Source organism: Pelecanus crispus, chromosome 11 (genome assembly GCF_030463565.1).
Source record: "Pelecanus crispus isolate bPelCri1 chromosome 11, bPelCri1.pri, whole genome shotgun sequence".
Classification (NCBI taxonomy): Eukaryota; Metazoa; Chordata; class Aves; order Pelecaniformes; family Pelecanidae; genus Pelecanus; species Pelecanus crispus.
In genome coordinates, this window is record NC_134653.1 from 32048856 (window position 1) to 32108835 (window position 59980).

A 59980-nucleotide genomic window follows, 5' to 3' on the forward strand; every position below is an offset into this window, starting at 1 on the left:
AGGGACTCCTATGAACGTGAGAACATGCAGAGGACAGCCCAGAACTGGCTGAAGAATGCTGATGAGGTATTTCTAGCTCAGTGACTATTTCATGGATTTAAACTATCTTTAATACAGTAAATTGCTTATTATTTTCCAGAAGCAGTCTGCGAGAAGCCAGGGCAGCTACGGAGGTAGCTGGAGACCTGTGGCAGGCAGGCTGCAAACACGGCTAGAGGGATCAGCCTGGAATGGCAGAGAAAAGCTCAGGACACACAGCTGCTGCCAGGCTGGCGGCTCACACCTAACCTGCATACCTGCTCAGTGGTGTGCGTAAAGTAAGCATAATTGTTCCAGGGGAAGTAAAGATCAGATTTCACCCTTCTCAAAAGCATAAAGGAAGCAATGGATCCTGTAGGTCAAGATGAAAGCACAGCAATAGGGCCAGGTGTATTAGTCTGGGGAAAGAACAGCAGCTTACAGCACAAAACCCCATATACATACATGCATATATACAAAGTCAAGAGATCCGTAGCTTGTCCTGCAGAGCAAACCTCCATCACCAGAGGAGCAATGGTATTCTAGATGGCATACTCCAAAGCATTTATACTAAATTGCTTATATTCTCTCAGTTCTAGGACCTCGTACTTGAAAGAAAAAAGCCAGGCTCTTCTACATACTCATCCTCAGGAGGAGAAAAAACAACCCCCAAAGATTAAATTGCCACATGCTACTTTTTCTGCTTTGTAAAACCAGAAATAAAATCAAGGGAAACTCAACGGATAGACATAGCAAGTCTTGGGCACGGAAGGAAGAAGCATTCCTGCAATATCACAATTATGCCCTTGCAGTGATCTAATATTCTCCACTAGAGAGCATGAAATCAAGACGGATCGCTGTGTTTAGGGGAGGGTCAAATACTTCCCCACATGAAAAGAGCAGTAAGGCATCACATCATGTGAGGGCTCTGTTAGAAATCTTTGAAAATCAAGATTAACATTCAGCTCTTAGCATCGCATGTGACTAAAATTCTTAAGGAAAGGCCACAGTCATAATTTAGCTTCAAAGCTGGTTATTGTTACCTTAAAGTTGTTTTAAAAAAGGCAATGCTATCTCCCAGCAAGGCATTCTGATTGGGAGTACTCTAAGTGCAAAAAATGAAAACCTTTCCAAACAACATTCATAGTTTTACGTCTATTTTAAGTCTGACATGTAGTTTGTTAAGAGCACCTGAACTAAATGAAATCACGATCACAACCACCCATCAATAACAGCACCGTATACAGTACTTCCATGACAACAGCCTATACATTTACCTCAGAAATGTATAAGCAAGCCACACTTGCTTCTTCCTGCATGCAAGGAGGGGTAACTTGTTAAACTAAAGTTGCTAGGTAGCAATGCAATTTTCTAAGAAGAGTTAGCAGTGCACCAAACTATCATTTAACAGAGGGGTAGCAGTCTTAAGCTATGACTGACATTTGATGCAGTTCAGGGTTTTCTCTAATCATCCTCAGTGCAAATACAGTGCAAATACAGATGCAAGGAAAGACGCACCCCTTAAATCCAGTTATTTTGGAGACAGATCTCTTCATTTGCCTTTTTAAGATCAACATTTAGGTGATCAGTAACAGGTGAAGACTCCGGGCTACCCTCTCCCCCTGCACAGTAAGGAATTCCGGGAGGCACAGGGAAACACTAAGGGGCCACAGCAGCATCTAGCGAGTATGCTTTTTCTTACTGTTTCTTTTTCACAATCTGAAGTGCAAGGTGAAATGTAGACCATCATCTTCTGATGATGTTCCTTCAACAGCGGAGGCTTTTAGCGCAGGAGGAGACAAACATTTACCAACTTAGAATTCAACTGTAATACGCGCTGAATAGAGAGACATTCAAGCTGTTTAAAAATACATCCGCAGCATACTCCACAACACTTAGTGGTAAGAGATTATCCTCTTAAATCTACAGACAGGAAGATAAGCATTCCCATTTTGATGAGGTGCAAGAGCTCAAGGAATCTTACTCACAGCCTCAGACTGTGGGGCTGATAGCGGGCCCTGGGAGCCCAGCCATCCCGTTACCGCTCCGCTGGCTCCTCTGCCCGTCCTGCTCCCAGGCAAACCACAGGGCCAACCTCCAGCTCCGTACCCTGCTTCCAGGCTAGGCTGTGGCTCACTCCTTCACCCTTTACTGGCACAAGCCTTACCTGTTCAGAGGCCTTTCCCTCTGGGAACCGTCTTGAATTACGTCCTTGTTTCTACCTGTCCTTTTCTCTCTCTCTCTCCAGTTCCACCCTATATATAATTCCTTTATCTAAGTCTACTGATTTAATCCACTAATCCAGAGAAGGAAAAAACCTAACTAAAATTGGTAGTCTTCTTCCCAGGTTAGCAACTTTAAGTGTTTGATGAGAGGATGCTTTGAGCACTCCAGTAAATACAAGGGAGGCAACAAAACCAAGCTGGGAGCAGGCGAGCTGGCTGTGGCTCGCCCTTCTGGTAGCGGCGAGCCAGCCAACCAGTTCAACTGTCTGTGAAACCACAGGCTACTTTGGGACAGAGCACATAGAACACTAAAAATAAGCTGGACACTTTATATCCGTCTTGAATGTAAAGAATCTTTCCAAAACTCTTAAGGAGTTTTACCCTTGCTAGCATCAGACTCAAGCATGTTTCCAAACTGAAGCACGTTTCCACACTATGCCCTCCTCCCTCCAATTTCAGTTACCACCAACACATTAGCCAAGTACCAAGCCAACAGTAAGCACCTTAAATTACCAAGTTATTCTGCAGGCTGCTGTAATGACATTGGCCATATTTATTTGTTTGTTGTTGTTACAACAACAAACTGCCCCCGCCCTGTTCAGTGGCCTGCTACAATACCAAGACACCTTTGGTCCACTCAAAGATGAATCATTTTTCACATTACCAAATGAGACAACACCATAGAATGCACATTTAAAAATACCATTTAGAAAACCAGAAATTTATTGTGATTTTTTAAAAAAAAACAAACTGAGATTAAGTTTCGTGATAAAAATTATTCAGACAGCATTCATGTTGTGATTTTTTATTTTATTTTTGAAATGAAACCATTGTACATTGTACAAACCATAACTACCGATGGAATAAATAAGTGAAAAATTATACTGCTGTACAACACACACACACACAAATCATAAGATGGAAAACGATTAGGTATTGAAGAAAACAAAATTCTTTACACCTTCTAACAGGCCCTTAGATATAAAGAACATTCCAAAACATGACAATGTTTATGTATGAAGATAGCCACCCAAAACCAATATTTTATACTGCCTTGTTGATTATTTTTTGTTGTTTTGTAAGTGCCAGCACTTTTTGGAATGTTTAACAACTACTTTCCCAAGCATAAAAATTCCAAGGAATAGTTCTGCTATAAAATGTTTGGCTGAGTAAATCGCTTATTCGGAAGGCCTTCCCACATGTTCCACAAACTCAGCTAATTTACTTGCTTGCTTCTAGTTTCTTTTTTTTTTTTCTTTTTTTTTTCTTTCTTTTTTTTGTATTTATTTGTAACTGAAGCTCCAACATTCAGCATTGTAGCAAGGAAGCACTTCTTGATATTTGCACTATTTCTAAAACATTAGCTGTATGAGAACTTTCAGTCATCGAAGAAAATCACATCCCTCCTTCTGCTCCACGTCTCAATGCTTTCAATAAACCCTTTTACAGTGAGTTCATAAAACAAGTTTCTGGTAGAGATAGGTCCAAGCCAAAAAAAGCTGGATTTAGATGTGGTTTCAAACCTCGGGTTGATTTGAATTCGATGTTCTGGTTTGGTCCCATCTGTACTTTCTGGCATTAAAATGTGTTTAATCACATCCGTTGGCCCATAAATGTTATCAGGCACTTCAAAAAAAGACTAATAACAGTCTTATACGCTATTTTGGATTTCTTCATACCAGATAATGTCAAAGTCTCTTCCCTTAGAGACTGACAATAACAGGTCTAAGGAACCCAAATCTATCTGCTTGTTCAGTTGTCTGTTGTCACTAGAATCTCTGGTTAAAAAAAAAGTTCTGAATGTATTCTGTATAAGCTGTAAATAAAGCATTACTACTTTAGAAATAAAGCCTCTAGGAATATGGTTATGATGCCTTGTCTTGTAAGCCACAGAACAATGAACAGTTCTGAGCAGAAGCCACAGAAGAGAAAAGGAAGTTTATAATTAAACCTGTTGATGTCAATAATGCCAATAAATGCTTCTATCTAATGAAAAATTTGAGGTATTTTTAGTGCTATTTATATATTTTATTTCTTCCTAAAGTACAGGAATTAATTTCTAAACGAAAAGTCTATTTAGTCCCTTGGAAACGTCTACAAAATTAAAATTAAAAACTTGCTGCGATGCACCTGAAGATAGGGATTAGTAAACACGACTACTTGTCCAAGGTGGCATCAGGTTTGTTTTGTTTTAGCATTAAAAACAACGAAAAGTTAGTAAATCAAAAATATTTTTAAGTTTGAATCTTTCTAGATTTGCCCATTTAATATATCAATAGAACTTCTCACAAAATATCACTTAAATCTGAATGTAATATACATACAAATCAATCGTCATTGACCAGTTATCCACATTTTAGGCATACACACAATTCAAGAGAGAATTCTACCGTTTCATTGCATATATTGTGCAAATACAGTTTTTGGCTCCTCATTTCCTTATTTTCAGAATGTTAATGGACTTCATGATCAGACCAGAAATCCCAAAAACTTATTAGGGAGCACGCTGTTTTCATGAATGATTTGCAATCAAATTTTATTCAGTTAAAATCCAAAAAGTTTTATTTCAACATAAAGGAAAAGTTCCGAAACTGAGTGTCATACGTTATCTGGAGTTCAATCCTACAAACATCTTATGGAAGGTCAGTATTGGCTCCCCGCTCCTCCCTCCCTCTATTCCCTCCCCCCACATCCCCATTGTTTTTCATAATAAAGTGGTAATCGCAAACGCAATGCAGTAGTCTAAGTGCAAGCCATTTTCACTATTGGAGAATTCAGAAATAAATAAGCTTAATGAAGAGCTAATTATGAAAATGTATCAACTGGAAGCAATTTTTTTCATTTAAAAAAGTATTTACAGTTCTTAGCTTACAAACTATATGCAACCATTTTCATAGCTGTGAGATCATGTTTTAAATTACAAGTTCCATCTTCCACACAAAGTGAAGACAGACTAAGGGCCCGATCCAGCAATACCTACGCACGTACATATGTGCGTACGTGCGTGTATGTGTACTGAAGTGAGAAATAAGCGGTTCCCACGGACGCCAGGTATTTCTAACTGGGAGCTCACCCCGGCATTACAAAGCCCACTCTAAGATCAGGCCCTTGTGACCTGATGCAGACGGTTCTGCACATCCACCTGCCACGCATTTGAAGGGAGCTGCACACACTTAGTGCCTTTCAATCAAGTTTAGCATAAGCGCGCTTCAACATAATTGAGAAAGAAGGAACATTTCTAACAATGATGTAGGGACTACGGAAACAAGGCTTATTTACAAGACTTGCTGAAAGAAAAATAGAAATCCCAAATACAGTATTAACGTGGAACATAGAAGTAAACATCTTATAAAGAAACAGTACAATGAAATCCAGTTCAGTGAAAACATGATATCAAAAAAGACCAATTGAAAATAAATTCACTGTGCATCAATCCCTTTGATCCTATTTATGTACATAGTGGAACTTTTCTGTAAAGCAAGTTGTACCCAGTACAGAGATCTGGACCTAATACGTAAGTATTTTAACTGCTGTGTTATAGTATATATTCAGATCTGGACTATAAATGGTAAACAGATCATGTTAACTTCTGATGAAGTTAAGTATTTAGAAGACCAAATTTACAGTTGCGAATGCCATGCATTCAATAAGAGATCTCCACTATAGCTGCTAAAATAAAATATCAAGCTCCTTTTTCTCCTTGGACTCCAAGAGTGAAAATGGCTTCCTGATCTGTATTTGTTACAAAGTTAAGCACCAGGGATTTAAAAATTAAAAACAAAACAAAAACCCCAAACAAAAAAAGAAAAAAAAGGAAAAAAAAAAAAAAGAAAAAGCCTTACTACATGGCATTATACAAACATAGGCCACTTTACAAAGGAGACAGCTGCAAACCAACTTTTAAAAGTTAGCACTGTTTTCAGAACACAAGGCACAAAACAAAAGCAGACATCACGCCAGAACAATGAACTTCACATGAAAGCTAATACCTGACCTGTACCATCCTTAAATATCTTACAATGTTAAATAGAGAAATGAAAAAAAAAAAAATACAGCAGCAACATAATTGTAATTTTGACTTTAGAAACAGTGCGTAGACCCCTCCTGAGTTGTTTACTCCAACCATTTCAGAGACAGTAACTTAAAAGTTCTCAATGTTTGTTTCACAGGAAAAAGTTTTCAGTGTCTGAGAAGTTAAACCTTTGTTAGGCTTTCTTGGATTTTTGCTTGGTAACTTGAAAAGTTAGGAGTTCTGTCCTCATCCAAGAGAAGATGCTTAAGTAAGGTTGTTCTATAATTAAGCCCACTGATGTACCTTACATAAAAACTGACCAGAAAAATCTATAGTCTAAATCTCTTCAACATTTTGTTGGGAAGCCTCTACTTTCATCTTTTTAGAAGGTGGCACTCCTTCAGAGTCCTTAATGAAGGGGAAAAGAAAAACAACCACGTTATCATTGCACTGAATTTCAGGCGCCATAAACATCAAACAAAAAGCACGAACAAATTCCCTGGTGTGTCATTTGTAAAATAAAAAGCATCCCTGGATATGAGAATGACGTGACCAAGTGCATTTGCTTCCTGAAATCACTCCTCTACTTACATCTTACCTCAACATCTTTACACTTGTTGTCGTCTACTGACAAAGGGCAAAATGCTAGTTGCAGGCTAAAAACCACAGTGAATATTCCAAGCAACAGCCTTGATGCATGGTTATACCCGGACTTCCCTCAGCTCCACACTCGAGCACAACCCACACCAAGTGCACACGAATTTTCTCCTGCTGTAGCCAAAGCAATCTCTACGGGACAGAACACGCAAGGTTTGGAAAGCGCAAGGTGTGCACTGAAACAAGCCAACCACCCACAAGGAACACCCATGGATTGAGCAGTGCTCTGCCTGAGGATCTCGGTGTGAGGGGGACAACTGCAAGGATAATTTCTTTCTTCCACCCACCTGGAATTTTTCAGTATACCAGTGAGTAAACATCCAAACATCTTGTCCACTGAATCTACAAAAATTAACTTTCCTAACTGCAATAAGCATTTACTTTTATAGAAGGTCTTTTACTTCTGAATGGTCCTCAAAGGGGCCTGTCCAGTAGGTCAGGTCCAAGCAATTTATTAACATGAAATTTTAATATTCCCTTACAAAACTAACACAGACTGGTTTAGGAAACTGAAAAGTAAATCAGATCAATCTAGTCTTACTGTTCAAATTATGTGAAATGCAAGAAAGTTAATCAAGTTAACCACAAAACCAGACTCATTCACATGTAAAACTCTACAGCTGCTTCACTGTCCTCACCTTTGGAAATGAGTCTAAATACATAATTAGCCTCCTTACATTTGCTTTTTGGTAAAAATACTCTTTACCAAATTCCAAGTAATTGGGCTTTTGTGCTTAAAGTTACCTGAGAGTTTTTAGATGCCTCCGTAATTATATCATTTTCTCCAGAAGACTGAATTTCTGCTTTCTCTGAACTATTCATGGAATTTTCCATTGAAGACTGTGAATTCTGTTCATCAGAGGTATCTGAAATTTCAAGAAATAATTTTAAACAAACAAATGAAAGCATTCAGCAGGAGCTTTTAGGATGTCTTCTCATTAGCAACATCCCAAACACATAAATTTCACCCCCGTGTAACCATCCATGATAACATACATAACGACTGTATGAATATAATGAATTAAGCTCAAACTCCAGGACCACAACCACTGGCTGCTGCCAGAAGACCTTCGCCTTCACGCTGCCCACAGTATACAATTGCTGAAATCAGTCCCTAGAGGGAGCTAAGCTCCTGCACACCCTGTAACACAGGACGATGTCAACGCTATTAGGGAACAAGCTTCAACATAAACTTTGCAAAGGGACTGCCCGCAAGAAAACTTGCTTCAAACCCGAAGTAAAAGGCAGCTTCAAAAAGGGCTGAATTGTGATAACTAATGGATCTAAAACTGTGTAGCTAAGGAGAGAGAACAAAGTTACCTGAATCAAAATTCAGCCATATACTTAAAATCAACTTTTTTGCTTGATACGACTTTTAAGATAAAATTTAGAAATTCAGCTAGCTCCTAGCTTAACCATTAAGGTCGTAGAATTTTTAATTCTGGTGCATATTTATGGTGAAGTCTTCCAGCTTGTTACTGCTCTTACCTGCTTCCAATTTTCATGTTCGTTCTTGTTTTGTTTTCTTTTTTTTAAACCCTTCTCTCTCTCTCAAAGCAAGACTTAGAGAGGACTCAGGGTTAAAGCACCCATTCACTCGAAGAGGGGACAGGGACATTTAAAATGTCTTTATAGGTTAACAATCTCTGAAGTTTCACACAGTATGTCCAGAAGCAGAGACTCAACAACAACAACAAAAAAAAACCACAAAACCAATCACCCAAAACCATACCCCTTTGATTGTAAAAGGTCTGTTGTATTTCTTTCAGTATCCACATCAAGAACAGTGTAAGGACTGGAACCCATTCCTTCCTTCACCTCATTTAAAAATCCTTTTTTTACTTGAATGAATTCTCAGAAGTATGCACAGAGTCAAGTTTTATGAAGTGATCTCTCTACAGGTCCCTGACCCAAGAAACATATACATTCATTCTAGATGAAGAGAAATGGCAAGATCAAAAATTTTTTTGGACAGCTTTGGTTAATGAAGATGACATAACCAGTGAGTAATGGGTATTTTTGTGGTGTACTGTATAAAAAGCATCACAACTGTTTCTGAAAGTTTCTTTGACTGATTTGACATAAAGTGACGCCTATGATGAGCAGTCTTAAAGATCATATTCAGCAAACTCAGACAGAATCATCTTCCTTTCCATGTCTCACCAGAAAAGCATGTTCATACCGATAAAGAAACAAGTCCTGAGGGTCAGAAGGAATTTCAATTTCAGTATCTGTTGTGTATGTCTGAGCATAGATTGCAACTTGAGCTGAGGAGCACTCTGTGATGTGCGCATCTCCACATGACAAAAAATACACTTAAGAGCAGCTTCCACAGCGGACAGCTCATAGCTGCTGTGTTCTCTTCCAGTTGCTACGGACAGCTACCACGCACGCTGCTGCTGGCCTTTGGGCAAGGCGATCCGTATTTTAAACTGCCAAGCCCCAAGCTATTCCAATGCCTGCAATGACTTGTTTACACCGCAAAATGTTTTGAATGCACCTGTTTTCTTTGAGAAGTCCACATTAGGCGTTTCTGACCACCTAAACTGTCCCCTAGCTTTAAGGAACCTCCCTGACTTCAGTGTAGTAACATGACATAGACATACAAGGTCATTAACCCTATCCAGCTGAATAATGTCAGAATTCTAGGGGTTTGATTGATCATAACACTTTGGTAGATGAATAATTATTGAATACATTTTTAAACACAGCATATAACCAATAGAAAAACACACATTAATAATGGGTATTTTTTGCCATTACTTCTCCCTTTCATTTTACAGTAACTAGCTCTGGAACTAATCCAGAGAACTTGGTATGATTTTGTCTGAACCTAAATTTAGTCAGGGGAGCATGTATGCTATGTAACAACTTCACACAAGCAGCTTCAGACAATATTAGACCTAGAAATAAATCCTTACCATTTACCATGACCAAATATGCTAGTTGAGATTTTCTTTGAAGTATATGGCGTTCTGATGTACTTCAATTTGGTGACGATTCAGTTGTCAAATTTTAACCCCAATTAACAATGACAACATTTAACATACTTAGCCATTCTGGTATTACCAAGATAAAAGCTCTAAATTTAAATTGGTTAGTGGATCTACTGAGCTAAGAACTAAATCAAGAGGGCATAATTTAATTGCTTTGCTATGGGAAGAATTCTGCAACCAAATGAGTAGAATGGTGTTAAGGACATCTTTTATAATAGGATGAAGAAAGTTATCTTCCCAAGAATATAAATACAGAGCATGTTTCAATTACCCAAAATACCATTTAAAGTGTGAGGTTCAGAACAATCTCTTAACCCACATGTATTTTTAATCTGTGTACAACTGCAGTACAATATTGTAACACTTTTAGAAAATTAGGACAGAATTCAGAGCTAACTTTTGAATAAACAGCTAGCAGGGTTAAGAAAAAAAAGCTTACATTAAAGTTTACACAATTTAAAAAGTAATTTCTAAGTATCTCACCTCTATTTTACTTTCACACTAGATAACGAACATTCACGGATCTACAAAAATAACAGTTTCCAGGATTTGTGTGATTACGTGGTAGCAGTCATTTTAAAGGTTACTCTGAATGATTTCTTCTTTCAAGACTGAGATTATGACAACAATAAACCAAGTATTTTGTTTGTTTCCTCTCTGAAAAGACCCTGAATGTCAATCTGACCTTTCCAGTTGTATGGAAGGATCACCCGTAGGCCAGAGAGATTATGGCCCATTTTCACATAATTTAGAAACCATTTCTTTCAAATTGTTATTATACAGTTCTTAAAATGGATAAGCAAATAAACGACTGGCTTTGAAGATGGTCTTTTCAGCTTACCTTCTGAACCAGGCTGCTCCTTTGCTTCTGTCTGAGTTTCGTCAGACTTTACTTCAGTGCCGTCTGCTTGTGTTGCCAAGTTCTGTTCTGGTGCTGGACTTGAATTACTGCTGTTTTCTTGTTTTATTGGAGAAGCATCAGCTATTGAACTCTGGTTGCTATTGTCATCTGTTAACAAAAGAGTTAAAAACAAGAAAGTCTAACTTGACAAGATAAAAAGCACACCTTAATTCTTCCATATTTTTCCTGTTATTATTCCCTGATAACACATGATATAGTCTAGCCTGTTTGGGATCAAGTCCAAGCATTTTCTATGATGACTATTTAGACTAACACTACCTCTAATTTTTTTCCACACCACCACAATTTTTGCTATTGCAGCCTAGCTGTAATACAGGAGTTTTCTAGCAGCTACTAGAAGTCAGAAAACTGTAAAAAAGGTGCTCTAATATTATACAATAAAGCCAAGAGTGTTTTACTCTGATCTCTTCCAAAAGAACTCAGACTTTTGTAATATGAGTAAAAGGGATCAACTGAAGTGACAGTCTCATTTTATAGTTCATACAGCACAGGGCTAATTAAGTGTTCATGCTGCAGATTTACAAACACCCATCACTACAACATTCAGATGAGCAGGTAGTTTTTGAAGTGTGTCCTGAAGGTTAAAAAACCCCCAAAACATCAAGGTAAAATGTAACATCCAGTCCCAATATCAATATTTTTCTAAGTGATAATTGTCTAGAATATTCTCTAGCCTCCAAAAACTTGGATCACAGTAACTTTCTGCAGCACAGATGGTGTCTCTGTAGTTAACAGGAAATATTCTGCCTGTACCCTCTTCCTGTGAAAACCAGTGACAGTGGTTTAAGTATCTCAGCTAATACTTTATGGATAGCAGTGGGGTGCAACTTCCTGTAATCTTTAAGCCAGCCAAGAGGGAAGCTCTCACTCCCTAAGGAAAACTAGACCAGCAAAACATTATTAGTTAAATTACTAGCGTGCAAGTCAATCCACCTCCTTCTGCACCTGTACAATCATTACATCCAAAGGACTTCAGAAACACATAGCTGGTGATGGGACCATCTCTTTTCAGAGCAGCTTGAAGTCAGATCAGATTAAGTTTATCATGAAATTGTACAGTACGGCTTAAAAACACAAGTGATATATGATAAAAAGTAAGTAGTGTATTCACCTCATGGATGGGAGAAAAAAGACTTAAGAAAATTAAATGATCTGACCAAGGCAAAAGCTGTTTGAAACAGAAGAAAAATTAATCCAGATCTGTGAAAATCCTGCTCCATTCTTTAATTGCAAGACCATACACACTGTGAACACTGCAAAAAACAACCAGGAGGCAATACAAATGCAAATAAAACTGAAATGAAAAATTTGCAACCCACTAAAAAGCGATGCCCTCTTCTAAAATAGTGCTGCATTCTCAGCCATAATTGTTACCCAAACACAGAAGAAGGTAAAAAATTGAAACACAGCTGAGCTGTGCAAGTTCCTCTGTAATAAATACCAGGTTAACACTCAACAGTTCACACTTTAAAAACAAAATTAAAATTAAAAAAATTTACCTAATACTGCCTGACTGGCAATGAAAAAATTTTTTTCCTAACCAGTTAATTTCATCAGGCTGAAGCAGAAGGAAGACACCACAGAACCAGAGCTTGCTTTCTTGGCTCTTACCAAATTCTTTTGACCTGGCTCACCTATAGAGTTAAAAAGTACAAAACCTGCACAAATTACAGTAGGTGCCACTGAGGCTTTGGGGGTCTCTTGGTTCTTCAAGCAGCAAACTCGACAGAGTTACTACTTCACCTGAGTGTAGTATTTTGAATGCTAGGTATTTCTATTGTTATTTTCATATTTAGCTCCACTAACAATTTCTTTTTCTCCACACACAGCCCAAATAAAGATGGCATTTAAACAACTGTTAGTACATCCACAGAAGTCCAAGGTACCAAATGAGTATCTGATGCTGTTTTCACTTTGACTCAATCGTGTTGTCCCTACATCTGAGCAACAGAGAATTTGACACTGTTAGGTTATACTTTCATAGCAGTGTAATAGGGTAATTGGGGCTGACCTTCTCCCACTCACCATGCATGTCCATCATCCCAGGAGAGGAGCTGTTCTCTGGAGTGGTCACTTCAGAGCCACATTTTTCATCTTTGCCTTTTTTCTTATTCTTATTTTTCTGAAAAACAAAAGGTACCACAAACAAATGAGACTATCACCATGAAGAGAAATCCGTGTTGCAATATAAACCCCTTCCCACTCATTACTTCTCTAAGCATCTGTCTTAATTTCAAGTGAGAAATAAAGCAAATGTAATAATAACTGACATTATCAATAATGCATTAGTCCCAGTAACTGCAGGGCTGTTTTTCTAGTTGTATTCTTCATGACACAAAACACTAGGATATAAAGGTTTTTATCCAGAAATTCTAGTAAAGGTCAGCACTTAAACATGTTTTCCATCTTCAAGCAACTGCACAATTTCTGTAAAAAGTCCAAAAATTCTCAATAATACCCCTCACTCTACGAACAGGGAATCTGAGGCACAATGATTGAATGGCTTGCTGAAACTGAGTCAGAGAACTTGGGAGGTGCTGGCTGCCAACTTTGTACTCAATCCAAAAAGCGACAAAAGCAAGGTCAAAAGAATCTCTGCTATACCAGGAAAAGGGAAGAACCATCACTGATCAGAGGCAGGGCTAAGATTCATGAAACCACCCGATTTCTGAGCTCATAACTCTGCTCGCTGTATGGTTTATGCATATCAACACACTGCTACAAAACTCAATACATTCTCCCTTTCGTATCAGAAAGCTTGTAGAATACACCTAGACAACATGCATGCCTGCACAACAGGAATAACAGATCTAGAATTTTCACGCTAGAGAGACAGCTTTTTACCTCTTTCTCAATGACCAACACTGCAGACACCTCCTCCTCCTCTACAACTAATGCTGTTTCTTCATTAAAACTAAAGATGGATTAAGAAAAATCAGGTTGGTCTAAAACGAAGAGCAATAAGGAAGACAGTCCTACATGAAGAATAGGTCACAACAGGCTCATGACCGAACAACGCTATGGACTGCAAGCATTAAAACAAAGAGACAGTGGCATCCATCACGTGGAAAATCTGCGCCTGCTAAGGGATGCAGCATTTTCAATTAAGAGGTGACGTAATCAGTCTCATAGGAGAAAGAGCCAGCTGCACTGCTTTTGGAGGATCCTGCGTGCCTACTGAGAAGACAATTAAAAGCCTGACTCTAGGAAGAATGCTCGGCAACCCATCCATTTGGATAAGACAGTGTCCTCCAACGAGGGAAGGAACTAAAACCACAATCAAATATCGTCTAAGACTGCAGAAGAAATTCAACAAGTGATATCCAGAAGGACTTTCCCCTCTATTTTAAATAGATTATTAGGCTTATTTTTAAATCGTACTTTTACTTCAGAGAAGCCAGATTTTATTCCCTAATATATGAAACAGAGGTGAAAGCACATGGACTCCTTTACCTTTGCCAAATGAAAGTTCAGAGGGGACATAATCTCTCTCAGGTTTGGGTTTTTTTGTTTGTTTTTTTTTGTTTTTTTTAAAAGGTAAAAAGGACACTTTTGCCACAAGAGAAATATTGAAAAATGACTGTGAGCGATTTAAGCTTAAAAGTTGGGTTTTTTTTCAAAAAGGTTTAACCAAAGTGGTGAGGTTCTACAGCCTTCCAAAACCAGTAGGAGGAAAGAGCCTAGCTAATTCTAGTTCAAAGAAATGTCAAAGCATCTTAGGAACAACATGGGGGGGGGGGGGGGGGGGGGGCGGGGAGTAATCTAATCTGTGTTCACTAAAATCAAAGACAACTTCCATTTGAAACATGGAGCAGTAAAAAAGATCCCATTCTCCTATTCTAGTAAAAAGCAAGTATACCGTCTGCTCCTTCACAGGTGGATGAAATCGGATATAAAAGGATGTCCACAACAAAATTAAATAGCCAAGATGACCCCTACCTGATATTTATTTTTTAAATATATGCACTTGTTTTAATTGTGAGACCTTCCAGAGCAAAAAGACAGAAACCTTACGACATCAAGCTTGCAACAACTGCAGCTGCGCAACAGCCTCTACTTGTAATGAACAGAATGTGACTGTAGGACACTAAAGTAACTGGTCTTGAACAAGTGTCCCAATTTCAGCAAATCTGGAGCCTAAACCTAAAGATGATGGCTCAAAAAAAAAAAACAAACAATTCAACTCTGCACATAGAGACCATTATATAAACTCATTTTTCTTAACAAAGAGTCTGACTTCAGGTACCAGTCACCTTGAAAATTCATCCTGAAACTCACTAGAAACTCTATTTCAAAGTTCCATGGTACCCATCATGCAGGCATACCTTAACTGCAGGAAAACAATTTTCAGAAGCCGTGAACCTAAATATCCTAAATATCTCTCTCATATGCATGCTCTCTCCCCCCCTCACACAGATAGCACAGCTTCCCCCCCCTATGTATTATAAATAATAAAATCAAGACCAAACATTTGACAACTAGAAAGAACGAACAAGTTTCTGTAAAGAAACAAAGAAAGGTTTCCCAATTCACAAGGGGTTACTTCACAGAGATGCTGCTCAAGCACTGGAAGAATACAAGAGGCTTACCACAACTCTGAGTCACAGAAATCTGTGGTACAACCAAAGGTACAGAAAGAAGCAAACTCAGTTAAAACAACGCTAATCAAAAATAGGTCTTGAATTCGGACTTTGAGTAAGACAAGATCATGACACTGTCTTGTCTGAAAAAACATCATTTTACACATTTATTAACATAGCAGTTTTCTTCCAGACAGGCCTTAAGTCATATTTCAAATGAAGTAAAAGCACATGACAGCCCAAGGAAGGAGTACCAACTTAGGATATATATTCTGCTGTATCATTAATTTACTGTGGTACCACGGATTAGTTTTCTCTCTATAACAATATTTCAATTTATAAAATGAGAGCAATGCTCATTTTGAAAAACAATTTATAAGCCCTATCAACTTTGCTTTTTACACTTATTTTTATGCCACATGATTGTATGATGGCACATGAACAGTGCACACTAAGAAATTAAGTAAACGTGATGCATACACAAAACATTTATCAAGAGAAAACACACATTACAATAGAAGCATGTATTGCTTGGGCTGGACATCTTAATACAAGCAATCTCAGTTCCACAGGATTTTCCCACCCTTACTTCAGTGTTTTGCACCTATTTTTGAGCAAAAGAGCAGTGATGCACAGATAGAATACATCCTCTCCACAGTTCCAAACCAGCTACTTTAAAGCATCAGGCAGAAAGAGGGGAAAGGTAATCAATGTCTTAGCTTTCCCTCCCCACCTCCCAGTTATTATGTTAGAGAAAGGTTTCAAAAATCAGTTTCAAGCCAAATGTTTAACAGTTATCTGAGAATTGATCCAAGTTGACTCCAGGAAGACTGCCACCCACTGAACCATCAACATCACTTTCTGTAGACATCAGCATTTGCCTAGAGCTCTTCTATTCAAATGTTTGCAAGACCCATACCAGTCTTAGCTTAAAGGCTCAGAGAATAGCGAGCATATTTCTTTCAGCTTTCCCTAAACACGAGTGTCTACATCTTGAAAAAAGCAAGACATCTGCAGGATACTTACATCATCGACTTTAGGCTCTGTTACTGGTACCCATTTGTAAATCCTTAAGGATGTGTCGCCAACTGTCACCCACTTCTTCTCCCTATAAAATTACAATGCAGGAGAAGTTAAACTTCGGATTCAAAAGAAAGTGATCTACTATTGTAAGTTGTCAAGGATTTAAATAGGCTATTAAGTAGGATGATCTCTATTACATCGTCTTTAGTACTGCCTTGTGCAAATTGTTCTTTGCATTTCACAAACTTGTTAGAGCACTGCTAACCTCCAGATTTCTCAGGGCTGTTACTTGACTAGGTGAGTAACTGCAGTAGCAGTAATAAGATCTGGATTAAAGATACAGTTAAGAAGAACAGCTATTGAAAATGCACATTTAATGCCTATGATTTTCACTTAAGTTTCTAGAGAGCAGAAGAGGTTTTAGACAGACCAGTGTGGTTTGATTGTCATGAAGCTGTTTAATGGTATTAGAAATCTAAATGCATTTTGACCATCCAAGGTTTATTTTTGGGTAGAAATTTGCTGCTAGCAATTTAACATTCACTCAACACTCCTGTCAAGACAGCTCTGAAATTCTAGCCTTAGAACCAACAGCCTTATTGGTAGAAATATGTGCCATGATGCAGAATTCAGACTCTGGAGAGCCTAGCTCTCTTGGACAGCAAAGGCTGAGGAGGCTATCAGAGAGGGAAAAAGCGTAACCTACAGCACTCTGTGCAGACCCCTGCCAGCCAGCCATGAAGTCGTGACATTGACAAATTGTGAAGGAAATCTGGCTGGAGGGCGTCACTACATTAGGGGGTCACGCAGGCACAGAGTGCAGAGATGGAAAAGATGCCGAGCACTTAGTTAAGGGATGAATTCCTTGAGCTCTTTACATCAGAGTATTAAAGGAAGGTCCACAATGCCAGAGAAATTTCATCACATTTCTGTGATCAGTTTTCAGGTCACAGATTACCACTGCTGGTTCCTGGGTTTGTAATATAGCTCTGCAAATGGATCGATTAAAAGTTAACAACAAAGACCAATTCCATTAAATATTCAGGAACATCTGAAATTAATTTGGCATGAGATCTCAAGCATTTTTCTTTTTTAAAAACACATTTAAATAATAGATTTGGGATCCAGTTATAGATTTAAAAAAAATTTTTAAGAATGTTCTTTGCAGGATAGGAGAAGCTGGATGTGACTCCAAATATGTATACGATAGCTCCATTTTTAGAAAGGGCTTCCAGAATCAAAAGCAGCCACATTGTACAAATGCCACAAACATCCTCCTGACTATTTGTTTTAGCTACTAAAGCCAATCTTATTTGTTTTCCCTTTAGAGGAGACACTTTCCTGTTTAAAAAAAAAAAAAAAAAGCTATATATGGCAATTTGATAAGTTTTGGATATGTCCACAAGGATATTTTAATTAAAAACCAAAACTACTTCAGATTCATTTCTTTCCCACAGCTGTTCCTGGATCACAGTTTTTCCTCAATGTGTTTAGATACATCCACTTGGGTACACTAGATGGCTAAAGTATGTCAAAACCCAATTTTACGCTAATTTGGAGCTCTACTGCTAGATGTGATAAAAATGACAGTGGAGATGAGGGCATGTCAATAATGAGAGCATACTTAATTGTGAAGAGATGATCATGATATAATTTATTTTTTAAGGATACAAGACAAACTAAACTTATTTCTACTTAGGAAAACCTTTGAAATTATGGAAATAAAACCAGCTGGGGTTTTGTTTTGGGTGTGGGGAGAGGTGAAGAAATGCTTTAAAAAAAATCAAGATTTTAGTCTTTTCCTACAGCAAAATATTACTTAGAGATGCTGCACTGGAAAACCAAAAGTTCAAGATACCTGTTAGCATCTCAAAGCAGCCTCACACAGCATCTTCACTGGACAGACTGTAGAACACAGGAGGAAACCTATATTAGTAACTTTTTCCTTCTAGTATTAAAGTTAGCCCTGACATTTTAATTCTTTTGAGCTTCTTAAGTACCACTTTAAGTTTTGATAACCCTCAGCTATAGGGATTTTTTTACTGAATTCAATACACAGTAATTCAGACAACAATGGGAATAGATATTTTGTGATGGAAGTGCACCAACATCCCAGTCCTGCAAACACTTACGGCTACAAAGAAAACCCAACATCACACTGCTATTATTCAAATATTTTACATGTGTAAGCATTTACAGTAGTGAAGGTTTAAGACCATAAAAGTATTATTAAGAAAAAAGAAGACAACCTCCCCTAAAACTTAATATAATCATTGGCAGCACAAACAGAAATTTGTTAACAAAGAAACATAATGACTTTCAGACATTTAAGATCAACAGGGTAAAATAACTTCAGGATTTAAGATGTTTATTGCAAATAAAGCTTTGAATAATATCTTTAATACTTACTGCCTTTCCATTTCAAAACAAAAACAAAAAAACAAACCAACCAAACAAAAAAAAAAAAAAAAAGCAAACCCCCCAAACCAGTTCTACTCTGAACATTCACTTTTTATCTTTTGTGCAGACACCATCTCAACCTGCTGATCAGGGACTTTCCTTTTCATTTAGTTAGAATTGGCAATTTACTGATGCTGCCCATTAACAGTAAGTTTGCTAGATGCTGCACAAACTGCAAAATATTCTCACTGACCAAATGCCAGGGTAGGAACGAGGAATTAATGAACGCTTGTGCCCATTCTATTGTGAAACCTTAAGTAGTTTGTCCACCTGTTTTTCTGTCTGTAAAATGGATCTGCTGTTGAACCCACTCATCCCGAGACCCTGACCAGAATTCCACCCCCTTAACTCTATTCCACCTTTGTTAAGCGATCACTGGGCAATATTTTTTATGGCACTGTCCCCTGTTATACTATATAGGTTGAAATCTATATTGACTGGTGGACTGGAAAAGGTGGTTGATGGAACACTATCAACCTGAGAGTTAATCAGGCTAAAAATGTGGCAATTATCAACTTTATTTGCCCATGTCTAGCTGACAAACTCCATAGCTTTACAAAAAAAATTATTTTTCTGGTTTTAAACCTCTCCTGTTCCTCCATGAATGACTCAGGAGTAACAACACTGGAAAATGGCAAAACTTAAAAGATATACAATAATATTTTTTTCTTTTAATCTTCCACACTGAAAAGTATCTTAAATATTTTAGTTATAGTAAATTCAGAAAGTAATCAATGCAACAGAAACAAACCCTTACATTTATCTGAAATCGCATTAAAGCATTTTTAAATTCTGAACCGTATCTGCACAGCATTTAAAGGACAGCCAAGGATACATGGGGTAAGCATTAGTATCAACACTTCTTTAGTGCTCATGCCTGAGGCATACTAATATCCCAGAACTTACATAATTATATACTCAATTCCCCATTCTAAATAGCCCAAGACTCTTAAATGTATTTATATTTTGTATATTAACGCTCAAGTTCCAAAGACGACTATCAAATTCCATGTATAAAAGTAATATACCGGTAAGCAAACACAACAGTGTATATTACGCTTATACATAAAGTGTCAAGGCAGCTTCTGCAGCAGCAATGAGTGCTAGAAACATTTGATGGCACAGAAACAGAAAGCCTTTACTGCCAATATATTACCATTCAAGAAAAGGCTTTCACACTTGTTTGGCTTTTTACTATGACTATCATTTATCATAGTGATCTGTATTTACACAAGGATTTGCTCCCACATACCCCATCTTCTGTTGATGATCACGAAGTGACGTCATAATGCTGAATTTATCACATCACACTCACTTGCATTGCAACAGAGTTTGGTGAAAATCACAGAATTATGACCTCCCTGTGGGATCAAGCAAAGGAGAAAGGGGAATGGGAAAGAAAATGCCATTATTACACACAAAAAGTGCTGTAAGATGCACAAAAAAAGATTTTTTTGAAACGTAGGCTTGCTTTTCAGAGCATGCCTATTGCTATGTAGATATTTGTCTAGTGACTAAGGTGAAGTAGCCCCAAATATACATGGTGTTTCTTGACCACACTGCAAATACAATAAAATACCATGTAGCATGAATGGACACCTTCTCTCTGAGTTTATCTAAATATGGTGCATTATGAGAGTCCCCTTTAACCTACACAGGCCAGCACGTTTTTAAGCAAGTTCTGCTCTGTTCCACATTGCAACAAGCACCTTTTCCTACAATAAAGAGAAACACGGCTTATGCACGACAAAGCTCTACCTTTAACATATATCCAACTTCCACTCAAGTCAGAGAGCATATCCTGGCTCAAAAAGAAATAATTGTGAGCCAGAAAAAACCGTATGGTAACTCAAGCACGATAACAGTGTGTTTGGGCCACTACAGTACTTCAGTTACAGTTCCTGCACATACACCGGGTATTTTTACTTCAACTGCCACTACATGAACTGCAAATCTTAGCTGGAAACCAAACACAGCCAATGTAGCCATACTAAACTAGGGTGGCAACCTGGTAGTAGCAAACAGTCTTTTCCAAAGACATCATGTTAAGAAGTTCTATGTCATAACTACTTTACAGACTGAAAGCCTATTTTAAGAAGGAAGCATGAGCAGCAAAACCTGTAGAAGCTCCATCTCAGAGCATTACATACCACACAAAAATATTTTAGCAAGTCTGAATGGAGACAGCGAACAAAAAAGCTGCAGCAGCATTGTCTAGAAATTCTACTCTAACTAGCCACAGCTAGCAATCCCAACCAACGGTACCAGGTAACACGATCTCACTGCCCGTGGTGACTTTGCTCCTCAATTTTTACACAACATGCTTTGTTTTAAGCTACATCCCAAGCCATGTCTGGCTCTACAGCCACTTCCCTGCTGTGATAAATATTTAGCACTTTCTGTGAGTACTTTCATCAGTTGTCCCAAGTTCACCTCTTCTTCATAAGGTGCTATCGCTATTCCTTGATTACAGCTTTGATGGGTCAGAAAGAGGTCAAATGACTTCTGTAAAGATACTGCAATTCAATGCAAGGCAACACAGTGAGATTTCCTCATTCCTGGTGCATCCTCTAAATCAAGGTACCTATCTCTGTCAGCCACACCACAGGCTCCATCCTTAAATGTTCGCAGCTGTCCAAAAGGTCAGCGGTGCTATGTACCCATGCAAATTATTTCACTGCCTCCCAGGACATCCTACCACTTACGCTCGCCTCCTGCCCATTACTCGTCTTTTAGTAAATGTCTGCATTTTCTTTCATTTAATAAATCAGACTTTTATAAAACAAGAGTGTTTCCATTATTTTTCTAATGTTGAGGGCACAATAGTTTTTGCCTCTCTCTTCTTGAGAGCCCATTTAGAATCTACACAAACCCATCAGTCTTTAAAGACAAAACCCAGTCCTGTACCTTTCACAATTCATTAAGATAAATTTATCTCACAGGATTTTTTAAAATAGACTGAAAGAAAAAATTGTAGGTACTGTTAAAAAAAGTACAACTACCCCCTTAGCCATGGAAATTTAACATTTTCGCCACACAAATACAACACAACCATGTATTCTGTAGACACGTGCTATGTGTTTTCCAAAACAGATGCTCATTCATGAGAGTGGTTTAAACAAAGGAGATACAGTTACATTAATCTCAAGATAAAAATGTAACAACTTCACTGTTTACTACTAAGTTCCAGCAATACCAGAAGTGCTAGGCACTCTACAAACACACATAAAGATAGGGTACCTGCATCAAAGGGCTCACTGTCTAAGAAAGAACACATATTTCCTAAGGAACAAAGTCGGCACTGATGGAAACTGCTTTCCAATAGGCATGTTCATAGACGTGGCAGTACAGGCACTCGGTAATATTGCCCAGCAAGGCTGCAGCACACCTTCACAGACTGATAAAGCTCCGGGCAGCACACACCAGAGCCACTGTCCGCTCAGAAGAGCTTACAGCTCGGTGCGCCTCTCTACTCATCCTCGGCACGCAGCGCTCTGAGCACACAAGTCTCAGAAAACTCTGTTCTACGAAATGTTGGATTCAAGGTATTTTAATCTTCAGTGGCTGCATTTCCACAGAAGAGCTGTGGATGGCAACAAATTGCTCCTATTATGCAAATGAAACTGCACGCTTGGAAATTGCCTGTGTGACTCCTAGAAGATGCAGGGATTGCTAGCGTGTAAAGTTCAATTTAACAAGCCAAGTCTTCTCAAAACATTTAGACCACAAAACACAGAATCTCTCTTGCTCATTTCCCACTGTACTTGACTGCAGTTGGGGGGGGGGGGGGGGGGGGAATCATGAGACCAACCTTCAAATTACAATTCCTTTAAAAATAAGAAAAATGGTTTCTGTAAATACGTGTGAGATGCACACACAAAAAGCCATATGAATACTTCTGACAATAATTGAAAGAAACATTGCATGATCCTGTACAGGAACCCTCTAAAGCAAGTTGTCTCTCACGCGGGTTAAAACGTACAAAATCTATTTATACCGTAAGATCTCTGTTTTACAGAGGAAGCCATAGCAACTGACATGATGGCAGAGAGCCCTTGCCAAGGAAAAAAAAAAAAAAATTAGACATTGTGTGAATGGCCAAGCTTCTGCCTCTGCTCCTCTCTGAAATCCACAAACTAGGATGCAAAGGAAGTATGCTGCGCTCATGAATGAAATACCTACAGACAAAATAGTCCCACGCATCCAGCAATGCTCCTGTTTGAACAAAAGTCCTGTCACATCGCTATACATTGTTCTGACCCTTCAAAGCTGGCCCATCAGTCAGCAAACAGCACTTAAAAACACCACCCGAGTAGAAGAGAGTTCCTGAAACCAACCGAACTGCGGTGCTCGGGCTGCTCCGGCTCCCCACACAATGGCTGGATTCTTTGAAATCCCCATCTCGTGCCCTGCGTTATTGGACACACGTCCCGATTCTTTGTCCGGCTCAAGCCAACGGGCCCATTCATCTGCTCAAGGCCATTTAAAACGCAACAATCCGTTTCACCCAAATAACACACGTTTAATTCTGTATTCCACTTTTCACGAAAGCAAAGCGTTAGCTGGGGATTGCAATAAAAGTGCCCCCTTACTTTACCAGGTTCGAAAAAAGCCGAGTTATGCAGAGTAATACTAACCCAAGGGATTTCCCCGTGGATTTCAAATGTTTCAAGAAAGTATTTTAAGATACGTGCACAAAGACTACTGAACAGTTAGTTAACTTGCTGGAAGAAAGAGATTCCCTCTCGAGTCACACTGGCACTGCTCTTTATCCCCTCCAAAAACCCTGGACCGACTGTGCAGAACATTGCAGTGCCTGTTCTACCGTATTGTTTAAACACCTCATGTTGATTTTTCCTAACAAAAGCAGAAAAAGACAAAAGCGGGAGAATGCCAAAACACGTTTAAGGCCTAACAAAAGGGAATTATTTCACTAGGGGTACAACCTTTAATTATATAATTTAAAACAAATTCCAGCGGCAATTACGCGCTCTCTCCTGCTCCGCTCGGGATTTACAAGCGCCGGAGCGTTTGCGGGAGACGATCCCGCTCGGGTTTGCTGCGCTTACGTGCAAACCTCGGGAACTTGAAAGGCAAAATAAGTAAGTACATGTGGAATCGTAGGAAATAAACTCTTGGGCGCTCTACCGGGGTATTTTTAATGCTTTTTTTTAATATACTTCTTTGAGCTCCAGCTCCACACGGACCCGGCGGCGCGGCTCCCCCGGGCCCGCTCCTCGGGGCCCTTTGTAGGGGCCGGCGGCGGGGGGAGCCGGGCCCGACCCCCCGCCCGCCCCCGTCGCCGCCCGGCCCGGCCCGGGACCCGCGGTGCGGCGGGCCGGGGACAGCGGGGGCCGGCGGGGAGGGGGCTCGGCCGCACAATGGAGCCGCCTCTCGCCCTCACACGCCGCCGCCGCCGCCTTCATGTGACTCGCAGGAGCGAAATGGCTTCTGGGTGCCGCCGGCTCCCCGCCCCCCGCGGCCGCCCGGCGGGCTCCGGCCCCGTGAGGGGACGGCGCGGGGGTCGGGGGGACGGCGGGGGGGGGGGGGACGAGGGGGGGCGGCGGTGGGCGCGGGGTCCCGGCGCGGCGCGGCCCGCTCACCATTTGCGCACTTTCTCGATGGCCGCCATCACCCGTTTGATATCATCCTTCGCCCGGCTCCGGGTCTCGGCCCGCACCGACCGGCCCGACATGCTGCTGGGGCGGCGGGGGGGGGCGGCGGCGGCGGCCTCAGCGGGGAATGCGGCGCTCGGCGCTGCTCGCGGCGTGCGTGCGTGCGTCCCTCCGTCCGTCCGTCCGTCCGCCCGCCCGCACAATGCTCCCTCCGCTCGGCGCGGCGCGGCTCGGCTGGGCTCGGCGCGGCTCGGCTCCGCCCGCCCGCCGGGGCCCGCGCACTGCGCACGCGCCCCGCGCCGCCGCCGGCAGCCCGCGCGCGCGCGGGGCCGGGGCGGGGGGGGAGCGGGGGAGGGGCCGGCGCGCGGGACGGGCGCCGTGAGGGGATGGCGGGCGCCGTGAGGGGATGGCGGGCGCCGTGAGGGGATGGCGGGCTGGGTGCCGTCGTCGGCGTCGAGGGGTAGAGCCGGGGCGGCGGGAAGAGGGGCTGAGGAAGGGGCCGGGGGGGGGGCGGGACACGCCTGGCTCCGGGGCTGCCCCTGGCCGCCGCGCCCCCTCAGCCGCCTGGAACCGCGGGGGACAAACCGGCGGGGAGCTGCCGCCGCCGCGGGAGCTGCCGGGGGGGAGGCCGGCGGGGCCTCCCGGCTGCCCGTACGGGGGAAGAGCTTGGAGGCGGCGGCCGGCCCCGCGGCTCCCCCTTGCCCCCCTCGGCACTGCCAGGGCCGTGCGAGCCCGCGGGCAGGGAGCGCGGCTCCCCGGCCCCGCGGCGTTGTGTGGCGCCGAGCCGCTCCGGGGGCTCCGGCAGCGACAGCCGACCCCGCCGGAGCCCTCAGCTCGGCGCAGCGGTGCCGGAGCGGAGCCCCGCTCCCGGGCAGCCGGTTCAGGATGAGTGACAGCCCCGGCCGGCCCTTGTGCAAGTCGCTGTGACAGTGTTGCAGACCTTGAGCGTGGGGATTGGCAATGCTTCCTGTTAAGCAAAACATCTGCCTTGTTAAACAGGATACTTAATAAATCCATAATACACTTTTTTTTTTCTTTTGCAGTGGTTATAAGGTTTCTCAGCTGCCTAAAATAATTCCAGTAATTTCCATGGAATCAGGCTGGTTTTAAGTAGCGGAGGATCAGCTCCGACAGATACGTAGAAGTACCTGAACGTATGGGTAAACGGGCAGAGAATTACACGCAAAGAGATGCTCTGCAGAACATTTCTCCTGTCGCGTACCCGGTGTACTCTGGTCATGGTGCTGCTGGACTCCTTCATTAACTTGCCTCTAGTGCACACCTTGCTGTTTGTACTAATTGTACAATCACAGATACTTTCAGAGTACCTAACAGCCATCTCTGTTTAAAAAACATTGCCACTGAAAGGAACGCTTCTTAAGGGCCTACATTATTATTCAAATTGATGCTGAGGATGATGTAAAGAAGGAAGCGTGTTCAACAGCACTTCACTGATCTTTCTGCAGCAACTTATATCAGCCTCATTATGCTGTTTATACAAACACAGTAAGATGCCGTCCCATTGGTATTACACTACTAATTGGAACTACTACTTTCAGAAAGAAAAAGTAAGTTTAAAGGCCAAAATGGAAACCTGATTTTAATGTATATCACAGCGTTCCTTTATTGAGGCCCGTTGGATTTATAATTACAAATCCGTTCTAACCTATCCAAGCATTTTGTACACTACATTTACCACTGTATTTAATCAATACAATACTTTTACATAGGTCTTTTGCCGTCAGGTTTCACAAATAGATACTGTCCTAACGTAATGAAAATAGACTGCATCTGGCATAAACCCACCTGAAACAAATTCTAGGAAGGGTAGGGGTGGTCAATGCAGGAAGACAACATGGCAACTGCTGCTTCACTCTTTACAGCCACCCCAGTGTTGCCCAATGTAGGTTTGATCCCATAGGTTTGTGGCAAGTGCTAAACTGGGGCCTTATGCTAGAGTTTGATTAATACGAAACTATGTGATCTTTACTTTTTAATAAACACAAAATACAAGTTTTGAAGGTATTTGAGGAGAGGAGACTGGAAAGCGGGAACGAATAGAAAACTTTGTGGCAGCTACACTTCTGTGTCTTTGTAGACCAAAAATTCACCTCTCTTTTTTCCTGTTCTTTCTTTCTGGTTCAGCCACAGGTAAGCCAAGAATGTCAGCAGCAAATATCTCTGCTGTGATTTCCTCCGGAATTTCTTCTTCAGTCAAAGCTGCTGCACCTGGAGAGCAGTAACACCACCACAAAACACACAACAGCAATGTAAAAATGGCTTTCTAGATCAGTAAAATTTATAAGCAGCAGTAAGTGGATGGAATACTTCTAAAGATGTACAAAGTAATCGTGAAAAAGTATTGGTTTACTAGCTTAATACTTGATGCGTTCCTATCAGGGATTGAATCTGTCAAATCCGTGTGCTGCGAGTCTCACCTTGCAGGAGGTCCCTGCCTCGGAAGGGTCAAGGGACCAACTTTTGCCCTTCGGCAATTTGATGTGATTTTAGGATCCCAAGGAGTCCAGGGATTTCAAAGTTGCTTTGTGGTGCTAAGCAGTTCCCTTTGGGAGCTGCACCTTCGCTGCATGTGGCCCGTTGCCAACAGCCCTGACCAGATGCTGTTTTGGACTGGTGTGGACTGGGACATGAATTGTACAAAAACGTGGCACTTACCAGCAGTTCCAATTACAATGGGCAATGCCGTTTGGCTGAAATCAACGCTGTAATTTGCTGTTCTAGACTGGTGTAGACTGGGACATAAATTGTAGACAAATGCGGTAGTTATCAACAGCTCCCTTACAATGGGCATTGCCGTCTGGATGAAATCAACACTGTAATTTGCATATTGTAGGATTCCTTTTTGCCTGTGGACTTTGGCGTGTAAACCTTCCACTGCGTGTTTCTAATTTCACTTCCAAGCCAGCAGATAAACAGCAATGTAATCTTGTCAGGTCCCAGTTATATTTCATTGTTAATTTATTTTTAGATACACCCATGCAATTGCTGCATGAATGAAGGACAATCTATAGCGCTAGGTCTATTTTTGCAATCCCATCTGAGCGTTTTTGACAGCTCTTGGCCTAACAGGGTAATGGGTTTTCAATTTAAATTATTCTGTTTGGGAATTGATGCGATCCTGCTTCTGTGCCGTGTGGAATGCTAATCCTGTACCTGAGGGATCGTAGGTGTCCGGTTCAGGTCCTCCTCCCCTAGGATGCTTGCCCAGCAGGGTGGTCAGACACTGCGCCAGCTCGTCCTCTGTCATATGCTCTCCTGTACACAACAATGCAAAACCAGCCTCTTGGGTTACGATGTCGTTAGCACAAAAACTAGAAGGCAGCTCGAACAAGAACAGTGTACAAATGAAACAGGACAGTTTGAAAGAGGATTTGGCTTCTCTGAGATACAGAGATACACATCACCGATTGAAATGTGTGATCCCAACACAGGAAAATGTTGATGCTGAGGAAAATTGTTCTTGCATATTTCATTTTGGCCAAAAATATTTATCAAGGGGACAAACTCTGATGCAGATGGCTCATTAGGCTACATTGCATTTGCAGGGGCTTGAGCTTCTGTTCCCATTGAAGAATTTCTGGCATAGGACAGGCCACAGTCCATGTCACCCGGTGTCCATGGCTGTAGCCATTTCCACACAGAGGAGGAAGAGGACGGTGCAGGAAGGTCTCGATCTAGTATCCTGGAATAACCTGGATGTAGCACTTGTTCCCAGTTAGTGGTTGGCTCATGCCCTGAAGCATAAAGTTATAGATCTGTTATGAAACTGTTCTATCTAATGTTCTATCTAATCTATTTATGGATGTTCACACCATCCGTATAGATAACTAACTTTTCTCACACGGGTCGAATCCTCAGTTTCCAAGGATCTTTGTGGCAAGAAGTTTTACCAGGTGATGTACTGAGTAAAACAGCATTTCTCTTTATCTGTTTTAATGCTTAGCTGCACTAAATGCTCCCTGCTTTTACAACAGGAGCAAGGCAATAGAAGTTCGTTATTTACCTCTCTACGGCATTGGCCATAAGCATATCTATTTATGCCCTTACAGAGTTCCCTCTGATTCAGCTGAACTAAACCATCCCCTCTCTTCAGTCTTTCACACATAGATTCAGCCCGGGACTGACCAATTTCATCCTTCCTTTCTTGTCCCCCCCTTTTTCAGTTTTATACTACCTTTCTGGAGACTGTGTGGCCGGAAGAGAGAACAGTGATTCAGATAAGGGTACACTGCAAGAAGGATACAGTTTGCCAAGATCCATACTCACCCGTTGACAGACAAGATACTTCAGGCCAGCAGAGATTCCCAGAACAGTAAAAGAAGTGCAGCTGAGACAATAGATGTGATTATTCAATTTAAAATCCTAAGACAGGTGGCTCCACATGCCTGCCCTGGTTACCACGTTATAGTTCCAGATTAATTTTTTGCTGCAGTGAATATGTGCTGAAATTGAAGGCAGAACTAGCAAGCCTAAAACTAATATTAGAAAAGAAATAACTCACCTCTGCACTGAAGCAGCAACAGTAAGTCTCCTCTGTCAATAACTGTGTCTCCGTTCTCATTATCATAACCAAGAACCTGAAACGCTCGTTGTATTTTTTTCATTGACAAGCCAAACGCAGGTCGATGATTTATATAAAGTTTGATAAAATCCCCTAAATTTATTTTTGTCACTTGTTCTCCAGTATCCACGTACTTGCTGAATTTTACTTCATTTATCATTTCTTCAATCTAAAGATCAAGGCAAGACAGATTTTGACACATTTTCTTTTTGAAGAGCATCAGGCTGGTTTCCAATCTCATGAATGCCAAGGTACCATAATTGTGCGCGTACTAGTACCACAGGTGCCATGACCATATCCCAACAATAAGCCAGCACTCAGCAGCTGAGGATGGGCATGGCTAACAGTTACGCCCTTGCTGCTATGACAATATTAGGTAAAGACGGGGGTAGCAGATATGTAGTCATTTTGGGTTTCCTCTATTTTCTTATGATAGGCACTTGGTGACTTTGCAGCTGTCACTGGTACTTTTGCCACAGCTGTGTCTCCAGTCTGGGGACAGTGGGCAGGCAAACCACAAACCGGTAAATATACTACCCCGCTACAAAAGTTACTTGCATGAAAGTCCCGACATAACCAGGCTGCACACAGTATATACACACCCTGGCCGGCATAAGCAAGCTTTCCCGCCCCGATCCGACATGCATCTGGTGCAGTTCTGCCGCTGCACGAGCCAAATCTGAAATTTGCTCAGGGGGGCTGACATCCTGCACAGCTGGATCACTCATTCTTCTCTCAGGCTAAGGGGCAAGCACTGGCCATGCTGGATACTAGTGGTTTTCCTGAAGTCTGGTGCTGTGAGTCAGCCCAGTTGGCAACTGTGCAGATGTGTGTCTGAAAGGCACGATCTGCTCCATGCCTTCATTGTACTCGTGCTCCAAGAGGCAGCCCCTTTGGAGATACACAGGCAGCAGAGAAACGCCAGGGGAATTCCCTGTGCCAACACGTACCAAGCCTGCTACTCCCTGGGAAGGGAAGCTGATGCAAGATCTCCCTGGGGAGGACTTTGCATTCAGCCTTGGGCCTTTGTCCTTGTGTCACAAGTTTTTCCACTAAATGAAGCCCGGGGAAGAGGGAAATCACAGCCTTATATTTTTCCTGTAGCACATGTCACACCAGGCAAGAACAGTCATTTTCACTCAGGCCTGGCTGATCTGGGATTAGGTTTTATATCAGCCCCACTGAACTACAAAAGAAAAACACCAATTCCCAAAAGCTTTGCTAAGTCAGCCCAAGCTGCCTTTTCTCCTTCCTGCTTTTCCTTTATTAAAACACTCTAGAGAGAGGTGAACTTTCTCTCTGGATTTTAATACTGTCCTGCCTGCTTCGAGAAGCAGATTGTAGGTTGCCTGGTTTCACAACAGCTTAACACCTCTGTTTCCATGCCTGAAATGCTATTTTAATTTTGATTTGGGGCAGGGGGGGGGATTAACAGTTATTCTTCCAGAGATATTTCCCAGGGGAATACGTTCTCTCTGTCCCCAAGAGGCAAAAATGTAATAACCCAAGGAAAAGATCTAACAAAGTACGAGGGGATAACACCACAGCTCGACACAAGGGCAAAGCAGTCCCGGCTCAGATGAACATTTACTGGTTGCGGGGGCTCCAAAGCAAGTCTGTTAGGTGGTGGCTGTGGCAAAGGTCCTGCGTCCCATCTGCTGGCTCTCCTGGCAGAGAGTATGCCCAGGCAGATGGGGTGGCACTGACTCACAGCACCATCTCAGCAGCCAGTGGGGTTCCTGTGCAATGGCAGAGATGAATGCAGCCTCCCCCGCAGAAAGATGAAGGGAGCACAGCGATGTACAGCTTCCCTTGGGAGAACCCCTCCTGCATTGAAGGGCTGTAGCTGGTGCAAAGAGGTCGTTATTTAAATCTCCTTGCATCAGATTCAGTAGGGGTTTTTTTGTATGCGCTTTAATTACCCTTTTGCCAGGTTACAACGTTACAAATGAGGTTTGTATACTATACAAACTGCCTTGTAGAAACAGCCACAAAAGGGGAAGAAGCAGCACCCTTATTAAATCAGTTGTCTTTGTCTGCTGTAAAATTTGAAGCTAAAAGGCTCTTGAGAAATGTTTGATAGGAAGCTCTGCTGCTGCAACCTGAAAGACAAGCTCAGAGAGAGCTTCTGCAGAGTTTATCAGTTATGAAAGAGCTTTAAGTTCCATGGGAATAAAAGCTGCTGTCTCAATCTAAAATCATTCTTTCATCAGTTCCAGGCAGAACAAGAAAAAGAGGCTCTGTCGATGTCCAAATGAGTGATTGCATGGAGCTGGACGTTCCCACCCACAGTGGTAACACATATAGGACACTGGTTGAGTCTCCATCTGACCTGGAGGGACTCAGCCCATGGCCCACCAACCGCATGCTGCGTGTGAAGCAGCTCAGCCACTGGTAGAAGTCACAGAGAGACCAAAGCACATCGCTGCCTGCACACAAGGTACTTCAGCCCGTGGACTTTGGAAAGTTGGAGGCTGCTGCGCTTGGAAGCTGAAGGAAGATTCATTCCGCAGCTTTCTCAGTTCACCTTCTGAAGAAACCCACGTCTGCAGTGGTGGCAGAGCACTCAACCTCCAGAAGACCCTGAGGTCATCTTTTGTTGAACACTTCTGAACCATCAGGCTCCAGGTCTGCTCAGCCTGCCCCTGCAGTTGCCCAACTCTTTCGTGAGGAATCATTACTTTTTGAGGAATTTGCTGCCAGATACTGACCACTAGTATATTGATGCAGACCAGGTTAAATACATTGAAAGCCAGCAAATATACTCTGGAGCCATCCAGCATGACAATGGTCAGAATCTGGCCCTCGGGACACTTGGTAAATGCAATCAGTCTTGCTCTTTTTTTCTTTTAATAACAGCAGCAAAAACAACTGACTGACCTTTTCCTCTGATGGATAAAATCCCATTGCTCTCATTACAGAAGGAATTTCCTCCAAGGGAATATGTGTTGACACCTGTCTGGTCTCCAGTGTATCAATACCATGGCTGCGCAGCTGTGCATAGTAAAAATAGTCTTCCAGTTCCTGCGAGGGATTCAAACAAGATACTGTAAAGTTCAGTTAACAACAGGCGCGGAAGATAAGACTTCTTTCAAGATTTACTAACAGGCATATCAATGAGATAGCTGTTAAAGGCGAGCTGGACAAAAAAAATAAAGAAATGTCAGGCCTGTATAAATGAATCTTAAACTCCAACCAGATGTTGCCAGACAGCATTCACGGTGAGCATAATTACCCTGAAGAATTCGCCTTCTCTGCCGCCATCCAGTAGGTTGTAGAATGGGATCAAGTCCTCCCCACCCAGGGAAGCAGCAGCATCCAAGGCACTGGCAGAAACAGAGAAAAGAAGGTACAGGAAGGGTTCATGTGAGGAGAGATTTCATGTTTCCCTTTCTAGTCATTCTTCACAGACACTTTCAATAAATAAATAAAATCCCTGGGCCTTACAATTCAGGAAAGAAAAGCATTGCCTTGAACCGTGTACTATTTTATCATCAGCCTGCGCATCTACAGCATATTTCATACCCAGGTTTTACATACAATAGCACAGTGTGGGAATTAATTATTACTGAATGGTCCTCTTGTTTAGTGGAATGAGCACAGGGCTGGGAGCCAGGAGCTTTTCCATGGACTTGAGCTTGGTGTCTGGCATTTAGCTTTTCTGCTTCCTTATAGAGACATTGAGGGAGATGAATTAGCTAGATCAGCATTTTGAACATGCAGAGAGGGCTGGGGCTTGGTGTTTGCAATAAACCACACAAACCTAAGCTCCCTGTTCCTTGATCTAACACATTCTTCTCCAATAACTCAGTGCAATCCATGACGTTACTTCCTCCGCTGTAACGGGTGACCGTGTCGCAGGTGCAGTCTACATTAAACTGAAAGCATCTGAGTGCCACCTCTTTGTTTCAATTTCATAGGCAGTTGGAGCCAAAAGAATCTGTTCGGCTCGTGCAGATGAAAAAGGAAACCAAGCCTGGTAGCGCAATCATGGCGTAGCGTTGCCACATAATACCCCACGCCTGGCAGCAAGGCTGCAGCTTTCACGCACACCTCTGTAGTGCTGCTTCCACGGGGTTTTTTGCAAGCTTCGTGCTTTTTTCATAATTAAGTTATTTGGGTATTAAACACAGTGGAGATGCACAAGATGCCAGAAGCGGCAATAAAATGACAATTAGCTCATCAAGAGCTTCGTTCCGAAAACAGATTACATAGAAATTCAATGTTGCCTGGACCCTGGCCAACCATTATAAAGAAGGATCATTTATATTCTATTACCTTCCTTAAAATGTCGCTTATTCTGACCCCCGACTGCTTAAGCCACACAAACTAGAAAAGAAAATAAATAAGCCCATTGCTTTCCCACCCAGGTTTCCTTTGTTCTGGCACATGAAGGTGAGCTGGCTCAGCACCCTTTGGGCTTTCCTCTGAGCAAGCAGTACCGGCAAGAAATGTTTTAGGACTAGCACATGTCTTAACCACGGAGCTTTTGTCCTAGGAAGGCAAGGGGCAACGGTATTTCACAGGTGCACTCCAAAAGGCAAAAATAGGAGCGCAGGCTAAAAGCCAGCTGCCATGGGGTTGATTTTCCAGAAACCAGGAGACATGTTCTATGCTAGTAGGGTGATATGCAGGATAAAAAAATCCAGCCACAGACCAACAGGGAACGTGCCATGCTATCTATCTTTTCTAGCTCTGAAGTGGGGTAAGCTCCCTTTCCAGTCCTTGAAGTGTGAAGCTGCTCCTCACTGAGTTGGCAGTTTTCAGCTCATTCACAGCTGCCTGCTCCCTTCCAATGTACACGTGTACCTACCAGGCGTCTGCAGCCACGCTTGCAAGGGGAGAGTCCTCTCTGCCTTGCATGTGCATTGCAACGAGCAGCTTTGCTCCTTGCCACGCAAAGAAACCAAAATATATATCCTGCCTTTGCTGCGTTACCCGCCTGCCACGTGGGAGCACGCGTCTGGCACCACTGTCCAAGGGAGCTGGCAGAGGGAAATCGTACACTTCCAGAGAAAGGCGGAAGAAACCTGGCAGAGTTTATTGCCGACGCTCTGGGCCAGAGCCTGGAAATCCTCATTTGCAAAAGCAGCCTTCACTCCTCCAGCCACCCCATTTGCTGCAGTCCATTTACTCATGTAAGCAAAGCTTTATAGGATTAAGGTGGCTTGTCCTAAATCCAGTCTTCTAATGCAGGGGGGATTTCCTAGCAAATGCTGGCCTATCCCATTTGGAGAGCAGACACTTGTATCAGCAGCCGCCCCGTATTCTCCTCCTGCAGCCAGTGCCGCTCCTCTGATCCCCTGCCTAACCCTGACAATGCCTCATCACACCCACCAGGCCCTCATGAAGGCTAGAAAATCCTCAGCTCAACTTCTCATCATTTGGGTACCGATTCCCAAACTGGAGTGCTGTACAGGTACTATGGCCACCGCCTACAAGGTCTGCTGGTTTAATCCCCACTATGGACTATATGGCTACATCACGTGAAAGGGAGCAAAGCCCCCTCAAAAGTGTGTCCCTCCTGTTTCAGCTGCTACCCAACATAGCTACTCAGGGCCTGACAGGTCACTGCAATCTAGACTGACGCCACTGCCATGCCACCGTCCCCGGAGTGGCACGTGCCCACCATGCTGAGCTGTCTGTAGGTGCTGAGCCTGTGTGGACGCAGGGTGTGAGGCTCCACTGTTAAGAAACCTGCTCTCAGGCCTGGTGTCCAGAGAAGCTGCCAGCCTGCGCTCACACTCCCCGTAGTAAGCGGTGGGTCTCCTACTCACATGAGTGCTGAGACCTGTCCTCCACCCCATGACCCACCCTTGCCAGATGCGGTTCATTGTCCTGGCACGGTGTTGTGGAAGGAGAGTGAAGTTGCAGGGTTTGTCACCTGCCCCCAAAGGATCCATGCTCCAGAGAACCCTGCAAAGAAACGCTCCCCATGCAGCACCCTGCTGCATTGCCCCATCGGTGCAGCATTGCCCTATACACTGGGATAAGTGCAGAAATAGCTGGGAGACCTGGCTTTAACTCCTCTGGACACAGAGACCTTTTAGGACAAAAGCCTCATTCTCGGTGTAAATGGTGGGGAACATTTGCTTCAGCTGTGTTGGCCAAGCAGCTGTGGAAAGCCGTAACAAGACTCCTTTCTCCTTCCTGTGGTACTCACTTTAGGTTGACCTCCCATTTCATAACAGTGTGGTCGTGCCCCCCCGCTGTAAAGATGTAGCGTCCGTCGTAGGAGCTAGCAAGGTCGGAGACACCATCGGGGTGGCAAATGAAAGCTGAGGACTTGTGGGGGTTGCCATCGATGGGCAAAATCTGCAAGCCCACCTGTAAGGCAAGAGGGGTCTAGGAAGGCTGGGGGTCCCATGGGAGGGCTGCATTCCAGGGTAGAGCTGCATCCTCCTCCCGGGAGCTTGCTCAGCTTTCAGGCAGGACCGGCCTACGCATGGTTTTTTCTGCAGTGAAATTCCCCCAGGGACCACCACCTCTACAAGTGGGGGCTCTTGTACAGCTGGGGTGGATGGGGCTCCATACCTTGTCCTTTGTCATGTATGCCAGATAGCATTTCTGGGGGTCCGTAGTGTTTGTTGTTGGGAGGATTTGTATCTTCTCCAACGGGGAGCCATAGGTTGGTCCCAAAAGGGTCTTTCTAAAGGCAAACAACATTTTCATCCATTCTAGGGGTCACAAAACATTCTCCCTCTCTGAATGGCTGCTGTGCACGAGGATGGGTAGATATGGGGATGTGTGGTGGGTGCAAAGGCCTTGTACTACTGGCTGAGAGGACAGGATAGGACAGGGTTGCTGGCTAGAAGGGACCACACTGGGGATAAGGGAGGAATTTAGTGCTCAGGGATCATTCAGTCCTTGTGCTTCGCTCGCATGGGCTCCTCTCTCTTTATCTGGTGTTCAACTGCTGTGTCTCACGTCCAATGTGCTGGGCAGACTGAGACCCACCTGCAGCCACAACCTTACTAGATGACACGTGAGTGGACACAAGGATGGAGCAACCTGGGGGTCCTAGAGTCATCCCAAGATCTGCATCGCGGATGGGCAAACACATGCTCACGGGTGGGAGTAGGGCGGACATTAGACAGAGGAGAACACAGAGTCAGGATGGGGTCCCAGGCAGCGGTAGGCCTGCATCTCCTCCTCTACCTGCACATTTTGGTCGTCGTGTTGTAGAGTTTCATTTTGTAGCAGTTGTTGGCAGTGAGGATAAAGGACTCAGTGCTGAGCTGTGGGTACCAGGCCAAGCACAGGGGCACAGCAACCTGCTCTACCCGGTCCTTGCGCAAGACCACCAGATGGTCCTTGCTGCTGCTGTTCAGGTCATATTCAACCTGGAGGGAAGACAAGGAAGCACAGCAACTCCCCTGTGATCTGCCAGCACCCTGGACCTTGTGGATTAACTAGATCTAGCATCTGTTGCAGATCTGCCCTGAGACCAGGCTGACAAACAACCCCCTGCAACGGAGCTGGTGGGGAGAAGTTAGGAGCTGCAGAACCAAAGACTGAGTCTTCCCCGAAGCTCTTGTCCAGCCCCCCACTTTAATGGCAAGGCTCCACTGCCCTTTAAACTTTCACATCGACTTACCAGCTGCCGGTCCTCCCCAATGCTCAGGAGCCTGGGCTCGTTGCTGTCTAACTGGACCCCAAAGAGGATGCTCCGGATGGGTTTGTAGTGGGAGTGCAGCCCTGCTAGGTGTTCCCAGCATCTGCTCCCATTTCGCAGGACTCTCTTGTAAACAGTCACGGAGTATTTCTCATCCTGGAACGAGAGCGCAAAGGTCAATGAGCCATGATCCCCATGCACGTCCCCTGGCTGGCAGCGGGCAGCCCCACATGTCCCCTCTGGGCTTAGCTCGGCCTTTTCAATTTTGTGAGTCTCAGCAGGAGGGTTAGAGTCACAGCCGGGATAAAACACCGGCTCAGAGAGGTTTGGGCAGCTCCTCCCAAGTGTATAACCACAGCGGTCTTCAGCCTGGTCAGAGCATTCTGGCTGGCTGGAGGGCATTCGCACCATGCTCTCACAGCAGAGGGGCAGTAAATCAAGTTCAGTGACTCCCCAGAAATCACAAGGAAGATGCTTCCCACTGCTATGCCCTGGTATCCGTACATGAAGGGGGAGTCTTTTTCTTTGTACAGATCATCACCTCAACCTCTACAACCTCTGTGCCAAACTGCTTCAATGCTGCCTCAACACTTCTGCACCCAGGTGTGGGACCAAGGGAGCAACCCCCCTTGCAGTGCGCCAGCCAGGAGGAAATCCCCGCTCCAGCCGTTTCTACAGATGGATGCAGAGCTAAGTCTCGTCACTAAAGTTAGCCATGGGACGCTGCCAGCAGCAGGTCTGTGGAGCTGCTGTGACTGGTGACGTTTTTACAGAGTGACTCTTCAAGCCAGGAAAAGCATTTCAGAGTCACAAAGTCCCTGGGGAGGCACAGCCCTCCGCACTGCTCGCTCTGCTGTGCCATGCAGGATGGCCGGCAATTCCCAGTCCCACCAAAAGCTGTGCCACAAGCAGCAACGTAAAACACCAAGAGGAAAAAAAAAACAAGCTTACGGCAGTTGCGAGGTACTCCGAATTGTGAGAGAAGCTAATATGAGTCACGGCACCATGTGAGAACTTGAACTGTTTGCAGCTGGACTGAAGGGAAATGGCATCGAGGATGTAAACACCTCCATCAGTAAAACCAGCGGCCAGAAAATAACCTGAAAAGCATGCCAGAAAACTCTCATGACATGATCACTCCTCCCAGGAAGCCCAGTGTTTGGCACACGGGGGAGGTCATGAGACCAGGATACCTTCAGGGTCATAGGACAAGCACTGGATGCTGGCCTTCGGGAATATCCTGCTAACGAGGTACTTGGTCTGCTGGTAGTCCCACACCTTCAGCAGACCACAGTGACTCCCCACAGCAACGAGTGCCTGCCGGGGGTGACAGGCAATGGCATTCACAGCTTTCTTCGCCTCTTCCATGACTTTTTCAAAGTTTGTCCTGTCTGTTGCAACATGGAGCACTGTTGCATCAGAGGTTGAAAGGATAAAGTTCCTGTTTAGTGTGAGAGAAATAGAATTTGATGAATCAGACTAGCTGGCTCATGTCCCTCCAAGCTATATTACACATCAGTCTCTTTTTGGCAACTTAGTTGGACAATCACTTATATTTTGCGATATGCAATATGCAAACACTTCTTGACCTGGTAGGCAGGTGGCACTTTGTATTCATGACCTGGTAAATCTCCATGGGAAAACACTGGAGCTGGTTCCATTTTCTACTTGGGTAGGCAAGCCAAAAGATGAATGACATCTGGGTAGCTTTTGCTGTTTGCAAGTCACTGGCGTGTGAGACGGACAAATGAGCAACTGAAGATACTCTGAATAGTCTTTTCACATGTCTCCATGCCACCATTGTCAGTGGCTTCATGTTGACCGCACCACCACGGACAAGGTCAGAGGACAGTTTCAGACCCACGCTGCAGACAGAGCGGCTGCCTGTCTGTTCACTCAGCCGCGCCAACTGTAACGCAGCAAAGAGGGTCCCGCTGCATAATTGGTGATGTGCAAAGCAGACGTCTGAATAATTATGCACATTACAGAACAAATATGTATCGTCATCAGTCCGCCTGAGGACTGAGAGTCTGGACTGAGAGCAGAGGGTCAGGAGAGGACCACACAGAGATCTAAGAGCTGCACAGGCAGATGTGCATGGCTGCATTCATGCAGGCAGCATGAGTTGGGAAATGGCAGCCTCTTTTGCTGGCTGGCCCATGACAGCCACTAGTTTATACACATCTGGCCTGGGCACCGAAGGATGCTGTGCCTCTTGCATGCCTTAGCTGGGCTCTTCAGCCATACCTGATCCCACCAGCCTGCTGAGACGAGCAGGCTCAAGGCTTCCCTTTGTTTTTCTGCCTTTTGTGCTGCCCAGAGCAGCTGCAAGCGGCAGGAGCTGCAGCAGCAACCCAGGAAGAGGGACGAGACAACTGAGACCAACAGGGAAAACCAAACCGTTCCCCAGGGCGCTGGTCCAGGCTGGAGAGGAATCTGCCCCATATGGCTCTTCGGAAAACACGTGCGGCTAAGGACAGACGTTGCCAGGAGAGCCTTAACAGGAGTGACAGACATATGGTTTGCAGGCTGGATCAAGCCACAGAACAGCTTCATCTGGCCTGCAGACTTCCTATAAATCCTATGACACAGCTATGTCACGCAGGGGGGCAGAGAGAGGCCGGTGACCAGGCTGGGGCTGTCCCAAGCTCCTGAGTCCCCGTGGTGCAACCCAGCACTGGTGCCATTGCTTCTGGGGCAGTCTCTGCACCACCACTGCCCTGATTAGCTTGCCCAGCCATGATAAAATCTAACTGGAAATAGTCATCCACAGGAGGGGTTTAAGGGCGGGGATTAAGGGGCCCAGCGGGAGCTGGAGGCTTGGCATTAGTACTGCCTGGTGTGCCGGCTATGTGACAGAGGAGCTGCACACCCCGGGACCAGCTGATCATCCCCATGCCTGCGTTAACGCTTCTCTTGTCTGCGCCAAGGCATCACATCAGGTTCAGAATTTAGGGTGTGCTGGAGCCCACCTGAGACTTGGCAGCCATTGGGAGATGCCTGGGGGGCTGCAAGCAGAGAGGGGCTGCCCAGGAGACACCCCCTGCTTCTCTCTGGTGGGCAGGTGGGACAAATACCCAAAATGAAAATCTGCAGAGAAGGGGAATAAAGGTGCATGTTCCCTCCCTGTCCTGCCTCCCTGTCATTGTCCTGCCCAGAAGCCTGGGTACACAGTTGAAATCTGCTCCACCCAAGGCAGAAGCCTATGGGGCAGCTTTCACCTGACCATCTCCCCAGCTTTCAAGCTGCAGGGCAAATGCAGGAGAAGACCTGGGTTTATAAAAGGGCACTTACCTGGCAACGAAGGGCTGGCTGCTGGAGGTGCAGGAGGTGGAGAAGGCTGAGGACGCACGGGCAGGATCAGGAAGAGTTTTGGAGAAGGAGATGGACCGAATGGGACCCACTTTGTCGTGGCTGTAGCAGGCGAGGAGCTGCAGCTCTCCATTATAGAATTTAACCTGACCTTTCACATCACCTGTTACTATGCAGCTGCAAGGAAGGGAAAGTTTTTGATCAGCGCACTGATTGAGACCTCCCAAATATTTCTTGGACAGCATCCTTGGGCAGAAGCAAATCTATTCCCCCTTTCTTTGCACAAGTGCATGAGAAGAGCCCTGTACAGATGTGCAGGGGTGCCCTGTACAGAGGTGCAGAAACCACCAGGCTCTGCTGTGGCCCTGCAGTGTCCCCTGCCCTGTCCCCAAGGCTGTCACAGGCGTTTGGTGGCTGTCTGCTCCCTCTGCCGGTAGAGGCCAGGAGGCTGAGCAAGCCCCATCCACAATCCTCCATGACCATGGTCAACCCCGTATCTGAGCTACCCCAGCAGAGCTGGAATCACATTGCCAGGAGTTTTCAACCTTTTCTCCCCCCACCCCAAGCCAAATTCATTGTTGAAAAGAGCAAAGTCTCATAAATCAGCAGCGCTTTCCTGCATGAATTTGTCTGGTCCTTGCATGCTGCAAGTGACTTAAAACTGCAATATTTGGCTGTAGTTCATCAACATTAGTTCTGTGGGTAAAATGTCTAAGGACTGTACCTATGAGGACTGAAAATTGCCGTCCCATTACCTCTCAAACACCATGAGCACAGTAAGGCTGTCCTTCTGCATAGGCACCAGTTTGGTGGCCTTCATGCTGTGCCGCTTGACTTGCAGTTCCGTGGAGGGGTTGCGGGGACTGGCCACATCCCACACCACCAGCTTCCCAGCTGAGGTGCTTGTCAGAGCTTGTGAGTTGTTAAAATGAAAAACCGACTGGCTGAAGTGTCCCACCATGCTGTTGAAGGTCTGTAGAGAGAGTGGTGAGGCTGTGCATTTGTCCTGGGTTCTGGCTCTTCCCTCCTCAAGCAGAGATGCTCCTGCTTGGTCCCTCTGTGTGACATTCCCTCCCTGTCCCATGGCAGGACCATCAGAGGCAAGAGCCCCAGGAGAAGATGCAGTAGGGCATCTCTGGGAGAAAGTGCCCCTCTTGACCTCAGCTCAGGCAGTCCTGGCTTGTCCCTTCAGGAGACCAGGGGGGACAGGATGGGGACTTGGCCACTGATTTTGCTTAAGTGGATGGGAAGGGACAGTGCTGCTGCCAGGAGGAAAGCCAAGAGGGTGACATGCTGTGGTCCCCCCCATGCTCACCTGGCTGCTCAGGAGTGGAGCGCTGTACTGCAAACCAGCATTGCCCTGGGGAAAGCAGAGAAAATGTCCAGGATGAGCATTTTGTAACTGTGCTCTGCAATGCAAGCATGTCCCTTCCCCACTGTCTGGGCACTGACCCCACGCTGCGGTGACCAAAGCAGGGCTCCTGGTGCAGAAAGGCTCCAAGACCTTCCAGAAAGCACAAAACACCCTCTCCCCTCCATCTGCTCCTCTCCCAAAAGCTGCTGACTGGCATGAGGAATGAAAAGGGCCACAGAAAAGCACAGGTGAGAGAGGTGGAGAGCATCACTGCCACAGCTAGGACTGACCCAGCACAGCAGAGAGAGAGAGAGTCATGCTCTGCCCAAACCACCTTCGTGTCTAGCAAGGGCAGGGACTGGGGAGGGTTGAGGCGGGCAAGGGCAGGGGCAGATCTGCAGAGCAAAGAGCAACCCCAGTCGTGGGCAGATATCTGGCCCCGCAGCCCACGCTGCCTCACTGGTGTGCAGCCCCCCACACCACCTTCTGACCCTCTGGGAGCACGTCTGGCACCAGAAATACAACTTCCCGTGTCCCTACTTACCCACAGGTAAAATATCACCTGGGTTTTGCTGTTGCTGACAAACTCATAGGAATTTTGAGGGTTAAAAATGACATAATCCTGAAATTAAAAGGTGAGAATCGCATAAACACCAAGCCCAGCAATGCTTTCTGCTTATTCTTTCACGCAAAGCATCTGCTTTTATCCCAAACCCACTTCACCACCTGCACTGAACTGAAAACAGAGGCCAAATTCCCTGTGAAACACCAGAGCTGTGCTCTCTCCTCTGCGAGTGGGGACAAACTGGCAGGGCCGTGGGCTTTTCCTGCCATGAGCCCTGGCCAGTGCTCCCACCAGTCCCCTCTGTGCCCCATGGCTGTCAGGCAGCAGAGGAGCAGCAATAATGGCCCCAGGGTTCTCCACTGCATTGGGGTGCAGCAGAGACAGGGTGTGATCCTGCCTCCCACCTCCAGCCAGCATTTACCAGCAGCCCCAAACTGGATGGGGACATGGGGGTGCAGGAGGGAGCAGGTGAGGACGGGGCTGCCCAGTCCAGCCCAGTCATGCTCCTCTGCACCCCCCGTCCGCGGTCTCTCACCTGATACCCAAACTCAGGCCTCAGCTCTGTGCTGCACATGGGTTTCTCTGTGGGTGAAGTCCACTTCCAAACACAAACTCTCTGGCAGAGAAGGGAAAACCAAGGGACATTTGTGGCTTTCTGGGAGCTTGGGGGAACCAGGTGAACCCCATTCCCTCCAGTGGCAGGGGACAGTGGAGCGTAAAAGACTGGAGCAGGATAAACCCAGCATGGCCTGACAGCAGAGAGCTTAATTTCAGGAAATAATGCTAGAAATTGCTTTAATGAAAGTGCATGGAGTCAGAAACTTTTATCCCAACTTAAGATCCATTTTTCTCAAATGCACAGCATTCATTTTAATGAAATCCAGGTCTGTCTTCCAATGGCTCAGCAAAAATAAGCCATCACTCTGCAAACCCGCTCCACCTCTCTTCTGTTCTCCCCAGCCACATCCCCCCCTCCCCTTGGCTGCACTGGGAAAAACTTCCAGGGATCTATCCCGCAAATCTACAGAAGAGGAATTTTCTTTACCTGCACTGTACCAGCACTAATGGTTGCCAAATACTTCATATCCTGGGAAATAGCGATAGCACTGACCCCATCCTCGGGATGACTCTCAAAGATGGTGCGCACCGGTATCCTAGGGAGCAAAGGCCTTGTGGTCGCTCACGGCAGCACAGTGGGTTCAAGGCAATTGCTTGGCAAAATCTGTGGCACAGCCCACCCCGGTCTGCATGGTGGGGAGGGAGTCTGCAAACACCGGTGCTGCTGTGGGAGCAGCCAGCACCACGGCTCGTGCTCAGTGTCCTCTCCATCCCTTCCTCCCAAGTAAATGGCTCTGGGAAACAACTCACCAGTGATCTTTTAAGAAAATACTGCAGCTTGGAGACATAGTGTACTTAGCCTGGGAGAGCTTGGCCCTATCTCAGTGTCCTGTGGGTGTGGGTCATACAAGGACGATGAAGTCCTCGGTTTGGTTTTGGCTCCTTTGCTGCATTACCCCGTCCCCACATTTCTTCCATTTCACTCTCAGCTGAGGCTGGAGACAGTCCTAAGTGATTTACTGGACACAAGAGGTTTCCAAAGAGGAGGTTCCTGCGAGCTTACCCGGAGAAGGAATCCCACACGATGATCAGAGCATCTGGCCCTCGATCAGCAGTTGCAACCCAGCGCTTGTCTTCGCTCACACACAGGCAAGAAATTACATTTGTGTGGCCCTGGGGAAAGAGAAGCCACAAAATGCTGGGGAGGCTCCAGACTGGGTGATTATTTAAAGCATTCAAACTGCTTTGCTCATGAGATCCCCTTGTCTCCTCTCCCAAGGGTCCTCCACTCTCATCCTTCCAGCCCAACTTCTGCATCCCATTTTTCACAGGCTCTTCTGAGCCTGTCACCCCATCCCTGTGCCTTGTGCTGGCTGCAGCTCCCCGAGCTAAAAAGCAGTTGAAGGAGGGGGCCATGCTGCACGTGCCGCTCGTGGTCACTGCTGCAATCCAACACAGAGCGCTTTCCACCAACGTCTGTTGGGAATTGCAACAGGCGTGTGAGCAAAACGATGCACGCCTTTGCATGTGCTGCTCCTTGATTCAGTTACAGGTGACCCCTGGGCACTGGGAAAAGAGAAGGAGGGAGAGAGTTCAGGTGAAGGGGGGGAGGAGGAGGAGGAGGAGGGAGATATGCGGGCTGCATGCCAGACCTGCAGGTGGTACTGCCTGTTGCCCAGGATGTCGTGGATGACCACCGTGTGGGAGGAGACATACAGAAGCACCCGGTCCTCCCTGTCCATCAGGCTGTGCACGGCCAGGCTGCTGTTGTAGCCCAACACCCAGGACAGGCTCTGCAGGGAAGAGGCAGAGCTTTTGTCCCTGGCACTTTGCAGGACAAAAAAAGCCACAAAACACCTCTGGGGTGATGGGAGAGAGCTGGGCAGGAGTGCCGCATGCTGTGTGGACCATCATGGTGGCACTATGCCAGCTGATACTCACGAGGGGGTGATGTCTGATCTGCTTGTCCTCCTGGAAGAGCATCCCTGGCGTGGCCGCCCACACCAAGCTGGCAGAGCTGTCATGCCCATCATCCTTCCCGCTCCTCTGCTGTGTTTCCTGCTCCCTGCAGCCTGAGTGAGGGCTGGAAATGGCCCCCTTGGGCTCAGGCAGTGCTGGGGGTGCTCCAGAGGGCCCAGCACCCTCCAGGCGTGTTGTCCCAGCAGCGTCTTCTCCCAGGGTAGTCCTCAAAGCGGTCATGTCTTGCCTCCCAGCCCAGGTGCTGGGCAGGGTGCCTCGGATTCCCATCCCTGAAGGAGGCCACAGGGGACCCAGCAGTGCATCTGCTCCAGCATCCTCTGGTGCTCCTTCCTTCTCCTTGGCAGCAGCAAGGGGGTCCTTGGAAAAGGAGAGAGGTTTTGGTGTTCACTGGCTCCTGGGCTAGTCTGTAGCTAGTGGGAACACACCTCAGCATGTCTCAGATCCAGCCTACATCACTTTCAGGGCAGGCTCCAATATCAGGATACCCCTCTACTCCTAAACTGCCTATGGATTTGTACCAGGAAAAGTTTCCCACCAGTCGCTTCTCTTTCTGCACACCTAGTCTTGCCCTCTCTGCACCGCCACAGCATCCCGTGTCTCACACCAGCACCTCTTCCAGGCAGCTCCTATCACCTGAGCTAGGATGCCCAAGTTTCTCCTCCAGGACTAACCTATAGGTCCTTTGAAGGCAAAAAGTCTGACCTTTTTGCTGTCCATCCCCTGACTTTTCCCACCACCATGTTATTGATTACTGCAACAGGGCACATGGTCGCAGGCTGGAGAGGGAGTGATGGCAAACTGAGGTTAAAAACAGGGGAATCGGGTCCTGGGACTGAGGCTGAGATGGCTGCGAAGGGCTCTGCAGCAATCCCAGCTCTACTGCCAGCACCTCTCACTGTGCTGTCTGGCAAGCAGATGGAAAGCAAGGGTAAAAATCCCACCACCACCTTCCTCAGCCCCTTATCAGCCTGTTAATAAATGTATTAAACAGCCCCAGGGTGTCAAAGCTCACAGCAGCCCTCAGACAGGCTTTCCCCAGTCTGAGCACCAGCCATTTAATCTTGTTCTTGGGATCCACATCAGCTTTTGCCTCTCCCCACGGGGCTACCTGATTTCCTATAGCAGTCTCTCACGCAAGGTATAAACCTCGTTTGGACACCGTTTCTGTTTCCAAGGGAGGTCAGATAACATTTCATTCAGTGCAGGGATGAGGCCGGGTTCCCTCCTGCTCATGTAACTCTCAGGCAGCTCAAGTGCTCAGCAAATATTGATGGCTGGACTGAGACTTCGCAGAGATGCTGCATCTGCTGAGCCCCGCTGGTGGGGTCCCTGCTCCACCTCCCCAGGGACATCTTGGGAGAAACCATGCCCAGGAGAAGCTACCCCCCGGTTCTGGAGCCGGGGCCTCTGCTCCCACCAGGACCTGCCTGCAGAACCTGTGTCAGGCAGAGCTTGCGGTGGTGCTGCCCTCACCTGCTCAGGCGGCACGGCCATCTCCTGAGCTGTCTGTCCATCCTGGGATGTCTCCATGGGCTCGCTGCTTACTTCTGATCTTCCCCGAGTTGGCTCCTCTGGTATAACTTCACTTGACCCATCCACCCTCACCGTCACTCTCCTTCCAGGGAGCTGGGGCACAGAGATGTTCCGAAATACTCCCCCTGCCCAGGGTTTGGCTGCACAATGACCTGGAATTTGGCACAGCCGGAGGAAAGGGCACCTGTGAAGCTGGGAAACTGTCCCAGAGCCCCTTTTCAGCTTCAGTAATGCTCCCGCCAAGCACAAGCAAACCAGGCACAGCCCCGGTTAACTCCAGCTGCCATCAGGCTCCCTCCCCCTCTGCCTGCATGCCGTGCTGGGCACGGACATTTCCCCTCAGATGGGGTTTTGTCACCGTCCCCGTAAGCAGCAGGGCTATTCCTGGGCGGCAAGCTGGTTCATCTCCGGCTCCACGGGTCTGGATTTGAGCCAACACCAGAACCTTGCGCGCAGAAAGCTTTCACAGGAGTGGGAAGGGGGCCCTGGGAGAAACCCTCCCTCTGGCCCCGGCAGGCAGGACGGGTGCTCGGGGACAGCCGCAGCCCCACAGGTCTCACCGGGGTCACCGCAGAGCTGCTCCCGAGCCCCCTCCAGGCCTTGGGGCCCCCCATACTGTCTTGTACAGCCGCTGCCCCAGGGGATCCCCCCTCCCCGGGGACCCCACCGCTCACCATCACGCCGGTCCCCGCTTCTGTTTGCATCCGACTGCCGTTCCCAGGCAACGGCTGCACCAACGGCCGCACCGGCCACCACCAACGGCCGCAACGGCCGCCCAGTAAGCGCCAGGGGAGAGGGGGGGCTGCACAGGGAGAGAAGGGGGGGACCCTCCTCATCCCCACCAGTGCTGTGCCCCTGCCCACAGCAGGAACCTGGGGGCGTGGGGGGATGTTCATCCCTTCGCCCTGCCCAAGCTTAAATCCTGCTCGTGGCTGTGACAAAGCCCCTCTTGGCATTGCCGGGCCCCTTTGGGACCAAACCCTCGCCCTGCCCGGGGAATGGGATGAGGGATCTTTACCCCGTACCCCCCACCCAGGGGGCTGTAGGCAGCTCCTGCTCCCTTGGAACCCTTGAGCAGGACAAGCAGAGTCAAAGCGAGAAAAATCAGCCTCCGACCACTGCCAGGTCCCCCCGCCGTCCCCAGCTCTCTGCCGGGGACATCACTTGCACAGGGGACCCCGTTCCCAGGGATCACTCCAAGCCATCGCCTTCACCACCACAGATAATCAGCTCTAAGCGCTCCCAACTGCTGACTTCAGCCTTGCTGTTAAGCTCAAATAATAACAATTTCTAAATATAATTTGTTTTTCTTTCTGCCCAGCAAGAGCCTCATACCCTGCTGGGAGAGGAAAGGAGTTTTGTTATCAGCTCATATTATCTCCTCGACCTGAAGAGGCTGCCGCACAGAGGCGGGTCCTCAAAACGCGGCTGCTCTCCGCTCCTTGTCTGTGGCACAACCCGCTGCTCGAAACGGGGGATTTGTGGCTTCAGGAGCAGGGATTTGGTCCTGAAGTCCCATCTCTGCTAGGTGCAAGAAGGCAGCCTTGTTCAGTGCATCAGCACCTGCATGTCAAGCTTGTTTACACACGGTGCTTTTCTTCCCACCCGGCAGCATCCAAGTCCACATTCCCTGATCGTATAGGATACGGGGAGTCATCTCTGCTCTCCAGCATGAAAATCCTGTTTATTCTGACTAAGAGCAGCTCCTCTTCTGCTCTGGTCCTACGGCAGAGATTTGAGTGTGGTAGAAGCTCAAACCTTACCTATCCACAGCAGGTTTTGCAACATAATCTGTGTTAATTACACTTGCTGGGATCGTTCAACCAGTTCTAGTCAGGACACACAACTGGAGGGGCTGGGGATGCAGCGGTCAGGTCATATGGTTAGGGGACACACTTCTACAAAAGCCTCGCCGAGCTGAGAGCCCTCTAAGCACGCACACGCCCTCCACACCAAAAGGGAAATGAGCCCCCCGAGAGCAGGAATTACCTGGCTGACAGGACTGGACTGACCCCCTAACCTCATTTCAAGAGCGGTACAGAAAGCAGGGATTTTCTAGATCATTTCATCCCAGAAGGCACAAATGCAAAGGCCTGGAAGGATGCATCCCGTAACCTTTTCTTCTGCACCGGTATCTAGACCCAGATTCATCTGGGGCTCGGGTAAAAGCTACCCGCAGCTGGGATACCTAGGCACGTATCCCAAGTACACGTGGCCAAGGCCAACCCCTTGACAGTCTGGCATTTCAGCTGCCAATTGATCCCCAATTTATCCACATATTTACACCTACATTCCATTTTACAGGGACAGAAGATAGGGGCCAGCTTGTGGGCAGTCACATGTTTAGAAACTGCAGCAGCACCTACAAATATGAAAACCTTTTTTGCAAAAAACAAGGCTCCCAAACCTGATACAACATGCATTTAAAAATTCTTGTTTTACACAAGTCTTTTGACACTCTATGCAGAGACTCAGCCCTCCTACAGAACAACCCCACAGGGGCACTTGTAACTACAGACAGGGACATCACACTGCTTTCCAGTGGGATTTCACAGTGGATTTAGGAGATGCAGCGGCCTTTGTGGGTCACAGCACCGGGTGAAGGTCACCAGTGCAGGCTTAGCCTCAGAACTGCTCTGGTAAAGTGAGGCAGGAGGCACATGCGACAGAGGGTCCGAAACCACCTCCCATTCTCAGTTATTCTTCAAGAAAAGAGATGGAGCAAAACAGTGCCATGTTTCAGCCCTTTTAAAATTACTTGAAAGACCAGGGTGAGACTGCGTTTGATGAGGATCATCTAGATACAATCTCATCCAAGGAACACTGCCATGGGCTGCTGCAGCAACGCTTCCTCCGTAGCACTGTGAAGCCCGCAGGAATCGCTGAGCAAGGAGCTTTGCTTTGAAGCTTTACCATTTCAGTGAGAATCTGCTCTGTTGGACTGTACACTGAAACACAAATGCTTGAAGTATCAAAAGGGTACACTTACTCAATTCAACACAGAGCCCTGGGTGAATATTTAAAAGTGAGGGGTTCAGTCCACTTTTTCAGTCTATTTCAGCTCTGGTTATTAATCTTTATAACAAAATTGCTCGTTACGTATGACACGTACACCTGCTTATGAAGCACTAATGAAAAACTTGCGCCTTACCTGGGCTTCAGCTCTGGAAGGTCAGGGGTTCAGGCTTTTTTGTCCGTGCAGCTCTGAGTTTAACCCACCCAACTTGGCCCACAATTATTGCCCAAAATAATAACTTCTACAAGAATGGAGAGGGGCATTACTCAGTTTTATTGTTTTGGGAAAGTATTTTGAACTTCAACTGGAAACAAGCTTACAACAAACCAATCATCCCTGAAATCCCTCGAAGAGTTGATACACCCTAAAAACCACTACCGCAAATAAACAAATTAAAAAAAAAAAAAGCAGCCAAATTAGGAATACTTTTATCACGATTATATGAACTACTAAAAGTAAATGAAAGTAGAATTATAACCCCTAGTCCTTATTAACTTAAAATAATTAGGCATTCCAAAGATTCTTTCATTATGTTTACTGACTTCAAAAGTTGTGGTAACATGGGGAAGATAAAGTACCAAACTTGCATATTTCTTGACTGTGATCTACTATTAAAGACACCAAAAAGTGCTCTGGGACTTTTTAGCATATATTACAAGATGTTCAGTGAGGAATTTTAGCCGGGGGGGGGGGGGGGGGGAGCGATATTCTGTTATCACCAAGTAAGACATTTCATGCTCTTCAGAGCCTGCGTCAAGTGAAGTTTGGGTCTCTCTATAGCCTCATTCCAAACTGATACAAGGTGTAAGAGATGAGAAGCCTCATCTTGCAACTCTGCAAGCTACTCCTGATGAACCAGTGCAATTCTGAACTGCAGGCAGGCCCTGCACTATCAGAAGCTCTTCAGACTCTGTGAGTCAGGCACGTAGAGGTCACAGCCTCTGAAACATTTGTTTCGGCAAAAACATGTAGGGAAGTTTTCAAACCAGATCAGAGTCCAGAAAGCAGGCACAAACTTCAGCTTTATTGTTTTCCAAGCAGTGGTCATCTTTGCAAGGGAATGATATTGCAGCTGAAAAAGAAGATGGTAGAAGGAAACATGAAAATCTCAGTTCTCAAACAGGCACAGATCTGACACGGCATGAATCAGACCCACCACAATCCTCCTCCATTGCTTTCCTCTACCGGCCAAACTAGCCACTGAGATCTTGCTCCCTGTCCTCATGTTGATACAGCTCGCCTCCTGCCATCACTGTGCAAAACTGCCAGCCTCCAGCTCTCAGCTGGTACCCACCAGTGAGGTCCATCAGAGCGGGCAGCAACACTCACTGAGAGCAAAGCACAGAGCTGGCCCTGCCGCAGGAAACGTGCCCTGAGCTGGGTGAAAGCCTCATCCGTTCTAGTAAACGAAAGAGCAGCTTACCCCAGGAGGCCCTTCCCGGCCCAGCGCTTCGGAGTCAGCCCCACATGCACTTTTTTGCCACTGCGGATCACAGTCACACTCAGGGGTCTCTGAAAGGGAGGAAAAAAATATAAGAAAAAAAAGATGGCAACTTTCCATCACCAAGTCAGCTCTCTTCCTTCTTTTGCTGAAGCACCAGAAGAGCATTAGGCCCAGGGGAGCTGTTCTTCAGCAGCTCCCACTCCCATCCCTGCAGCTAGATCGGAAAGAAGAGAGCGTTTTGTGTGGAGACGTCTCCAGGAGATCTCTCACTTCCACTATAAAGCACTTGATGGCTGTGGCAGCTTCTTTGGCCAGTCCGTGAGGCTGGCACAGCAATGCAGCCTGCTGCTGCAGGGAGGCCCCAGGGGAGAACAGACAATATGATGCTCACAGCAAAGGGCACACACCTCTTAGCTCTCTTTTATCCAGCAGGAACTAGCTCAATGCTGCAAAAGAACAAGGCTACAACAGCACAGACTGAATCTGACACTGTTTCTGTCACGGAAATGATGATCCCAGAGATCTAAGTACCATAGCAAGAGCTGTAGCTAACAGAGACAGGCAAGAGAATGCAGTTACAGCAGAAATGAGCTCACCCCTTCGCTGTGCTGCACCACTGTGGCGATGTTCTGCATGTTCTGGAAGTTGTTTACATTGACAGAACCAAACTCCACAATCTCATCATCAACCTGAAGTCCCTGGACAGAGACAGAAGAGAGATGAGCCTCTGCCTTCTCCAAAGACAGGTAATACCACAGGAGCACCACCCTTCACCCAGCCCCACGGGAGGCGGCGTGCTACGACACTACTCTTCTCACCATTCAGGCAACTGAACTACTTTGCACCCTCTGCATGTCCTTAGAAAGGAGTAAGCACTCATTCCTCTGTCTTACTTTATGGGAAGAGAAATACTGAGGTTAGAATGGTCAGTGAGGCCTTGCAGAAGCTGCGTGGTGCAACGATACAGCTAAGAGAGTACTCATCTCACTCCCGTACAGTGACTACTCTATTCACAGGACATCCTAGTATGATAAAAAAGAAGGCGGGGGGGAACCCTAAGCAACCCCCCAATTTATTCCCACTTATTTACAAGAGACAGAGAAAGCCATCTGCTATGTTTCTCTCTGGGCCCAGAAGAAGCCGTCCCCACCAGCCGTCAGACGCCACCAACTTACCGAGACACTTGCAGGAGATCCTGGAGTCACCGTGTTCACTTTGGCAAAGGCCTGTGGCAGGCTCTGGTTCTGGCTCATTGCCTCGGCCAATGCCTCCGCCTCATCCTTGGCATGCTTCTCCTTCTCCCGGGCGTGCAACTGGTGAAGAGCTTCCTCCACCTGCTTCATCAGGGCCTTGTGGTCGTTCTGCAAACCTGTGGGTGACACCGTCAGCACAGAGGGAGCAGGAGCAAGTTACCTCCAAGGGTTCCTTCTCAGCACACGCTCTCCTCTGCAGCTGTGCAGCAAATGGTATTCTGGGTGTCTCGGATCTCAGCTGTGGCTGGCAACAACCTTCTGCTGGTGTATCTGCTGGGTCCTGGTGCCAGCCGTGCTCACGCAGCCTGGCAGATGTTTATCAGTAGGAGTTAGACACAGAGAAAAGCACCCTACAAATTTTGGTAAACACGCAAGGAAGCAGGGCTCAGAAGCCCACGATCGCCTAGAAATCATTAGACAGCTGAAGTCTTTTTTCCATCAAGTCGCATACTGCTACGTATGTAGAGCAAAAGCCATCCCCAAAGACAGGGCAGGGGGTAAGTAAGCCTGGGAAGAAATAAATGCTAAGCTAATTTTTACCCGCAGCTCGTCCTACAAACCCCGCAAAAACGCTTCGCTGTATTTCACGAATCCCAAAAGGCTCCACGGCAGAAGCAGAATTTCAATGCTGCTGCAACACCGTGTGGACAAGAGTTTTACTGACTAAGCCGACCCGCATCGGCTACGAGCGCTGAGCAAGATAACCGAAAAACAAACTCAGAGCAAGCCCGTTTTTCAGTTTTTGAAGCATCGCAACGAACAGGCAGAACGACAGCGCATTTAAGTTCCTCGCACGGCCGCGGTTATTAACAGGGACAGCCGTTCCAGCAGCAGAAGCCCGCCGGCCTCCCACACGACTGCTCTTTGCTGGCTCATTCCCGGGGGCGGGAACGCTGCCCTGGCCCCGCGGCAGCCGGGAAGGGGCCGCCCGCCCGCCGCGCTGCCCCACTCACAGATGATGTTGTGCCGGGCGCTGCGCACTTGGTAGAGGTCGATGTCGTCGCGGGGAAAGCCCTCCGCGTCCACCAGCGGCTCGTTCATCCCGACGCCCTTTTGCTGCGAGGGAAGAGGCGGCCGTGGGGCTGCGAGCCGGCGCTGCAGGCCGGCCCCGCGCCCCGCCACCGCCCGCCCGCCCGCCCCGCCGCACTGACGGCCTCCAGCAGCTCGTAGCAGGCCTTGATCTGCGCCTCGATCTCGTCCTTCCTCTTCACCAGCTGCTGCACGTCGCTGACGGTGACGGGGCGGCTCCCGCCGGGCTCCGCCATGGCCGCCGCCGGCCGCGCCGCAACCGCCGCCACGGGTGCCGGGAGCGGACACACGGCGTCGCGGGCGGCGGGGCGGGGCCGGCAGCTGGAGCTCCGCCCACGGGGCGGGCATTGGGCGGAGCCAGCACCGCGGGGGCGGGGTTAGCGGCGGGGGCGGGGTCAGCACTAAGGGGCGGGGTTAGCGGTGGGGGCGGAGTCAGCACTTGGGGCGGAGTCATAAGCATTGCGGGGGCGGGGCCAGCTCCGCGGGGGCGGGGCCGGGGCCCCGCGCGGGGGGCAGGGCGGCGGCGGGGCGGCAGAGGTGTGACGGCGCCGGGGAGCGGTACCGCGGTGGCGGTGCCATGGCGTGAGGCAGCGGTGGCAATGACGTGGGGTGACACGACGCAGCCCCGCGCTGCTCGCACCCACCCAAGCCCCCCGTGCTCGTCCTCCCCAGCCCCGCCGGTGGCTCCGGCTTGCCCCCGCTCCTAGCGCCGGGTGCTTGTGCACCGGTGCGTCCCCGTGGCAGGGCTGCCGCCGGCCCCCTCCCCCTGCTGCGCCCACGTTTTGTGGCCCCCGGCAGCGCTGGGGTCACCGGAGCTGGAGGCGGCACCGCGTGGCCCCAGGCCCAGACGCCGTACGCGTCCCACCAAACTGTCCTGGCTCGGTGTTGGCCGGGACAGGACACGTCCCTGCAAAGGGGGTGAACGTCCCCACGGGCGGGCGGGAGGGCTGGGGGGGACGCGCTGCTGCGGTTGCATCACCCCACCGTGGTCCTGGCACGCACGGGGCCGGGGAGGTTTTGCTGTGGGGTTAGCAGGCTCCCGCGCCCCAGAGCCTCGCACGCTTGCACGCTCGCACACTCCCACGCTCACAACCTTCCACATTCAACCCTGCTGAGCCAGGACCGCGAAGGACCCCGTGACACGGGCCCAGAAAGCCGCCCATGAGACGAGGCTGGCAGTTCCCAGCCCAAACCAAACACATCTCTGGGTCGCAAATGCTTCGGGCCGGGCGTGGGAGAAGGTGGAGCCGAGGAGGGGCTTCCCCCGTCCCACCACTATATTAAATGCCCTCCCAGAGCCCCCTCTCTCTTTGCCGCTGTCACACCACCAGGTCGCAAAAATGGTGAGGGGCAGCGGATGGGAATTAAATTAAATGGCCGGGGCTCAATGGCGCAGGACGGCTCGGGAGCTTTACTGGGTTTAATCTCTGCTTGAATTTGGACTTTTCAGTGACTGTGCTGGAAGTCGTGCAGAAGAGCTGTTCCTAGTACACTGACCTTTGGATTGGAGCTCTCTGGGGGCTGAGGTACCTTCCTGAACGGCTAACATCTCTCTTTTCTGATTCTCTCTTTTAGACGTCTTACACAGACAAGGGAGAAAAGGTAAGAGCTGTTTCGTGTCCACGGTCCTGCCCCCGTTGCTTGGTGTGAAACATCAGCCATGTTAATGCAAATAATATTCATTCCTTACTCCTTGATTACCTGGTAAAATCAGAGGTAAAACTGCCCTCTGGCTGGGCCACACAGGACATGGCTCCTTGTTGTAAATCACCACTAATGATGGCAATTTTTTTTCTTTTTCTTTCTGGTTTGCGAGGAGAGTGACAAATGGGAGACGATGGGTATTTCCTGGCCAACCCCAATGCCTAAGCACAATCCTCATTTGTTGCAATAGTTATTTCCAAATGCTTCACCTATTAGCCACCTTTTTCCCCCCATAAAGTGCTCTCAAAGCTGCCGGTGCACGCACGCACCAGTGTGCCTGGGTCCAGCCAGCCCCGGCAGGACGGCACTGGGGAACAGAGCAAAGGGGGATTTGTCCGGGCGCTGGCGGTTGCGGAAGAGTGTTTGGGGGGGAGAATTAATCTTTAACACAGCAAGGTTCGTGGGCGGGTGTCGTGCCCTGGCCGGGGGGCCTGGGCAGCCCTGGCACTGGGGGGGCTGCTTGCGGGGAGCACCGGGAACATCAGGACCGATGTGGCCCCAGGTGAGCCGGGGCTTTGCACCTTCCACTCCGCAGAGCAGGATCCTGCGGCACCTGACTGTAAAGCGCTTTGGAAAATCGCTGTTTCGGGGCAGCAGCTGGGGTTTCACCCGGTTCATTTGGATGCATTCACAGGAGAGGCATTTGCAGGTCATGGCCGTCGCTTCTCCCTGCTCTGGAGATGAGCAGCGCTGCGGGCAAGGCTGCGGCGGTGGCTCTCAGCCCTGTTTTCCCCTTCCCTTTAGCCCCTGCGAGGCCGCTTCATCCATTTCCACTCCATCACCTTCTGGGTCGGCAATGCGAAGCAGGTGAGAGGCTGCGGCCAGCCGCGTGGGCACCCACCGTGCCGGGACAGGGCGGCTGCTCTGGTTATTGGCTGCCGGGGGGGTGGTTCGCCCCGGCAGCCCACCGGGTTGGGGCTGTGCCAGCATCCCAAAGCCCGTCCCTGGCTCAGCGTCCGTGCCTGCTGGCACGGCCTTGGCCGATGGCCTTGGGGACCCTTGCACAAGGCGAGGGGCGGCTGCCTGGGGGTGTGCGCGGGAGGGGCCCGGAAAATGCAAACCGGCACACGTGGCACAGCTCGAGCGTGGTCGCCAGCCTGCAGAGCGATAGGGTGTCATGGTGGCTGCTCTCCATCACTCGCTGCTAAAAGGCCACTAGCAAATTAAAAATCGCTCTGCTTCAAACCTGAAAAAAACCCCATTTCGCTCAACCTGGTGATGATGAACAGGAGACCGGCAGAAACGTTTCCTCCTCGGCGGCAGCTCCCTGCCTGCTGCCTGCCCATGCACCAGCCCTGCGCCTGCTGTTTCCTGCCCGTCCCTGGCCACGTTGGGTGCCAGAGGGCTCTGGAGGCAGCGCTTCTCACTGAGTTTGGGGTTTTTTTCCCCAATATGGGCCCTTTCTCACCTCTGCTTGCTCCTCCTAGTCTGCTGGAGGGAAGCAGAAAAGCTCGGCTGCTCCCCACGTGCAGACATGCACGTGTGCACTCATGCACACGCGTGACTTGCAGACGCCGCAGTGGCCATGCCCCACGGGCTGTTGGTGCTGCCCGGGCCGGGGGGAGCCTCGCGGGAACCAGGGGCCACTGGCACCGTGGCTTCACCCAGGGCGGCTCTCGCTTGCCTGCAGGCTGCATCCTACTACTGCAACAAGCTGGGGTTTGAGGAGTTGGCGTACCGGGGGCTGGAGACCGGCAGCAGGGAAGTGGTCTCGCACGCCATCAAGCAGGACAAGGTAAGGGGGCTGAAGCATCTTGCAGAGGTGCCACTGCCAAGGTGGAGGTTGGGGGGGGGGGGGGGAGGATGAGGCAGTATCGGGCATGCAGGTGCTGCCAAAACCTGTTTGCACCTTTAAACCGGCGCCTGCAGTGCATCTGCCCCAGCCTGGGGGCACCGCCACATCTCCATCCCTCACCTGTCCTTCTCTTCCTCACCAGATCGTGTTTGTTCTCTCATCCGCTCTCAACCCAGGGAATGAGGGTAGGTACCGTGGGGGTCCGTGGGGGGTGATGGAGTGAGAAAGGCCGTGGCGGAGCAAAGTACCTCTGCTCATGCCTGCGGCTGCTCTTGCTCCGGGCAGAGATGGGGGAGCACCTGGTGAAGCACGGTGATGGGGTGAAGGACGTCGCCTTTGAAGTGGAGGATTGCGACTTCATCGTGCAGGTAAGCAGCCCCTCTGCTCCCTCCTGCATGGCACCCCAAAACGGCGAGGGGAGGCGGGGAAGGGCCTTGGGATGTCGCCCCCCGGCCCGGGGGAGCTGCAGCAGGAGGGGGTCTCTCTCCTGCCCAGAAAGCCAAGGAGCGTGGAGCCGTGGTGGTGAAGGAGCCCTGGGTGGAGGAGGACAAATTTGGGAAGGTGAAGTTTGCGGTGATCCAGACGGTAAGCAGCAGGGCAGCTGCGGAGGCTGAGGCCCCGCACTGGAGCAGGATCCGCGGGAGCAGGCTGGACCTGGGAGGTCCCCAAAAAAACAGGGCCACCATGCAACTGCCTTGCCCCCTCTTGCAGTATGGTGACACCACCCACACCCTGATAGAAAAGCTCAACTACAAGGGCCTCTTCCTACCCGGGTACCACCCACCCCTCTTCAAGGACCCCCTGCTGCCAAAGCTGTGAGTACTTTCCGGAGGGTCCTGCCCGGCTCTTTGCCACCGTGTGCAGGTGGGATGTCCCACCGAGGAGCCAGACAGGTCCCCTGCCTCGCCCCGGAGCCCCCCGCACTGTGGGGTGCCCCTGAGCCCAGCTGAGAGCCACCCCTGGCTTCCCCCCCCCCCCCCCCCCGCCCCCAGACCGAGCACCAAGCTCAACTTCGTCGACCACGTTGTGGGGAACCAGCCTGACCTCCAGATGGTCCCAGTGGCAGACTGGTAAGAGCGGGGAGGGCTGGTGGGAGGTGGGATGGAACAGCACCGCTCTGCTGGTCTCTGCTTCCAATGGTGCAGCTGAGGCTAATTAAACCAGAGCAGAGCTTCATTAGTGTCGAGATGGAGTGAAGGACTTGATCATGCCCTTTGTGGCCTGGGCAGGTACCAGAAGAACTTGCTCTTCCACCGCTTCTGGTCGGTGGATGACAAGCAGCTGCACACCGAGTACAGCGCCCTGCGCTCCATCGTGGTCACCAACTATGAAGAGACCATTAAGATGCCCATCAACGAGCCGGCACCTGGCAAGAAGAAATCCCAGATTCAGGTGAGCGGATGCCAGTGGTTTATCCATCAGGCTGCCACCACCTCGAGTGGGGCTTTGGTGAAGGAAAAGGGACCAAGGGGTCAGTGGTTCGGAGCTGGCGCAGATGTGCTGTGCTAAGGTGGCTGCTGGAAAGCAGCCTTGGCTCTGCTCAGGTCTCCCAAGGGCTGCCAAACCCTGGGGGAGCTGCTGGGACAGCGCCGGTTTACCCCGATCTCACCAACAGTGTTTTCTTTTCATTCCATGGCGTCCCTCAGCTGATATTGCTTTCATGTTTTTAAGCCCACGCCCAGCCCTTTGCACGCTGTAGCTGCGCTGTCACTAACGTGGTGACGTTGTTTCCCTGTAGGAATATGTCGACTATTATGGAGGGGCTGGAGTCCAGCACATTGCGCTGAACACCTCCGACATCATCTCGGCGGTGAGTGCAGCCCCGGGCAGCTCCCCACCTCCACCCCATCCCGCCGGACATGGTCCTTGTCACAGGGCGGTGGTGGACTATGACCCCCGTTGGGTTATGAGGACAAAGGCAGGCTGAGCAGGCTTGGTGCCGTGGTTGTCTTACAACCAGGATTAACTGCCCAGCAAGTTGCTGGAAAGGCACGTGCCTGCACCTGCGAGCTGCTGGCAGATGCCTGTCCCTCCAGCTTAAAGCAACTGGGGTCTGCAGGGACCCCGACAGCACGTGCTGTCCTTGGGGGTGGCTGGTGGGGAGCTCGGGCAGCCCGGGCTGCTGGGCTGAGCCACCATAGCACACTGCCCACCTTTGCCTGGGGCAGATGCTGGTCTGGATTGAGCCCAGCTGCTGTTGAGCACTTGGGTTTGGGGTCCTCTCCAGACCAAAGGGCCTCCAGAAGTATTGGGGGGGGGTGGGGGGTGGGGTTGTCAGGGTGGGATGAAGCATCCTTGCATGGTGGTCAACACTCTGTGTTGCCTGGAGAGGGCATCCTGGGCCCTCCCATTCCTGGTGCCCAAAGCAAGAGAGTGGGACAGGTCCCCATGCACAAGGTTGGCCAATGTCATGGGAAAATATCGCTCTGCCTCCCAACACCGTCCGTCCCGGGCCATCCTGTTGGCACAAACCGCTCCACAAATGAGCCCCAAGCCTGACCCACGCCAGGGTCTCCCCTGCCTTGCAGATCACCAGCCTGAAGCAGCGGGGCATGCAGTTCATGGACGTGCCGTCCAGCTACTACCAGATGCTGCGGGAGAGGCTGAAAACTGCCAAAATCAAAGTGAAGGAGAGCATCGACAAGCTGGCGGTGAGTCAGACTGGCCTGAGAAGGAAAAGGTGTACCCAGGGCTGGATCAGCTCCCCAAAGTGTTTTGCAGGGATGAGGGTGATGCAGAGGGATCCCCTTGCTCCTCTGTGGGTCTTCAAGCTGTCACCCTGTTTCTTTTCTCCAGGAACTGAAAATCCTGGTGGATTTTGATGAGAAAGGCTATTTGCTCCAGATCTTCACCAAACCAGTTCAAGACAGACCCACGGTCTTTCTGGAGGTCATCCAGCGGCATAACCACCAGGTTGGTTTGAGGATTTCATGATGATCCTGGCTTTGAGACCTCAGGGCCGTCAAGTACCATCACCCAGACAGCTCTCAGTTCTGCTCTTTCCCAGCTGCTTCCGAGCTGACGAACCCGCTGCCCGTCCCCACAGTCTGTAACATTGTCATCTCCGCAGGGCTTCGGCGCTGGGAACTTCAAGTCTCTGTTTGAAGCAATAGAAATAGATCAAGATGCAAGAGGAAACCTGACCATCCTGGAGCCCAACGGGGAGACCAAGCGCATCTAGAGGTGGGCAGAAAACGCCACCCTTGCCCCTAACGAGCTGATGCACGAGCGAACCGGGAAACGGCCATGTTTTGGTAAATAGCCCAGACCTAAGTGTCATAAACCCAGGGAAGCTGCTGCTGCCAAGATGGAGCTGTAAAAGGACTCAACACCTACCCCAACCCAGCCCTGGCACTGCCCTCCGGTGCCTTGTTGGGAGAGAGAATGTGGGAAATAACAAACACACTCTTAAAAAGCGGTTAAATCTGATCCAAACCACCAAATTCTTAACAAAGGGCAGGTTTAAGGCATGTGCCAAAGACATGCAGCTACAGAGGAAGACCGAAGAAACAACTGGGAGTGCTTAAATTTAGTCTATCCAAAGTTTTCTGTTAATTTTAGCTGCGCAGGAAGCTAGGAGAAGAAGGCGCGGAGGCGTTTGCCTCTCTGTGCATTTCATTTTGTAAGATTTTATTTTAATTGCTTTTAGACTCAATCTTGAATTTGAATTTGCCGAGATTAAACACGTGGGTCTCGGGTAGCTACAACATTCTGGAATGAGACTTAATCAAA

The 59980-nt window shown here is 47.7% G+C and overlaps 4 protein-coding genes across 6 annotated transcripts; 1 reads left to right on the top strand and 3 right to left on the bottom strand.

The window, feature by feature from the left end:
- Positions 1 to 6279: 6279 nt before the first annotated feature.
- BCL7A (BAF chromatin remodeling complex subunit BCL7A) lies at positions 6280 to 24588 on the bottom strand. The gene is made up of 6 exons (XM_075718871.1): positions 24497 to 24588; positions 16437 to 16518; positions 12856 to 12952; positions 10750 to 10917; positions 7657 to 7778; positions 6280 to 6663 (listed from the first exon to the last, which is right to left on the bottom strand). Exons 1-6 carry the CDS (start codon positions 24586 to 24588, stop codon positions 6592 to 6594), a joined length of 633 nt encoding a protein of 210 aa, XP_075574986.1. The 3' UTR covers positions 6280 to 6591.
- Positions 24589 to 26604: 2016 nt separating this feature from the next.
- On the bottom strand, positions 26605 to 47795 carry CFAP251 (cilia and flagella associated protein 251). Its single transcript, XM_075718974.1, has 24 exons — positions 47771 to 47795; positions 46682 to 46809; positions 45948 to 46100; positions 44722 to 44831; positions 44436 to 44577; positions 44147 to 44287; positions 43558 to 43667; positions 42982 to 43090; positions 42472 to 42552; positions 41916 to 41993; positions 41333 to 41377; positions 40773 to 40990; positions 40000 to 40194; positions 37899 to 38146; positions 37657 to 37805; positions 36688 to 36861; positions 36249 to 36433; positions 35625 to 35739; positions 35254 to 35417; positions 32326 to 32416; positions 31971 to 32114; positions 29031 to 29259; positions 27683 to 27784; positions 26605 to 26737 (listed from the first exon to the last, which is right to left on the bottom strand). Exons 1-24 carry the CDS (start codon positions 47793 to 47795, stop codon positions 26616 to 26618), a joined length of 3258 nt encoding a protein of 1085 aa, XP_075575089.1. The 3' UTR covers positions 26605 to 26615.
- Positions 47796 to 49716: 1921 nt separating this feature from the next.
- PSMD9 (proteasome 26S subunit, non-ATPase 9) lies at positions 49717 to 52990 on the bottom strand. Of its 3 annotated transcripts, none has more exons than XM_075719166.1 (6): positions 52872 to 52990; positions 52674 to 52776; positions 51643 to 51836; positions 51064 to 51156; positions 50447 to 50535; positions 49717 to 50095 (listed from the first exon to the last, which is right to left on the bottom strand). In XM_075719166.1, exons 1-6 carry the CDS (start codon positions 52983 to 52985, stop codon positions 50068 to 50070), a joined length of 621 nt encoding a protein of 206 aa, XP_075575281.1. In that variant the 5' UTR covers positions 52986 to 52990; the 3' UTR covers positions 49717 to 50067. The 3 variants fall into 3 exon arrangements, with proteins under 3 accessions (XP_075575281.1, XP_075575280.1, XP_075575282.1); XM_075719165.1 differs by having other exon boundaries at positions 51064 to 51165; XM_075719167.1 differs by lacking the exons at positions 51643 to 51836; positions 52674 to 52776 and having other exon boundaries at positions 51064 to 51165.
- Positions 52991 to 56131: 3141 nt separating this feature from the next.
- On the top strand, positions 56132 to 59429 carry HPD (4-hydroxyphenylpyruvate dioxygenase). Its single transcript, XM_075719168.1, has 11 exons — positions 56132 to 56188; positions 56391 to 56433; positions 56534 to 56616; positions 56744 to 56833; positions 56960 to 57063; positions 57241 to 57318; positions 57478 to 57640; positions 57987 to 58058; positions 58777 to 58899; positions 59045 to 59161; positions 59319 to 59429. The coding sequence occupies exons 3-11, from the start codon at positions 56536 to 56538 to the stop codon at positions 59427 to 59429; spliced, it is 939 nt and encodes a 312-aa protein (XP_075575283.1). The 5' UTR covers positions 56132 to 56188; positions 56391 to 56433; positions 56534 to 56535.
- The last annotated feature ends 551 nt before the right edge of the window (positions 59430 to 59980 follow it).

Coding starts and splice junctions, on each gene's coding strand:
- BCL7A (XM_075718871.1), bottom strand. CDS start 24,588: ATGTCGGGCCGGTCGGTGCGGGCCGAGACCCGGAGCCGGGCGAAGGAT. Junction 12,953..16,436: donor CAGAGCCTAAAGTCGATGAT/GTAAGTATCCTG, acceptor TTTGTTTTTCAG/AAAAATAAGAATAAGAAAAA. Junction 7,779..10,749: donor GGAGCAGCCTGGTTCAGAAG/GTAAGCTGAAAA, acceptor TTGAAATTTCAG/ATACCTCTGATGAACAGAAT.
- CFAP251 (XM_075718974.1), bottom strand. CDS start 47,795: ATGTTGCAAAACCTGCTGTGGATAG. Junction 46,810..47,770: donor GCAAAACCTGCTGTGGATAG/GTAAGGTTTGAG, acceptor CTCCCTGTGCAG/CCCCCCCTCTCCCCTGGCGC. Junction 38,147..39,999: donor AGCCAGCCCTTCGTTGCCAG/GTAAGTGCCCTT, acceptor CACACTAAACAG/GAACTTTATCCTTTCAACCT.
- PSMD9 (XM_075719165.1), bottom strand. CDS start 52,985: ATGGCGGAGCCCGGCGGGAGCCGCCCCGTCACCGTCAGCGACGTGCAG. Junction 52,777..52,871: donor GCTACGAGCTGCTGGAGGCC/GTCAGTGCGGCG, acceptor CTTCCCTCGCAG/CAAAAGGGCGTCGGGATGAA. Junction 51,837..52,673: donor CGCCCGGCACAACATCATCT/GTGAGTGGGGCA, acceptor TGTCACCCACAG/GTTTGCAGAACGACCACAAG.
- HPD (XM_075719168.1), top strand. CDS start 56,536: ATGGGGGAGCACCTGGTGAAGCACGGTGATGGGGTGAAGGACGTCGCC. Junction 56,617..56,743: donor ATTGCGACTTCATCGTGCAG/GTAAGCAGCCCC, acceptor TCTCCTGCCCAG/AAAGCCAAGGAGCGTGGAGC. Junction 57,641..57,986: donor AGAAGAAATCCCAGATTCAG/GTGAGCGGATGC, acceptor GTTTCCCTGTAG/GAATATGTCGACTATTATGG.